General features: G+C 41.8%; 9 non-coding genes across 9 annotated transcripts; 6 read left to right on the top strand and 3 right to left on the bottom strand.

The window, feature by feature from the left end:
• Positions 1-4,422: 4,422 nt before the first annotated feature.
• LOC140287900 (U5 spliceosomal RNA) lies at positions 4,423-4,536 on the top strand. Its single transcript, XR_011911847.1, has one exon. It is a non-coding gene; the product is annotated as a U5 spliceosomal RNA (small nuclear RNA).
• A 2,989-nt stretch (positions 4,537-7,525) lies between these two features.
• LOC140287903 (U2 spliceosomal RNA) lies at positions 7,526-7,716 on the bottom strand. Its single transcript, XR_011911850.1, has one exon. It is a non-coding gene; the product is annotated as a U2 spliceosomal RNA (small nuclear RNA).
• Positions 7,717-8,024: 308 nt separating this feature from the next.
• On the bottom strand, positions 8,025-8,138 carry LOC140287902 (U5 spliceosomal RNA). The gene has a single exon (XR_011911849.1). It is a non-coding gene; the product is annotated as a U5 spliceosomal RNA (small nuclear RNA).
• An 8,363-nt stretch (positions 8,139-16,501) lies between these two features.
• LOC140287906 (U5 spliceosomal RNA) lies at positions 16,502-16,615 on the top strand. The gene has a single exon (XR_011911853.1). It is a non-coding gene; the product is annotated as a U5 spliceosomal RNA (small nuclear RNA).
• Positions 16,616-16,904: 289 nt separating this feature from the next.
• LOC140287895 (U2 spliceosomal RNA) lies at positions 16,905-17,095 on the top strand. The gene has a single exon (XR_011911843.1). It is a non-coding gene; the product is annotated as a U2 spliceosomal RNA (small nuclear RNA).
• Positions 17,096-32,020: 14,925 nt separating this feature from the next.
• Positions 32,021-32,134, top strand: LOC140287898 (U5 spliceosomal RNA). The gene has a single exon (XR_011911845.1). It is a non-coding gene; the product is annotated as a U5 spliceosomal RNA (small nuclear RNA).
• Positions 32,135-32,442: 308 nt separating this feature from the next.
• LOC140287905 (U2 spliceosomal RNA) lies at positions 32,443-32,626 on the top strand. Its single transcript, XR_011911852.1, has one exon. It is a non-coding gene; the product is annotated as a U2 spliceosomal RNA (small nuclear RNA).
• Positions 32,627-35,866: 3,240 nt separating this feature from the next.
• Positions 35,867-35,980, bottom strand: LOC140287901 (U5 spliceosomal RNA). The gene has a single exon (XR_011911848.1). It is a non-coding gene; the product is annotated as a U5 spliceosomal RNA (small nuclear RNA).
• A 25,174-nt stretch (positions 35,981-61,154) lies between these two features.
• Positions 61,155-61,268, top strand: LOC140287899 (U5 spliceosomal RNA). Its single transcript, XR_011911846.1, has one exon. It is a non-coding gene; the product is annotated as a U5 spliceosomal RNA (small nuclear RNA).
• The last annotated feature ends 1,711 nt before the right edge of the window (positions 61,269-62,979 follow it).

The raw sequence follows: 62,979 nt of genomic DNA, 5'->3' as shown, positions 1-62,979 counted from the left end.
TTTAGTCGGACATTCAAACCTTCTTGCAGCTGAACCACCTCCGCTCCCTGTTTTGATCATATATGGTCTGGCAATACTACCTTTTCTTACCCGTTTGTGAGTAATTATGGCTGGACATTCACACCTACTTGCAGCCGAACACAACCTCTCTCGCTTTTGATGATGTATGGACCGGCATTCTTACCTTTTCTAACACATTTTTCAGCAATTATGGTCGGAGATTCACACCTACTCACAGCCGAACAACTCCGCTCCCGCATTTGATGGTGTATAGTCGGCCATTCTCACCCTTTCTCATCAGCTTTTTGCAAATTATGATCTGACATTCACACCTACTTGCAGTCGAACAGCTCTGCTCCCGCTTTTGATTATGTTTGGTTGGATATTCGAACCTTTTCTTAACTTCTTTTTACATATTTTGGTTGGACGTTCACACCTTCTTGTAGCCGAACACTTCCACTCCTGCTTTTGATGATGTATGGTTGGGCATTCACACCTTTTTTTTTCCCATTTTTCAGGAATTATGGGTGGACATTCACACCTTGCAGCTGAAAACCTCCTATCCCACTTATGATCATGTGCGGTTTGATTTTCGAAAAGTTTCTTTCATGTTTTCTAGCAATTATTGATGGACATGTAGACCTTCTTGCAGCTGAACACCTCCGCTCCCGCTTTTGATCATACATTGTCAGGCATTCGCACCTTGTCTTACCCACTTTTTACAAACTTTAGTCGAACAGTCACACCTTTTTGCAGCCGAACACCACCTCTCCCGCTTTTGATGATGTATGGTCCAGCATTCTTACCTTTTCTAACACATTCTTCAGCAATTATGGTCGGACATTCACACCTACTCAGAGCCGAACACCTCCGCTCCCGCATTTGATAGTGTATAGTCGGGCATTCTCACCCTTTCTCATCAGCTTTTTACAAATTATGATCTGACATTCACACCTGCTTTTGATAATGTATTGTTAGGCATTCGCACCTTTTTTTTTACCCATTTTTCATGAATTATGGGTGGACATTCAAACCTTCTTGCAGCCGAACACCTCCTCTCCCACTTATGATCATGTGCGGTTTGATATTCGAAAATTTACTTTCTTGTTTTAAAGCAATTATTGATGGACATTCAAACCTTCTTTTTGATGGTGTATAGTCGGGCTTTCGAGCCTTTTCTTCCCGGTTTTTACAAACCATGGTGGGACTTTCACACCTTCTTGTAGCCGAACAACTCCGCTCCCGCTATTGATTGTGTACAGTCGGGTATTTTAACCTTTTCTTACCCGCTTTTTACCAACTATGGTCGGACATTCACACCGTCTTACAGCGGAACACCTCTGCTCCCGCTTTTGATGGTGTATAGTCGGGCATTCAAACCTTTTCTTACCCGCTTTTTCCAAACTATGGTCGGCTATTCACAGCTTCCTCTCCACCATACTTGTATGGTGGGATATTCACACCCACTTGCATCCGAAGACCTCCGCCCCAAATTTTGTTGATATTTAGTCGGACATTCGCACCTTACCCGCTTTTGGCAAACTATGGCCTTCTTGCAGCCAATCACCTCTGATCTCGCTTTTGATGATGTAAGGTTGGGCATTCAGACCTTGCTTCACCTGCTTTTAACCAAATATAGTCGGACATTCACACCTTCTTGCAGCCGAACACTTCCGCTCCACCTTTTAGTGTTCTATCACACCTTTTTTTCACCGCATTTTATACATTATGGTCGGAAATTTTCAACCACTCTCATCCGAAGACCTCTCCTCCCGCTTTTGTTAATATATTTGAACTTTAGTCGGACATTCAAACCTTCTTGCAGCTGAACCACCTCCGCTCCCTGTTTTGATCATATATGGTCTGGCAATACTACCTTTTCTTACCCGTTTGTGAGTAATTATGGCTGGACATTCACACCTACTTGCAGCCGAACACAACCTCTCTCGCTTTTGATGATGTATGGACCGGCATTCTTACCTTTTCTAACACATTTTTCAGCAATTATGGTCGGAGATTCACACCTACTCACAGCCGAACAACTCCGCTCCCGCATTTGATGGTGTATAGTCGGCCATTCTCACCCTTTCTCATCAGCTTTTTGCAAATTATGATCTGACATTCACACCTACTTGCAGTCGAACAGCTCTGCTCCCGCTTTTGATTATGTTTGGTTGGATATTCGAACCTTTTCTTAACTTCTTTTTACATATTTTGGTTGGACGTTCACACCTTCTTGTAGCCGAACACTTCCACTCCTGCTTTTGATGATGTATGGTTGGGCATTCACACTTTTTTTTTGCCCATTTTTCAGGAATTAAGGGTGGACATTCACACCTTGCAGCTGAACACCTCCTATCCCACTTATGATCATGTGCGGTTTGATTTTCGAAAAGTTTCTTTCATGTTTTCTAGCAATTATTGATGGACATGTAGACCTTCTTGCAGCTGAACACCTCCGCTCCCGCTTTTGATCATACATTGTCAGGCATTCGCACCTTGTCTTACCCACTTTTTACAAACTTTAGTCGAACAGTCACACCTTTTTGCAGCCGAACACCACCTCTCCCGCTTTTGATGATGTATGGTCCAGCATTCTTACCTTTTCTAACACATTATTCAGCAATTATGGTCGGACATTCACACCTACTCAGAGCCGAACACCTCCGCTCCCGCATTTGATGGTGTATAGTCGGGCATTCTCACCCTTTCTCATCAGCTTTTTACAAATTATGATCTGACATCCACACCTGCTTTTGATAATGTATTGTTAGGCATTCGCACCTTTTTTTTAATACAAAGTTTGTTGTTTATTGTTGAAACTTCATCAGAAGTGAAGAAATAAATGAATGCCTATCAACAAATGTGGGATCTAAACTCTAGTGCTTCCTCTAAAATAATTTCCTTTCTCAATTTAGAAATGTGTGTGTGTAAGTCACAACACCCGTGACACCAAAACGGCTTTCTTTTCTCTACACTCTCCACTATGAGCACACACACCAAATCAGAAAGGCTTTTTTCTCTCTTTTCTACATTATGGACTGTGGGGACACAAAACCGCTCTCTCTATTTTTTTTTTTATCGTGTGCCAGGGCGTTGTCTCATGTATTAGATTATGCTTAAGATACGAATGGGTTTATCAGTCACATCAGAATCCATACATACTGATCCTCCCGTAATAAAATGGTCGGATCTTATCAAACACACTTTGTTTCTTGTGACAATCAAGTCAGCGAAACAGCGTATACACGTCAAGACACTGAATCAAGTTTGCCACAAGAACTCATAAGTTTGGCAGTATTGCTCTGCCATCAGCAATGATGCACCCATTTTATTTTCGTGAGACATGTGCAAGCACCTGTTCATCTACTGTTCTATCACTATGAATTAGTGATCTATTATCAATAAGGATACTTCTACAACTACTATCAAAGTATGTCCGGACTTCTTATGTTGTCAGTTGCTATATATGAATAAGTGGGTAGCTACTGACAAGCATTAAGCATGTCACACAGCCCAAACATATAACATTTCAGGACACACCACACAGTTAACAACCACAGTGAAGCGTGTCAAAGCCCAAACATGTAACATTCAACAGGACACTTACACAACACATTCAAATCAAACAGTCAGACAACATACAAGAACATATACCCCAGCCGGCATTGCTCCCTGCCTATTTTCGTACAGTACACTATGTGTGCGCACACCTTTATTCACAAACTCTTCAACTTATACTCTTTTACCGAAGCTGCTACAGCTCGATTGGCCGAATACCCTTTGATCCTATTTCGGTGAATTTGACATCTGCCTTACATATAACAGATTAGCGGTTTAGCAGTTTTAATTTAGTTTGAGTGATGGAATTCATTTTATAGCAAAATCCGAAATCGTGAAGAACTCATGAAAGTAAGCTTATTCTCGGATTCCTGAAACTTTAGATTTGCTCTTTCTTTTACTGCAAAGTACAACGTTGTTTCTTTTGTTTAAATCTTTCTAGACATGGTAAATATTAAGGACAAAGCAGTTTTCACATAGTTTGAGTGAAGGAATTCATTTTATAGATAAAATCCCAAGAGTCTGCTGAGAAAAGAGAGTGAATGCGAAGTAGACTTTAACACGGCTATGGGAGCGAGCCGAGTGTGGGCTAACCAGGAGAATTGCTTGAAAGAAACGCGACCCCGAATGAGCGGTCAGAACAAAGCCTCAATATGGGATTCTCGTGGTGTTTTTGTTGCTGCCTTGTCTTTTGCACAGAGTAAAAGACAAGGCAGCCATCGAATAGGGCCCGATTGTTCCTACTTGGTCAGCCGAGGAGCAAGGGGGGGGGAGCAAGCGTCTCAACCAAGCAAAGCTCACCATGGGGAAGGTGGCTATGCCAACTAGCCTGATGCCCTGCTCCCGCAGTGACGGATAATCGTACTCTGGTTTCTCTTCATAACGTACAAGTCTTTCGCCTTTTACTAAAGATTTCTGTGGAGAGCAGCACTAATGAGTTGTTTCTATTTTTGGCAGGCTTTACCTTTGCGGGTGAAGCCCTTTCTGTCTGTGCAAAAGAAATCTTGTTACTGTGCAGAGTGACTTCTCTGCGTAGAGTCGCCTTACTTGTTGCGACTGTGCCGATGTTCGAAGCTGGAGTGCAAAGTTGTTGCTTGAATGGTGCTTGCTGGAGCATGCGGGAGTGCAAAGTTATACCATTTAAAAGGGCTGAAGAGTGCTCAGTGCAGCGGGTGGGCGACACTCTGGCCACCTTGAAAACCGAGGTTACATCCACTACCAGGGGCAGCCCAAGTTCTGCCGCAAGTGTGGTGAGCATGGGCACCTGGTTGAGGCTTGTACCAAGGTGTTATGTGGGAAGAGCAGAGAAATTGGGCAAACTTTTGGAGAGTGTCCAAATGGCAGGAAATGTAATCTCTGTGGAGAATTAAATCACCTCTTCAGAGATTGCCCTAAATCTTTTGCCAACAAATTAAAGACGGTAAAGCCACAGTCAAGCCAACAAAGAGAAGGACCAAAGGTGGCAGTTGGTGAACAAAGTGAAGAGGTTGACCCAATAAATTCAAACTTCCCGCCAAAAGCTTGGATTGGAAGTGAGGAGCAAAAAGGGGAGGGGCCTGTAGAGGCCTCACCACTCAGTGTTGAAGTCTGTGAGAATTCAGTTAAATGCAACATTGCGTCAGAGGCCAACACCGAGAGTCCGAAAAGGAAATATAGATCACCCTACTCACTTTTCACCTAAAGAAATGAAGGAAGAGCTAGTTTCCCAAGAAATAACCTGAGTGTGTAATTTGTTTTGATAACTTAGAAAAACGAAAATGACATACCTACTTTCCTTTATGCTTTTAATGGTTCTCACCTTCTCAACACTAAATGTGAGAAGTGTGAAATCGAAGACAAGAGCCCAGAGTATTTTATTCTTCTTAGACTCCATAAAATCAGATGTGTTTTTAATACAAGAATGTGGACTACCTTTTTTAAAAAACCATAGACAATGGGAGGAAATGTGGCCCCATTTATCGATATGGAGTGGCTCAAATCAAAATAAAAATGATGGTGTGGCCATTCTAATTAAAAATCCGCATGTTCTGGTGAAAGGTAGCACAGTGGTGAGAGACGGATGGGCACTTTTAGCACACTTGAATTTTATGGGGCAAGACTTTAACCTCTTCAATATTTATGGTTTCAATGGAAAAAATTAAAGGTATGACCTTTTAGAAGATATACAGCTTTACATGCTAGGGCAAGTACCTTTAGTTGTAGGAGGGGATTTTAACTGTATCTTGAGCAGGAAAGATAGAAAAAGAGCAGGGGTAGATTTTAAAGTGGATAAGACTTCGATTTTACTTCAGGGCATATGCAGGGATTTTAAGCTTACTGACTGTTTTAAAACCATGCATCCCAGAGAGGAGGGCTTCACCTGGTTTAGTCATGATGGCACCAGAGCCTCTCGCATTGATTATTTCTTTACTAGAGATTGCCCACCCACTGATGTTAGATTAACCCCTGTTTTCTTTTCAGACCACCTTATGCTCTCCTGCACCCTTTCACCCCCTTCTGGTGTGACGGTAGGAAGTGGTCTGTGGAAACTCAACTGTTCCCTGTTGGAGGATGAAATCATAGTCAGTCAGTACAGGGAATGTTATAAAGAGTGGCATACCCTTCAAGACCTCTACGAAACACATGCACAATGGTGGGAAATGGTGAAGGAAACGACCCAGACTTTTTTTAAACAGCAAGGTAAACGTAAAAAAAGGAAAGAGAATCGATGTATGATGGGACTACATAAACGCTTACAGCGCTACTTTAAACTAAATCAGTGTGGCATAGACTTTAAAGAAGAAATCAAAGATGTCAAAAAGGAAATGTCAGTTTTAGCAGAAATAAAGAGTAAAGGAATTTTTGTAAGAAGCAGGGAGCAGGAAATTGAGGAAGGTGAAAAAGAAAGAAAGTTATAAATAAAAAGGAGTGTATTCAAAATCTAAAAAGAGAAGATGGGTTTTTAACAAAATCCACACAAGAGATGATTGAAACTGTACATACCTTTTATAATAACATGTACAAAGAGAAACCAGTGCACTTGGAAACATCGGCAGAAATTTTAAAATTCGTTGACAAAACCGTAAAAGAGAATGCACACTTGACACAGGATTTTACTGCTTTAGAGTTAAAAAAATGCCTAACAGGTTTTAAGAGAAGTCGAGCTCCAGGTTTAGACGGGCTTCCTGCAGAATTCTATCTGACCTATTGGGACCTTTTATCATCAGACGTTTTAGATGTTTTTAAAGATTTTGAAAAACTCGACCGACTGCCTGACAGTTTTAGAGTGGGAATAGTGACTCTACTTTATAAAAAAAATGATAAGACTGACCTAAAGAATTGGAGGCACATCACACTTTTAAACTTTGACTGTAAACTTTTTAGCAAGGTTTTAGCGACACGGATGTCCTCTGTTTTAGAGGAGGTAATTCACCCAGACCAAGCTTGTGCCATCTCAGGGAGACAACTCAACGACAGCCTCGTACTGATTCGAGACATCATTGATTACGCTAGAGACAGAAACACCCGGCTTGTCATCTTAAATTTAGACTTTGAAAAAGCATTTGATCGGGTCTCGCATCAATATCTCTTTCAGGTGTTGCAGCCATCGAATAGGGCCCGATTGTTCCTACTTGGTGAGCTTTGCTTGGTTGAGACGCTTGCCCCCCCCCCTGCTCCTCGGCTGACCAAGTAGGAACAATCGGGCCCTATTTGATGGCTGCCTTGTCTTTTACTCTGTGCAAAAGACAAGGCAGCCACAAACACCACGGGAACACCGTATTGAGGCTTTGTTCTGACCACTCATTCGGTGTCGCGTTTCTTTCAAGCAATTCTCCCGGTTAGCCCGCACTCGGCTCGCTCCCAGAGCCGTGTTAAAGTCTACTTCGCATTCACTCTCTTTTCTCAGCAGATTAAAAGAAAGTTTCATCTTGGGCTCCCTGAAACTTCCATCCTGCACCGCTGTTTGCTTTTTCACAAGAGCAGAGGAGAGCGCACCGTTCCCAGCGGCACTGCAGTACCGGGTCGAGGCTTGGAGTGAACGGAGCAAGCTTCTTTTTCAACTCCTATTCTTGAAAATCCATTTAATATGTAGTCCTCGTATAGAGGACATATCAGATATTAAACTGATAAGAACAGATACTACACTTGATCTTAGCCAAAAGGCCGAGAAGCGACAACTGTCCACTGGTTCACGTCCGAGGGCCCTTCCTGGCACAATGCGCACTTGTAGCGGTGTTCTTTTTATGGCCATAGGTGGCCAGAGTGTCACTATGCACCTCCGCCCACCTGCTGCACTGAGCACTCTTCAGCCCTTTTAAATGGTATAACTTTGCACCCCCGCACGCTCCAGCAAGCACCATTCAAGCAACAACTTTGCACTCCAGCTTCGAACATCGGCACAGTCGCAACAAGTAAGGCGACTCTACTCAGAGAAGTCACTCTGCACAGTAAGAAGATTTCTTTTGCACAGACAGAAAGGGCTTCACCCGCAAAGGTAAAGCCTGCCAAAAATAGAAACAACTCATTAGTGCTGCTCTCCACAGAAGTCTTTAGTAAAAGGCGAAAGAGTTGTACGTTATGAAGAGAAACCAGAGTACGATTATCCGTCACTGCGGGAGCAGGGCATCAGGCTAGTTGGCATAGCCACCTTCCCCATGGTGAGCTTTGCTTGGTTGAGACGCTTGCCCCCCCCCCCCCCCTTGCTCCTCGGCTGACCAAGTAGGAACAATCGGGCCCTATTCGATGGCTGCCTTGTCTTTTACTCTGTGCAAAAGACAAGGCAGCAACAAAAACACCACGGGAAAACTGTATTGAGGCTTTGTTCTGACCGCTCATTCAGTGTCGCGTTTCTTTCAAGCAATTCTCCCGGTTAGCCCGCACTCGGCTCGCTCCCAGAGCCGTGTTAAAGTCTACTTCGCATTCACTCTCTTTTCTCAGCAGACTCTTGGGATTTTAATCTATAAAATGAATTCCTTCACTCAAACTATGTGAAAACTGCTTTGTCGTTCATATTTACCATGTCTAGAAAGATTTAAACAAAAAAAACAACGTTGTACTTTGCAGTAAAAGAAAGAGCAAATCTAAAGTTTCAGGAATCCGAGAATAAGCTTACTTTCATGAGTTCTTCACGATTTCGGATTTTGCTATAAAATGAATTCCTTCACTCAAACTAAATTAAAACTGCTAAACCGCTAATCTGTTACATGTAAGGCAGATGTCAAATTCACCGAAATAGGATCTAAGGGTATTCGGCCAATCGAGCTGTAGCAGCTTCGGTAAAAGAGGATAAGTTGAAGAGTTTGTGAATAAAGGTGTGCGCACACATAGTGAGCTGTAGGAAAATAGGCAGGGAGCAATGCCGGCTGGGGTATATGTTCTTGTATGTTGTCTGACTGTTTGATTTGAATGTGTGTAAGTGTCCTGTTGAATGTTTGGGCTTTGACACTTCACTGTGGTTGTTAACTGTGTGGTGTGTCCTGAAATGTTATATGTTTGGGCTGTGTGACATGCTTAATGCTTGTCAGTAGCTACCCACTTATTCATTTATAGCAACTGACAACATAAGAAGTCTGGACATACTTTGATAGTAGTTGTAGAAGTATCCTTATTGATAATAGATCACTAATTCATAGTGATAGAACAGTAGATGAACAGGTGCTTGCACATGTCTCACGAAAATAAAATGGGTGTATCATTGCTGATGGCAGAGCAATACTGCCAAACTTATGAGTTCTTGTGGCAAACTTGATTCAGTGTCTTGACGTGTATACGCTGTTTCGCTGACTTGATTGTCACAAGAAACAAAGTGTGTTTGATAAGATCCGACCATTTTATTACGGGAGGATCAGTATGTATGGATTCTGATGTGACTGATAAACCCATTCGTATCTTAAGCATAATCTAATACATGAGACAACGCCCTGGCACACGATAAAAAAAAAAAGAGAGAGAGCGGTTTTGTGTCCCCACAGTCCATAATGTAGAAAAGAGAGAAAAAAGCCTTTCTGATTTGGTGTGTGTGCTCATAGTGCAGAGTGTAGAGAAAAGAAAGCCGTTTTGGTGTCACGGGTGTTGTGACTTACACACACACATTTCTAAATTGAGAAAGGAAATTATTTTAGAGGAAGCACTAGAGTTTAGATCCCACATTTGTTGATAGGCATTCATTTATTTCTTCACTTCTGATGAAGTTTCAACAATAAACAACAAACTTTGTATTATGAGAAAGAACCAGAATCATTCTTCAGGAATCCGAAAATAAGCTCTATTTTATGAGTTATGCAAGAATTCGGATTCTCCTATAAAACGAATTCCTTAACTCAAACCAAGTTAAGACTGCTTTGTCCTTCATATTTATTAATGTCTAATCAAGTTTCAACGATAAACAACGTTGTACTTTGTAGAATGAGAAAGAACTTCTTCAGCAATAAGCATCTCTCGACATATGACGAAGTACAGATTTTGCTATAAAATTAATTCCTTCTATCAGCCTGACTTAAAACTGTTTGTCCTCCTTATTTATCCACTTCAAATCAAGTTTCAACAAATAAAAAAATGTTGTAGTTTGAGAAAGTACAACTTAATCTTCAGCAATCAGTATAAAAAGAGGTGCAAATGCCAACCATACATACCTAAAAGGTGGAGCGGAAGTATTCAGCTGCAAGTAGGTGTGAATGTTCGACTATAATTTGTAAAAAGCGGGTAAGAAAAGGTTCGAATGCCCGACTATATATTAACAAAAGCGGGAGGAGAGGTCTTCGGATGAGAGTGGGTGAGAATTTCCAACCATAATCTATAAAATACGGTGAAAAAAAATTTGTGAATGCCTCATAGAACACTAAAAGCGGAAGTGTTCGGCTGCAAGAAGGTGTGAATGTCCGACTATATTTGGTGAAAAGCAGGTGAAGCAAGGTCTGAATGCCCAACCTAACATCATCAAAAGCGAGATCAGAGGTGTTTGGCTGCAAGAAGGCCATAGTTTTCCAAAAGCGGGTAAGGTGCGAATGTCCGACTAAATATCAACAAAATTTGGGGCGGAGGTCTTCGGATGCAGGTGGGTGGAGAGGAAGCTGTGAATAGCCGACCATAGTTTGGAAAAAGCGGGTAAGAAAAGGTTTGAATGCCCGAACATACACCATCAAAAGAGGGAGCGGAGGTGTTCCGCTGTACGAAGGTGTGAATGTCCGACCATAGTTGGTGAAAAGCGGGTAAGAAAAGGTTTAAATACCCGACTGTACACAATCAATAGCGGGAGCGGATGTGTTCGGCTACAAGAAGGTGTGACAGTCCGACCATGGTTTGTAAAAAGCGGGTAAGAAAAGGTGCGAATGTCCGACAATGTATGATCAAAAGAGACAGCGGAGGTTATCGGATACACGAAAGTTTGAATGTCCTACCATAGTTTGTAAATAGCGGGTAAGAAAAGGTTCGAATGCCCGACTATACACCATAAAAAGCGGGAGCGGAGGTGTTCCGCTGTAAGACGGTGTGAATGTCCGACTATAGTTGGTAAAAAGCGGGTAAGAAAAGGTTAAAATACCCGACTGTACAAAATCAATAGCGGGAGCGGAGTTGTTCGGCTACAAGAAGGTGTGAAAGTCCGACCATGGTTTGTAAAAAGCAGTTAAGAAAAGGTTCGAATATCCAACCAAACATAATCAAAAGCGGGAGCAGAGCTGTTCGACTGCAAGTAGGTGTGAATGTCCAGCCATAATTACTCACAAACGGGGGAAGAAAGGGTAGTATTGCCAGACCATACATGATCAAAACAGGGAGCGGAGGTTCAGCTGCAAGGTGTGAATGTCTGACTATAGTTTGTAAAAAGCGGGTAAGACAAGGTGCGAATGCCCGACAATGTATGATCAAAAGAGAGAGTGGAGGTGTTCGGCTGCAAGGTCTGAATGTCCAACCATAATTTGTAAAAACCGGGTAAGAAAAGGCTCGAAAGCCCGACTATACATCATCAAAAGCGGGAGCGGAGGTGTTCAGCTGCAAGAAGGTGTGAATGTTCGACTAAAGTTTGTAAAAAGCTGGTAAGACAAGGAGCGATGTCCCGACATTGTATGATCAAAAGCGGGAGCGGAGGTGTCCAGCTGTGAGTAGGTGTGAATGTCCGACCATAATTGCTGAAAAATGTGTTAGAAAAGGTAAGAATACTGGACCATACATCATCAAAAGCGGGAGAGGTGGTGTTCGGCTGCAAGAAGGTGTGAAAGTCCGACAATGGTTTGTAAAAAGTGGGTAATAAAAGGTTCGAATGCCCGAATATACATCATCAAAAGCGGAAGCGGAGGTGTTCGGATGCAAGAAGGTGTGAACGTCCGACCAAAGTTTGTAAAAAGCAGTGAAAAGCGAGAAAAAGCTTTTCGTGAGTTCTGCATGATTTGGGATTTTGTATGGGATTTTTTATAAAATGCATTCCTTCACTCAAACTATGTTAAAACTGATTTGTCCTTCATATTTACCATGTCTAGAAAGATTTAAACAAAAAAAACAACGTTGTACTTTGCAGTAAAAGAAAGAGCAAAACTAAAGTTTCAGGAATCCGAGTATAAGCCTGCTTTCATGAGTTCTGCACGATTTCGGATTTTATGTATAAAATGAATTCATTCACTCAAACCAAGTTAAAACTGCTTTGTCCTTCCATATTTATAAATGTCTAGATCGACTTCAACAAAGAAAAACATTGGACTTTGCAGTAGAGGAAGAAGTTGAAATCCATCTACACATTGATAAATATGAAGGACAAAGCAGTTCCCACTTGCCCATAAGAAAAAAAGCTTATTCTCGGATTCCTAAACCTTCAGTTTTGCTCTTTCTTCTACTGCAAAATACAATGTTGTTCTTTGTTGAAGTCGATCTAGACATTGATAAATATGAAGGAAAAAGCAGTTTTAACTTGGTTTGAGTGAATGAATTCATTCTATACATAAAATCCGAAATCGTGCAGAACTCATGAAAATAAGCTTATTCTCGGATTCCTAAAACTTTTGATTGGCTCTTTCTTTTACTGCAAAGTACAACGTTGTTTTTTTGTTTAAATCTATCGAGACATTGATAAATATGAAGGTAAAAGCCGTTTTAACATAGTTTGAGTGAAGGAATTAATTTTATAGATAAAATCCCAAATCATGCAGAACTCCTCAAAAGGGGCGTATGGCTTAATCACAAGTGTGGTTCTTTCTCATTCAGGGTAGTATGAGGAAGTTTATGCTTGAAATATATGTAGAAATGGGTACATATGAAGGAAAAAGCAGTTTTAACTTGGTTTGAGTGAATGAATTCATTTTATACATAAAATCCGAAATCGTGCAGAACTCATGAAAATAAGCTTATTCTCGGATTCCTAAAACTTTTGATTTGCACTTTCTTTTACTGCAAAGTACAACGTTGTTTTTTGTTGAAATCTATCTAGACATTGATAAATACCAGCCGAAACTCTGCTGCCGCTTTTGATAATTTATGGTTGGGCATTCTTACCTTTTCTTACCCGCTTTTTACAAATTATGATCTTACATTCACACCTACTTGCGAACACCTTCTCATCCACTTATGATCATGTGCGGTTGGGCTTTCGCACCTTTTCTTACCCATTTTTCAGTAATTATGGGTGGACATTCAGACCTTCTTACAGCCGAATACCTCCGCTGCCGCTTTTGATGGTGTATAGTCGGGCTTTCGAGCCTTTTCTTCCCCGATTTTTACAAATTATGGTTGGACATTCAAACCTTCTTGCAGCCAAAAACCTCCGCTCCTCTTTTGATCATACATTGTCGGGCATTCACACCTTGTCTTACCCGCTTTTTACAAACTTTAGTCGGACATTCAAACCTTCTTGCAGCTGAACCATCTCCGCTCCCTGTTTTGATCATATATGGTCTGGCAATAGTACCTTTTCTTACCCATTTGTGAGTAATTATGGCTGGACATTCACACCTTCTTGCAGCCGAACACAACCTCTCCCGCTTTTGATGATATATGGTCCGGCATTCTTACCTTTTCTAACACATTTTTCAGCAATTATGGTCGGACATTCAGACCTACTCACAGACGAACACCTCCGCTCCAACATTTGATAGTGTATAGTCGGGCATTCTCACCCTTTCTCATCAGCTTTTTGCAAATTATGATCTGATATTCACACCTACTTGCAGTCGAACAGCTCTGCTCCCGCTTTTGATTATGTTTGGTTGGATATTCGAACCTTTTCTTAACTGCTTTTTACAAACCATGGTCGGACTTTCACACCTTCTTGTAGCCGAACAACTCTGCTCCCGCTATTGATTGTGTACAGTCGGGTATTTTAACCTTTTCTTACCCGCTTTTTACCAACTATGGTTGGACATTCACACCGTCTTACAGCGGAACACCTCCGCTCCCGCTTTTTATGGTGTATAGTCGGGCATTCGAACCTTTTCTTACCCGCTTTTTCCAAACTATGGTCGGCCATTCACAGCTTCCTCTCCACCATACTTGTATGGTGGGATATTCACACCCACTTGCATCCGAAGACCTCCACCCCCACTTTTGTTGATATTTAGTCGGTCATTCGCACCTTACCCGCTTTTGGCAAACTATAGCCTTCTTGCAGCCAAACACCTCTGATCTCGCTTTTGATGATGTAAGGTTGGGCATTCAGACCTTGCTTCACCTGCTTTTCACCAAATATAGTCGGACATTCACACCTTCTTGCAGCCGAACACTTCCGCTCCACCTTTTAGTGTTCTATGGGGCATTCACATATTTTTTTTCACCGCTTTTTATAGATTATGGTTGGGTATTCTCACCCACTCTCATCCGAAGACCTCTCCTCCCGCTTTTGTTAATATATAGTCGGGCATTCGAACCTTTTCTTACCCACTTTTTACAAATTATGGTCGGACATTCACACCTACTTGCAGCCGAATACTTCCGCTCCACCTTTTAGGTATGTATGGTTAGCATTTGCACCTTTTTTATACTGATTGCTGAAGATTAAGTTGTACTTTCTGAAACTACAACATTTTTTTAATTGTTGAAAATTGATTTGAAGTGGATAAATTACGAGGACAAACAGTTTTAAGTCAGGCTGATAGAAGTAATTAATTTTATAGAAAAATCTGTACTTCGTCATATGTCGAGAGATGCTTATTGCTGAAGAAGTTCTTTCTCATTCTACAAAGTACAACGTTGTTTATCGTTTAAACTTGATTAGACATGAATAAATATGAAGGACAAAGCAGTCTTAACTTGGTTTGAGTTAAGGAATTCGTTTTATAGGAGAATCCGAATTCGTGCATAACTCGTAAAATAGAGCTTATTTTCGGATTCCTGAAGAATGAGTCTGGTTCTTTCTCATAATACAAAGTTTGTTGTTTATTGTTGAAACTTCATCAGAAGTGAAGAAATAAATGAATGCCTATCAACAAATGTGGGATCTAAACTCTACTGCTTCCTCTAAAATAATTTCTTTTCTCAATTCAGAAATGTGTGTGTGTAAGTCACAACACCCGTGACACCAAAACGGCTTTCTTTTCTCTACACTCTGCACTATGAGCACACACACCAAATCAGAAATTCTCTCTTTTCTACATTATGGACTGTGGGGACACAAAACCGCTCTCTCTTTTTTTTTTTATCGTGTGCCAGGGCGTTGTCTCACGTATTAGATTATGCTTAAGATACGAATGGGTTTATCAGTCACATCAGAATCCATACATAGTGATCCTCCCGTAATAAAATGGTCGGATCTTATCAAACACACTTTGTTTCTTGTGACAATCAAGTCAGCGAAACAGCGTATACACGTCAAGACACTGAATCAAGTTTGCCACAAGAACTCATAAGTTTGGCAGTATTGCTCTGCCGTCAGAAATAATACATCCATTTTATTTTCGTGAGACATGTGCAGGCACATGTTCATCTACTGTTCTATCACTATGAATTAGTTTATCTATTATCAATAAGGATACTTCTACAACTACTCTATCAAAGTATGTCCGGACTTCTTATGTTGTCAGTTGCTATATATGAATAAGTGGGTAGCTACTGACAAGCATTAAGCATGTCACACAGCCCAAACATATAACATTTCAGGACACACCACACAGTTAACAACCACAGTGAAGCGTGTCAAAGCCCAAACATGTAACATTCAACAGGACACTTACACAACACATTCAAATCAAACAGTCAGACAACATACAAGAACATATACCCCAGCCGGCATTGCTCCCTGCCTATTTTCCTACAGCTCACTATGTGTGCGCACACCTTTATTCACAAACTCTTCAACTTATACTCTTTTACCGAAGCTGCTACAGCTCGATTGGCCGAATACCGAATAATCCTATTTCAGTGAATTTGACATCTGCCTTACATGTAACAGATTAGCGGTTTAGCAGTTTTAATTTAGTTTGAGTGAAGGAATTCATTTTATAGCAAAATCCGAAATCGTGAAGAACTCATGAAACTAAGCTTATTCTCGGATTCCTGAAACTTTAGATTTGCTCTTTCTTTTACTGCAAAGTACAACGTTGGTTTTTTTGTTTAAATCTTTCAAGGCATGGTAAATATGAAGGACAAAGCAGTTTTAACATAGTTTGAGTGAAGGAATTAATTTTATAGATAAAATCCCAAGAGTCTGCTGAGAAAAGAGAGTGAATGCGAAGTAGACTTTAACACGGCTCTGGGAGCGAGCCGAGTGCGGGCTAACCGGGAGAATTGCTTGAAAGAAACGCCACACCGAATGAGCGGTCAGAACAAAGCCTCAATACGGTTTTCCCGTGGTGTTTTTGTTGCTGCCTTGTCTTTTGCACAGAGTAAAAGACAAGGCAGCCATCGTATAGGGCCCGATTGTTCCTACTTGGTCAGCCGAGGAGCAAGGGGGGGGGAGCAAGCGTCTCAACCAAGCAAAGCTCACCATGGGGAAGGTGGCTATGCCAACTAGCCTGATGCCCTGCTCCCGCAGTGACGGATAATCGTACTCTGGTTTCTCTTCATAACGTACAAGTCTTTCGCCTTTTACTAAAGACTTCCGTGGAGAGCAGCACTAATGAGTTGTTTCTATTTTTGGCAGGCTTTACCTTTGCGGGTGAAGCCCTTTCTCTCTGTGCAAAAGAAATCTTGTTACTGTGCAGAGTGACGTCTCTGAGTAGAGTCGCCTTACTTGTTGCGACTGTGCCGATGTTCGAAGCTGGAGTGCAAAGTTGTTGCTTGAATGGTGCTCGCTGGAGCGTGCGGGAGTGCAAAGTTATACCGTTTAAAAGGGCTGAAGAGGGCTCAGTGCAAAGTGACACTCTGGCCACCTATGGCCATAAAACGAACACCGCTACAAGTGCGCATTGTGCCATGAAGGGCCCTCGGACGTGAACCAGTGGACAGTTATCGCTTCTCGGCCTTTTGGCTAAGATCAAGTGTAGTATCTGTTCTTATCAGTTTAATATCTGATATGTCCTCTATACGAGGACTACATATTAAATGGATTTTTAGCAATAGGAGTTGAAAAAGTAGCTTGCTCCGTTCACTCCAAGCATTGACCCGGTACTGCAGTGCCGCTGGGAACGGTGCGCTCTTCTCTACTCTTGTGAAAAAGCAAACAGCGGTGCAGGATGCAAGTTTCAGGGAGCCCAAGATGAAACTTTCTTTTAGTCTGCTGAGAAAAGAGAGTGAATGCGAAGTAGACTTTAACACGGCTCTGGGAGCGAGCTGAGTGCGGGCTAACCGGGAGAATTGCTTGAAAGAAACGCCATACCAAATGAGCGGTCAGAACAAAGCCTCAATACGGTGTTCCCGTGGTGTTTTTAATGCTGCCGCTGTTTGCTTTTTCACAAGAGCGCACCTGTGTAGAGGGGGCCTGGGTGATGGTGGGTCTCAGGCCCGGGCTGCTGCGACTGGTGTGACCGGGTGGTTTGTTTGTTTGTTTTTTGTTGTTGTTTGTTTGTTTTTTTAGAGGTCCTCCGGAGTGGGGTTGGGTTGAGTGGGGTGGGGCGGGATGGGTACCTTCTGGGGGTACAGTAGCTCCCGGAATATGGTCGCTGCAGGCCCCGAGCCTGGTGGACATCAGGCCCTCCTGTCCTATATTGGCTCCCTGGTAGCGGGGATGCCTGTTGCAGCCAGTCCCTGGCTGCCCTCTCTGGGGGAGAGTAGCTCCCCCGGCGTATATCCCCATACCCCTCTCCCTTCTGGCTCCTGTACACAGCACACACTCACACATGAAGGGTTTTGGGGGCGTGTGTGTTCGGTGGGGTGTAGTGGACTCTGCAGTAGTTGCACTCTGCAGTTCCCCGCCCCTGTTCTAATTACACCTTAGACATTACTACTTATCAAACACACTCACACACACACATTAGGTCTTGGGGGGTGGTTACACTGAGTGGCATCTGGTGGGCGGGGCTCTTTGGGTATGTAGGCTGCCCAGAGGGCCACGCTCCCAATTCTACAAGTTTGGCTGCCCCTCAATTTTAATTGCTCACTATTAGAAAATATTGAAGAGCCAGAAGGGTGAGGGGAGGGGTCTTCTTCGCACACCCCTGCTTCCTGGTTGCTGCTCGGGGCGGGAGTGGCCAGGAGGATTAATTAATTGTTCTGCTGGTTTGGGGTCTGTGGTGGCTGGGGGGCTGCTGGCCCCCTGGTGTGCCCGCTGCACTACACCCCAGCGGAGTCGAGGGAAGGAGGACGTGTGGATGTATGGGACATGAAAGTGTGTGTGGTAATGATTGGGCCTGGATCTTGGACTTGCTGTCGCCTGGCCTGCCTGTGCTTCTCCCGATGGGGGGGCGGCGTGGCCTCTCCCCGCTGCTCGTGACTTCACCCACCTGTGGGCACGTCTTGACTCCCAGGGCACTTGGCCAGGGCTGCTGGGGCAGGCGCTGATCCACTGTGTGGCTGTCTGGGGCGCTTGGCCCTCCTGGGTATTGGGTGGGGCCTCTGCCGGGGGGTTTGGGGGCGCTCGGGCTCCTGGGGCCCGGATCCAGTGCACGGCCCATGTCTGGGCGGCTGGGGCCTGGCGACGTCGGTGGGCTGTTGCCCCTGGCTCCCGGAGGGCCTCTGCCCTATGCTTATGGGGGCTTCCTCTGCAGTCTTCTGGGTGGATGCGTGGTTGCCCCTGCGGTGGGCTTCCTGGGTTCTGTGCTCTGTGGGGGCTGCTGGTGGCCTGGGTCTTGTGGCCCTCTCTGCCTGCTTCTGATTGCTTGGGGGGGCTGTGGATTGTGGCCCTGTACGCTTATACACTCATAACTAAGCACGGTTTATCATGTAGGTCCTGTGCCATGGGTGTTGCATGTTCTCACACACACACAACCACATTCATTAGTCCAGTAGCATGGTCGCTAAGAAGTTGATGTATTATTATGTCGTCATGATTGTTGTCTGTTTTGTTTTTTACAGGTGTAGCAGCTGGTTGTCTGGATTTTGTTTCTATTTTTGTTCTGTTTCCTCTTCTTTCTTCTTCTTCTTTCCTTGTCCCCCGGTCCGGTTCAGTTCTATTACATGTCATATATTGTAAACAGAAATAAATAAATGGGCATTAAGGGGAGCTTTACATTTATAAATCTTCCCTTGGCAAAGCAAATCTGTTTGGCATCAAAGGTATTCAGACTACAATTCTGCTGCCATAATGCTGAACATGATAAGGGGAAAAAAAAAAAAGTAAAGAAGACAGTTCTGCCGAAAGCCAGGGACTAGACCTGTTCTAAGTTCTATACTTTTTAAAAGGGGCGTGTTTATCAACTATGGAATTAGAAGATTTACAAAAAGTATAACTATTCAACAGATCAGTCAAAAAAAAAACCTGCTCATGGAGATGTTTCAGGATCTGGATACCAAGCGTGGATCTAATGTTTTCATTTTTGCAATTCTGATACAGGCTATTGAGCAGTGATAACTAACACCAAGTTCAGATACTGCGGATTTTTTACCTTTGATTTGTTAAGATTGAGCCAATCAGGGACAACCTTGAAGGATCTCTTAAGTTTGGTTTTGTAGGATCAGTAATTACCTGAGAAAGGTTGATATTGGTACACACCTTTTTTAAATGATCAGAGGCAGAGTTCAACTTGTTTAAATTAAAATTGCCACACAGAGATTGGGTTAGGCCCCATGCACACAGAATGACATCAACAAATATAAGAAATATTAAACATTTACACATAGATTTTTGAATACATGTAGAGGAATGATACTTTGAAATGCGCTCATTGCGGAGTTATGATCAGTTGAGTAATGAAGGTTGAACTATTCTGGGAAAGAGGTTCTATTCCCAGCATCATGATGGACACTCCTGATATAGAAGGTTTCGCTAACGCATTGGAATTGTTTTACTATTTTCATATGGATGTGCAATGAAGAATTGCTTGCTGCTGATAAATGCAAAGAAGAACAGCTTACACATAGATGCTCACATATAGGCTGCTGAATGCAATGAAGACCTGCTTATCCAGTAAAGTTCAATGTCAATGTGTAATATTCAATTAGGATTTGCAAAACAGTGAAGTTAAACAATGAATGGGTCCATAGTCGGTATGAGAAGACTACAGGAATATTTACCTGGGTTTACGTTCAAACAGAGATAAGAAAATTGCGATAAATAATTGTTTGTTTGTTTGTTAGTTTGTATATTAATGTTATGTGTATAAACTGTGTTGATTTGTAGTTACTCAGTAGTGTCTCAGTGAAACAACCGACAGGGGAAGCCTTACGGTGACAACAAAAGCAGTGTTTTACTGATCAGTCAAGTTGCTCCAGAATACTTGTTTTAAAGCAAACAAGGAATTAGATGGGAAAAATACATGTTTTAACGGGACCCAGACAATATTAAATACTCAGACAGATGGGAGAAGAAATGTAGTTTTGTAGGAAATCACAAAATTATTACATAACTTTAGTGAAATCAATTGAAGAATGCCTTTCTGAAGAGCTGTTTACCACAGATGAGCAGCTTTGCGACCAAGCACATTGTAGATCGCTTTTGTGCCAAAATGATCTAATTTAATGGATTGGTTTTAGACATGCATAACAGCATTTTAAGAACAAAGAGAGAAACAAAAAGGGACAACGCTTCATGGTGGAAGGTGATGTATAAATAACTGTGTATATGATGAAGGAGAGACCATTTGAGCAGCACAGCCATTTCGCAGCACAGGGACAGCAGTCCAAGTTAAAGGATCTCCCACGTGGTATCACCTGTCACACTGTGTCAAGGCATAAAAAGAAGAAAAAATCACCAAACTCAAGGACAAAGAGACGAAGACTCCAGTGAATGAAGAGAGAGGACTGACAAACCAGAAATACAAAAGGATGCTCGATGTCAAGATCCAGAAGAAGAGGCTAACAATGCCACGAACACTTACGATGCTGGGAATGATGCCAGCAATGAACAGAGAAGAAGATTCAGTGTCATCAATCTGCAACACGTGCCTCTAATGAGGGGGTGAATATAGAATCCTCAACGATTACAACGTCTCTGGGAACTGTGACAACAACAAGGTTTAAACCATTTTGATATATATTGTAACCTATTGGCTAAGGAATAGTGCTGAAAATGAGGTATATCTAATCCACCACTGTCTGTAGGGTTTTTAAACTAATACGTGGTGGTTTGTTTTTCCACAGAAATTTGGAGATGCATGAATCTAGTGACTTAAACCAAGTAGCAGATGGTTTTATGGGGATCATTGTGAACATATAGTTAACTTTTGGTAGTATCATCATTTTAATGGTTGTAACTCTCCCCATAAGTGATATAGGTAAGGACTTCCAATGAGAGAGATCGTCCTCTACTCTCTTTAATAATTGCACTTAATTTAGCTTTGTTAGCTCTGAGAGCCTGGAGGAAATGTTTATGCCTAAATATCTAATATTTCCTGACTGTAAAGTGATCGCAGGTATATTCTGGACCCTACAGTTAATGGGCAGAACTGTGGTCTTAGACCAGTTGATAGAGTAGTCAGAAAGTGCTGAGAATTTATTTATGAGTGTGATCGTGTGAGTGAGAGACGTCTGTTAGTTCTGAAGGAAAAGTAATACATCATCAGCATAAAGACTTATTTTATGCTCAATATTTTGGGATTGGATGCCTTTAATATTTCTATCTTGTCTGATAGAAGCTGCTAAAGGTTTGATGAAAATAGCAAAAAGTGAGGGAGAAAGTGGGCAACCCTATCGTGTACCTCTCTGCAGACTGAAGCTTGGAGAAGTTTGATCATTTGTCCTGACACATGTATTTGGGGAGCTATTTAATATCCTTATCCATTTGATAAAGTGTGACCCAAACCCGAATTTGTTTAATGCTGCGAATAAAAATTTCCAGTTCACTCCATCAAATGCTTTTTCTGCATCTAGAGAGTCGATTGTGGTTTCCAAGTTGTTGATGGTAGAATAGTCTATGAGATTAATGATCCGGTTTGTGAACGAACTGTTGTGCCTACTGCTCTTCAGCCTGTCAAATGAAACGTAGAATTTGAAAAGTGACAAATGAACGAAGACCCAAGGAGTTGAGTCGTAAACGAATCAATACTGTTTCCTGTGCGAGGACCCGTCAGCTGAGGAGTTGAGTCATGAACGAATCAATACTTTTTCCTGTGCGAGGACCCGTCACCCGAGGACTTGAGTCGTGAACGAATCAATACTGTTTCCTGTCCTGCTGACTGAGCTTATGAAGCTGCCGCCTGCCATGTGGTGAGGAAGGGTACTAAATGAAAATGAACAAATCATTCACTGAGACAACTCGTTACTCCCGAGTCATATAAAAAATTAGTTCATATCGAACGAATCGCTCACGAACGACACATCACTATCTATTGACGAGTTATGCATGAATTCGGATTTTGCAATAAAATTAATTCCTTCTCTCAAACCAAGTTCAAACTGCTTTGTTCTTCATATTTATCTACTTCTAATCTAGTTTCAACAATAAACAACACTGTATTTTGTAGTATGAAAAAGAACAAGACTAATTTTCAGCAATAAGCTTCTCTCGAGGAGATATGAAGGAATACAGATTTTGCTATAAAATTAAATCCCTCTATCAAACTGACTTAAAATTTCTTCACTTCTGATGAAGTTTCAACAATAAACAACAAACTTTGTATTATGAGAAAGAACCAGACTCATTCTTCAGGAATCCGAAAATAAGCTCTATTTTACGAGTTATGCACGAATTCGGATTCTCCTATAAAACGAATTCCTTAACTCAAACCAAGTTAAGACTGCTTTGTCCTTCATATTTATTCATGTCTAATCAAGTTTCAACGATAAACAACGTTGTACTTTGTAGAATGAGAAAGAACTTCTTCAGCAATAAGCATCTCTATCGACATATGACGAAATACAGATTTTGCTATAAAATTAATTCCTTCTATCAGCCTGACTTAAAACTTTTTGTCCTCCTTATTTATCCACTTAATCTTAAGCAATCAGTATAAAAAGAGGGTAAGAAAAGGTGCAAATGCCAACCAAACATCACTAAAAGGTGGAGCGGAAGTATTCGGCTGCAAGTAGGTGCGAATGCCTGACAATGTATGATCAAAAGAGGGAGCGGAGGTTTTCGGCTGAAAGAAGGTCTGAATGTCCATCCATATTTTGTAAAAATCCGGGAAGAAAAGGCTCGAAAGCCCGACTATACACATTCAACAGCTGGAGCGGAGGTGTTCAGCTTCAAGAAAGTCTGAATGTCCATCAATAATTGCTCGAAAACATGGAAGAGAATTTTCGAATATCAAACCGCACATGATCATAAGCGGGAGAGGAGGTGTTCAAATGCAAGAAGGTGTGAATGTCCACCCATAATTACTGCAAAATGAGTAAGAAAAGGTACGAATGCCCAACCATACATCATCAAAAGCAGGAGTGGATGTGTTCGGCTACAAGAAGGTTTTAATTTCCGACCATAGTTCGTAAAAGCGGGTAAGAAAAGGTTCGAATGCCCGAACATACACCATCAAAAGAGGGAGCGGAGGTGTTCCGCTGTAAGAAGGTGTGAATGTCCGACCATAGTTGGTAAAAAGCAGGTAAGAAAAGGTGAAAATACCCGACTGTACACAATCAATAGCGGGAGCGGAGTTGTTCGGCTACTAAAAGGTGTGAAAGTCCGACCCTGGTTTGTAAAAAGCGGGTAAGACAAGGTGCGAATGCCCAACAATGTATGATCAAAAGAGGGAGCGGAGGTTTTCGGCTGCAAGAAGGTCTGAATGTCCACCCATAATTCCTGAAAAATGGGTAAAAAAAGGTTGTGAATGCCCAACCATACATCATCAAAAGCAGGAGTGGATGTGTTCGGTTACAAGAACGTTTGAATGTCCATCAATAATTGCTTTAAAACATGAAAGAAAATTTTCGAATATCAAACCTTATATGATCATTAGCGGGAGAGGAGGTGTTCAGCAGCAAGAAGGTGTGAATGTCCACCCACAATTACTGAAAAATGGGTAGGAAAAGGTGCGAATGTCCAAACATACATCATCAAATGCAGGAGTGGAGTTGTTCAGCTACAAGTAGGTATGAAAGTCCAACCATGGTTTGTAAAAAGCGGGTAAGAAAAGGTTCGAATACCCGAATATATACCATCAAAAGCGGAAGCGGAGGTGTTCGGCTGCAAGAAGGTGTGAATGTCCGACCAAAGTTTGTAAAAAGCAGTTAAGAAAAGGTTCGAATATCCAACCAAACATAATCAAAACCGGGAGCAGACGTGTTCGACTGCAAGTAGGTGTGATTGTCAGATCATAATTGCTGAAAAATGTGATAGAAAAGACTAGAATGCCGGACAATACATCATCAAAAGCGGGAGAGGTGGTTTTTCGGCTGCAAGTAGGTGTGATTGTCCAGCCATAATTACTCACAAACGGGGGAAGAAAAGGTAGTATTAACAGACCACACATGATCAAAACAGGGAGTGGAGGTGGTTCAGCTTCAAGGTGTGAATGTCTGACTAAAGTTTGTAAAAAGTGTGTAAGACAAGGTGTGAATGCCCAACAATGTATGATCAAAAGAGGGAGCGGAGGTTTTCGGCTGCAAGGTCTGAATGTCCAACCATAATTTGTAAAAACCGGGGAAGAAAAGGCTCGAAAGCCCGACTATACAATATCAAAAGCAGGAGCGGAGGTGTTCAGGTGCAAGAAGGTCTGAATGTCCGACCAATAATTACTGAAAAATGGGTAAGAAAAGGTGCGAATGCCCAACCATACATCATCAAAAGCAGGAGTGAATGTGTTCGGCTACAAGAAGGTTTGAATGTCCGACCATAGTAAGTAAAAGGCGGGTAAGAAAAGGTTTGAATGCTCGAACATACACCATCAAAAGAGGGAGCGGAGGTGTTCCGCTATAAGAAGGTGTGAATGTCCGACCATAGTTGGTAAAAAGCGGGTAAGAAAAGGTTAAAATTCCCAACTGTACACAATAAAAAGAGGGAGCGGAGTTGTTCAGCTACAAGAAGGTGTGAAAGTCCGACCATGGTTTGTAAAAAGTGGGTAAGAAAAGTCTTGTATGCCCGAATATACACCATCAAAAGCGGAAGCGGAGGTGTTCGGCTTCAAGAAGACGTGAACGTCCGTCCAAAGTTTGTAAAAAGCAGTTAAGAAAAGGTTCGAATATCCAACCATACATCATCAAAAGCAGGAGTGGAGTTGTTCAGCTACAAGTAGGTGGGAATGTCCAGCCATAATTACTCACAAACGGGTAAGAAAAGGTAGTATTGCCAGACCATACATGATCAAAACAGGGAGCGGAGGTGGTTCAGCTGCAAGAAGGTGTGAATGTCCGACTAAAGTTTATAAAAAGCGGTTAAGACAAGGTGCGAATGCTCGACAATGTATGATCAAAAGAGGGAGCGGAAGTTTTCGGCTGCAAGAAGGTCTGAATGTCCACCCATAATTCCTGAAAAATGGGTAAAAAAAGGGTGTGAATGCCCAATCATACATCATCAAAAGCAGGAGTGGATGTGTTCGGCTGCAAGAAGTTCTGAATGTCCAACCATAAATTATCAAAAGCGGCGGCACAGATGTTCGGCTGGTATTTATCAATGTCTAGATAGATTTCAACAAAAAACAACGTTGTACTTTGTAGTAAAAGAAAGAGCAAATCTAAAGTTTCAGGAATGCGAGTATAAGCTTGCTTTCATGAGTTCTGCACGATTTCGGATTTTGTGTATAAAATGAATTCCTTCACTCAAACTAAGTTAAAACTGCTTTGTCCTTCATATGTACCCATTTCTACATATATTTCAAGCATAAACTTCCTCATATTACCCTGAATGAGAAAGAACCACACTTGTGATTAAGCCATACGCCCCTTTTGAGGAGTTCTGCATGATTTGGGATCTATAAAAGTAATTCCTTCACTCAAACTATGTTAAAACGGCTTTGGAAATACTACCTTTTCTTCCCCCGTTTGTGAGTAATTATGGCTGGACATTCACACCTACTTGCAGCCGAAAAACCACCTCTCCCGCTTTTGATGAAGTATTGTCCGGCATTCTAGTCTTTTCTATCACATTTTTCATTAATTATGATCTGACATTCACACCTACTTGCAGTCGAACAGCTCTGCTCCCGCTTTTGATTATATTCGGTTGGATATTCAAACCTTTTCTTAACTGCTTTTTACAAACTTTGGTCGGACGTTCACACCTTCTTGCAGCCGAACACCTCCGCTTCCGCTTTTGATGGTATATATTCGGGTATTCGAACCTTCTCTTACCCGCTTTTTACAAACTATGGTCGGACATTCAAACCTTCTTGTAGCCGAACACATCCACTCCTGCTTTTGATGATGTATGGTTGGGCATTCGCACCTTTTCATACCCATTTTTCAGTAATTATGAGTGGATATTCACACCTTCTTGCAGCGGAACACCTCCTCTCCCGCTTATGATTATGTGCGGTTTGATATTCGAAAATTTTCTTTCATGTTTTATAGCAATTATTGATGGACATTCATACCTTTTTGTAGCCGAACACATCCACTCCTGCTTTTGATGATGTATGGTTGGGCATTCGAACCTACTTGTTGCCCGTTTTTCATTAATTATGGGTGGACATTCACACCTTGTCGCAGCCAAACACCTCCGCTCCCTGTTTTGATCATGTATGTTTTGACATTCGCACATTCTCACCCGCTTTTTACTATTGTCAGCCAATCACAGCTTCCTCTCCACCATACTTGTATGGTAGGAAATTCTCACCCACTCTCATCCGAAGACCTCTCCTCCCGCTTTTGTTAATATTTAGTCGGGCATTCGAACCTTTTCTTACCCACTTTTTACAAATTATGGTCGAACATTCACACCTACTTGCAGCCGAATACTTCCGCTCCACCTTTTAGTGATGTATGGTTGGCATTTGCACCTTTTCTTACACTCTTTTTATACTGATTGCTGAAGATTAAGTTGCTCTTTCTCAAACTACAAAATTTTTTTTAATTGTTGAAACTTGATTTGAAGTGGATAGATAAGGAGGACAAACAGTTTTAAGTCAGGCTGATAGAAGGAATTAATTTTATAGCAAAATCTGTATTTTGTCATATGTCGAGAGATGCTTACTGCTGAAGAAGTTCTTTCTCATTCTACAAAGTACAATGTTGTTTATCGTTGAAACTTGATTAGACATGAATAAATATGAAGGACAAAGCAGTCTTAACTTGGTTTGAGTTAATGAATTCGTTTTATAGGAGAATCCGAATTCGTGCATAACTCGTAAAATAGAGCTTATTTTCGGATTCCTGAAGAATGAGTCTGGTTCTTTCTCATAATACAAAGTTTGTTGTTTATTGTTGAAACTTCATCAGAAGTGAAGAAATAAATGAATGCCTATCAACAAATGTGGGATCTAAACTCTACTGCTTCCTCTAAAATAATTTCTTTTCTCAATTCAGAAATGTGTGTGTGTAAGTCACAACACCCGTGACACCAAAACGGCTTTCTTTTCTCTCTTTTCTCTACACTCTGCACTATGAGCACACACACCAAATCAGAAAGGCTTTTTTCTCTCTTTTCTACATTATGGACTGTGGGGACACAAAACCGCTCACTCTTTTTTTTTTTTGATTGTTTGCCAGGGCGTTGTCTCACGTATTAGATTATGCTTAAGATACGAATGGGTTTATCAGTCACATCAGAATCCATACATACTGATCCTCCCGTAATAAAATGGTCGGATCTTATCAAACACACTTTGTTTCTTCTGACGATCAAGTCAGCGAAACAGCGTATACACGTCAAGACACTTAATCAAGTTTGCCACAAGAACTCATAAGTTTGGCAGTATTGCTCTGCCGTCAGCAATCATACACCCATTTTATTTTCGTGAGACGTGCAGGCACCTGTTCATCTACTGTTCTATCACTATGAATTAGTTTATCTATTATAAATAAGGATACTTCTACAACTACTATCAAAGTATGTCCAGACTTCTTATGTTGTCAGTTGCTATATATGAATAAGTGGGTAGCTACTGACAAGCATTAATCATGTCACACAGCCCAAACATATAACATTTCAGGACACACCACACAGTTAACAACCACAGTGAAGTGTCAAAGCCCAAACATTCAACAGGACACTTATACAACACATTCAAATCAAACAGTCAGACAACATACAAGAACATATACCCCAGCCGGCATTGCTCCCTGCCTATTTTCCTACAGCTCACTATGTGTGCGCACACCTTTATTCACAAACTCTTCAACTTATACTCTTTTACCGAAGCTGCTACAGCTCGATTGGCCGAATACCGAATAATCCTATTTCAGTGAATTTGACATCTGCCTTACATGTAACAGATTAGCGGTTTAGCAGTTTTAATTTAGTTTGAGTGAAGGAATTCATTTTATAGCAAAATCCGAAATCGTGAAGAACTCATGAAAGTAAGCTTATTCTCGGATTCCTGAAAGTTTAGATTTGCTCTTTCTTTTACTGCAAAGTACAATGTTGTTTTTTTTGTTTAAATCTTTCTAGACATGGTAAATATGAACGACAAAGCAGTTTTAACATAGTTTGAGTGAAGGAATTCATTTTATAGATAAAATCCCAAGAGTCTGCTGAGAAAAGAGAGTGAATGCGAAGTAGATTTTAACATGGCTCTGGGAGCGAGCCTTTTCTTACCCGCTTTTTACCAACTATGGTCGGACATTCACACCTTCTTACAGCGGAACACCTCCGCTCCCTCTTTTGATGGTGTATGTTTGGGCATTCGAACCTTTTCTTACCCGCTTTTTACAAACTATGGTTGGACATTCAAACCTTCTTGTAGCAGAACACATCCACTCCTGCATTTGATGATGTATGGTTGGGCATTCGCACCTTTTCTTACCCATTTTTCAGTAATTATGGGTGGACATTCACACCTTCTTGCAGCTGAACACCTCCTCTCCCGCTTATTATCATGTGCGGTTTGATATTCGAAAATTCTCTTTCATGTTTTCTAGCAATTATTGATGGACATTCAGACCTTCTTGCAGCTGAACACCTCCGCTCCAGCTTTTGATGGTGTATAGTCGGGCTTTCGAGCCTTTTCTTCCCCGGTTTTTACAAATTATGGTTGGACATTCAGACCTTCTTTCAGCCGAAAACCTCCGCTCCCTCTTTTGATCATACATTGTCGGGCATTCGCACCTTTTCTTACCCGCTTTTTACAAACTTTAGTCGGACATTAACACCTTCTTGCAGCTTAACCACCTCCGCTCCCTGTTTTGATCATGTATGGTCTGGCAATATTACCTTTTCTAACACATTTTTCAGCAATTATGGTTGGAGATTCACACCTACTCACAGCCGAACAACTCCGCTCCCGCATATGATGGTGTATATTCGGGCATACAAACCTGTTCTTACCCGCTTTTTACAAACTATGGTCGGACATTCAAACCTTCTTGTAGCTGAACAACTCCGCTCCCTCTTTTGATTGTGTACAGTCGGGCATACAAACCTGTTCTTACCCGCTTTTTACAAACTATGGTCGGGCATTCAAACCTTCTTGTAGCCGAACACATCCACTCCTGCTTTTGATGATGTATGGTTGGGCATTCGCACCTTTTCTTACCCATTTTTCAGTAATTATGGGTGGATATTCACACCTTCTTGCAGCGGAACACCTCCTCTCCCGCTTATGATTATGTGCGGTTTGATATTCAAAAATTTTCTTTCATGTTTTCTAGCAATTATTGATGGACATTCATACCTTCTTGTAGCCGAACACCTCCGCTCCCTGTTTTGATCATGTATGTTTTGACATTCGCACATTCTCACCCGCTTTTTACTATTGTCGGCCAATCACAGCTTCCTCTCCACCATACTTGTATGGTAGGAAATTCTCACCCACTCTCATCCGAAGACCTCTCCTCCTGCTTTTGTTAATATTTAGTCGGGCATTCAAACCTTTTCTTACCCACTTTTTACAAATTATGGTCGAACATTCACACCTACTTGCAGCTGAATACTTCCGCTCCACCTTTTAGTGATGTATGGTTGGCATTTGCACCTTTTCTTACCCTCTTTTTATACTGATTGCTGAAGATTAAGTTGCTCTTTCTCAAACTACAATTTTTTTTTAATTGTTGAAACTTGATTTGAAGTGGATAAATAAGGAGGACAAACAGTTTTAAGTCACGCTGATAGAAGGAATTAATTTTATAGCAAAATCTGTATTTCGTCATATGTCGAGAGATGCTTATTGCTGAAGAAGTTCTTTCTCATTCTACAAAGTACAACGTTGTTTATCGTTGAAACTTGATTAGACATGAATAAATATGAAGTACAAAGCAGTCTTAACTTGGTTTGAGTTAATGAATTCGTTTTATAGGAGAATCCGAATTCGTGCATAACTCGTAAAGTAGAGCTTATTTTCGGATTCCTGAAGAATGAGTCTGGTTCTTTCTCATAATACAAAGTTTGTTGTTTATTGTTGAAACTTCATCAGAAGTGAAGAAATAAATGAATGCCTATCAACAAATGTGGGATCTAAACTCTACTGCTTCCCTTAAAATAATTTCTTTTCTCAATTCAGAAATGTGTGTGTGTAAGTCACAACACCCGTGACACATAAACGGCTTTCTTTTCTCTCTTTTCTCTACACTCTGCACTATGAGCACACACACCAAATCAGAAAGGCTTTTTTCTCTCTTTTCTACATTATGGACTGTGGGGACACAAAACCGCTCTCTCTTTTTTTTTTTTTTATCGTGTGCCAGGGCATTGTCTCACGTATTAGATTATGCTTAAGATACGAATGGGTTTATCAGTCACATCAGAATCCATACATACTGATCCTCCCGTAATAAAATGGTCGGATCTTATCAAACACACTTTGTTTCTTGTGACAATCAAGTCAGCGAAACAGCGTATACACGTCAAGACACTGAATCAAGTTTGCCACAAGAACTCATAAGTTTGGCAGTATTGCTCTGCCGTCAGCAATCATACACCCATTTTATTTTCGTTAGACGTGCAGGCACCTGTTCATCTACTGTTCTATCACTATGAATTAGTTTATCTATTATAAATAAGGATACTTCTACAACTACTATCAAAGTATGTCCAGACTTCTTATGTTGTCAGTTGCTATATATGAATAAGTGGGTAGCTACTGACAAGCATTAAGCATGTCACACAGCCCAAACATATAACATTTCAGGACACACCACACAGTTAACAACCACAGTGAAGTGTCAAAGCCCAAACATTCAACAGGACACTTACACAACACATTCAAATCAAACAGTCAGACAACATACAAGAACATATACCCCAGCCGGCATTGCTCCCTGCCTATTTTCCTACAGCTCACTATGTGTGCGCACACCTTTATTCACAAACTCTTCAACTTATACTCTTTTACCGAAGCTGCTACAGCTCGATTGGCCGAATACCCTTAGATCCTATTTCGGTGAATTTGACATCTGCCTTACATGTAACAGATTAGCGGTTTAGCAGTTTTAATTTAGTTTGAGTGAAGGAATTCATTTTATAGCAAAATCCGAAATCGTGAAGCCCTCATGAAAGTAAGCTTATTCTCGGATTCCTGAAACTTTAGATTTGCTCTTTCTTTTACTGCAAAGTACAACGTTGTTTTTTTTGTTTAAATCTTTCTAGACATGGTAAATATGAACGACAAAGCAGTTTTAACATAGTTTGACTGAAGGAATTCATTTTATAGATAAAATCCCAAGAGTCTGCAGAGAAAAGAGAGTGAATGCGAAGTAGACTTTAACACGGCTATGGGAGCGAGCCGAGTGTCGGCTAACCGGGAGAATTGCTTGAAAGAAACGCGACACCGAATGAGCGGTCAGAACAAAGCCTCAATACGGGATTCTCGTGGTGTTTTTGTTGCTGCCTTGTCTTTTGCATAGAGTAAAAGACAAGGCAGCCATCGAATAGGGCCCGATTGTTCCTACTTGGTCAGCCGAGGAGCAAGGGGGGGGGGGGGGGCAAGCGTCTCAACCAAGCAAAGCTCACCATGGGGAAGGTGGCTATACCAACTAGCCTGATGCCCTGCTCCCGCAGTGACGGATAATCGTACTCTGGTTTCTCTTCATAACATACAAGTCTTTCGCCTTTTACTAAAGACTTCCGTGGAGAGCAGCACTAATGAGTTGTTTCTATTATTGGCAGGCTTTACCTTTGCGGGTGAAGCCCTTTCTGTCTGTGCAAAAGAAATCTTGCTACTTTGCAGAGTGACTCCTCTGAGTAGAGTCGCCTTACTTGTTGCGACTGTGCCGATGTTCGAAGCTGGAGTGCAAAGTTGTTGCTTGAATGGTGCTTGCTGGAGCATGCGGGAGTGCAAAGTTATACCATTTAAAAGGGCTGAAGAGTGCTCAGTGCAGCGGGTGGGCGGAGGTGCAACGTGACACTCTGGCCACCTATGGCCATAAAAAGAACACTGCTACAAGTGCGCATTGTGCCAGCAAGGGCCCTCGGACCTGAAACAGTGGACAGTTATCGCTTCTCGGCCTTTTGGCTAAGATCAAGTGTAGTATCTGTTCTTATCAGTTTAATATGTCCTCTATACGAGGACAACATAATAAATGGATTTTTAAGAATAGGAGTTGAAAAAGAAGCTTGCTCCGTTCACTCCAAGCCTCGACCCGGTACTGCAGTGCCGCTGGGAACGGTGCGCTCTCCTCTGCTCTTGTGAAAAAGCAAACAGCGGTGCAGGATGGAAGTTTCAGGGAGCCCAAGATGAAACTTTCTTTTAATCTGCTGAGAAAAGAGAGTGAATGCGAAGTGGACTTTAACACGGCTCTGGGAGCGAGCCGAGTGCGGGCTAACCGGGAGAATTGCTTGAAAGAAACGCGACACCGAATGAGTGGTCAGAACAAAGCCTCAATACGGTGTTCCCGTGGTGTTTGTGGCTGCCTTGTCTTTTGCACAGAGTAAAAGACAAGGCAGCCATCGAATAGATTGTTTCTACTTGGTCAGCCGAGGAGCGGGGGGGGGGGGGGCAAGCGTCTCAACCAAGCAAAGCTCACCAAGTAGGAACAATCGGGCCCTTTTCGATGGCTGCAACACCGGAAAGAGATATTGATGCGAGACCCGATCAAATGCTTTTTCAAAGTCTAAATTTAAGATGACAAGCCGGGTGTTTCTGTCTCTAGCGTAATCAATGATGTCTCGAATCAGTACGAGGCTGTCGGTGAGTTGTCTCCCTGAGATGGCACAAGCTTGGTCTGGGTGAATTACCTCCTCTAAAACAGAGGACATCCGTGTCGCTAAAACCTTGCTAAAAAGTTTACAGTCAAAGTTTAAAAGTGTGATGGGCCTCCAATTCTTTAGGTCAGTCTTATCATTTTTTTTATAAAGTAGAGTCACTATTCCCACTCTAAAACTGTCAGGCAGTCGGTCGAGTTTTTCAAAATCTTTAAAAACATCTAAAATGTCTGATGATAAAAGGTCCCAATAGGTCAGATAGAATTCTGCAGGAAGCCCGTCTAAACCCGGAGCTCGACTTCTCTTAAAACCTGTTAGGCATTTTTTTAACTCTAAAGCAGTAAAATTCTGTGTCAAGTGTGCATTCTCTTTTACGGTTTTGTCAACGAATTTTAAGATTTCTGCCGATGTTTCCAAGTGCACTGGTTTCTCTTTGTACATGTTACTATAAAAGGTATGTACAGTTTCAATCATCTCTTGTGTGGATTTTGTTAAAAACCCATCTTCTCTTTTTAGATTTTGAATACACTCCTTTTTATTTATAACTTTCTTTCTTTTTCACCTTCCTCAATTTCCTGCTCCCTGCTTCTTACAAAAATTCCTTTACTCTTTATTTCTGCTAAAACTGACATTTCCTTTTTGACATCTTTGATTTCTTCTTTAAAGTCTATGCCACACTGATTTAGTTTAAAGTAGCGCTGTAAGCGTTTATGTAGTCCCATCATACATCTATTCTCTTTCAATTTTTTACGTTTACCTTGCTGTTTAAAAAAAGTCTGGGTCGTTTCCTTCACCATTTCCCACCATTGTGCATGTGTTTCGTAGAGGTCTTGAAGGGTCTGCCACTCTTTATAACATTCCCTGTACTGACTGACTATGATTTCATCCTCCAACAGGGAACAGTTGAGTTTCCACAGACCACTTCCTACCGTCACACCAGAAGGGGGTGAAAGGGTGCAGGAGAGCATAAGGTGGTCTGAAAAGAAAACAGGGGTTAATCTAACATCAGTGGGTGGGCAATCTCTAGTAAAGAAATAATCAATGCGAGAGGCTCTGGTGCCATCATGACTAAACCAGGTGAAGCCCTCCTCTCTGGGATGCATGGTTTTAAAACAGTCAGTAAGCTTAAAATCCCTGCATATGCCCTGAAGTAAAATCGAAGTCTTATCCACTTTAAAATCTACCCCTGCTCTTTTTCTATCTTTCCTGCTCAAGATACAGTTAAAATCCCCTCCTACAACTAAAGGTACTTGCCCTAGCATGTAAAGCTGTATATCTTCTAAAAGGTCATACCTTTCATTTTTTCCATTGAAACCATAAATATTTAAGAGGTTAAAGTCTTGCCCCATAAAATTCAAGTGTGCTAAAAGTGCCCGTCCGTCTCTCACCACTGTGCTACCTTTCACCAGAACATGCGGATTTTTAATTAGAATGGCCACACCATCATTTTTATTTTGATTTGAGCCACTCCATATCGATAAATGGGGCCACATTTCCTCCCATTGTCTATGGTTTTTTAAAAAAGGTAGTCCACATATTAAAAACACATCTGATTTTATGGAGTCTAAGAAGAATAAAATACTCTGGGCTCTTGTCTTTGATTTCACACTTCTCACATTTAGTGTTGAGAAGGTGAGAACCATTAAAAGCATAAAGGAAAGTAGGTATGTCATTTTCGTTTTTCTAAGTTATCAAAACAAATTACACACAGGTTATTTCTTGGGAAACTAGCTCTTCCTTCATTTCTTTAGGTGAAAAGTGAGTAGGGTGATCTATATTTCCCTTTCGGACTCTCGGTGTTGGCCTCTGACACAATGTTGCATTTAACTTTGAGTCCCTGGGGGTTGATTGCAGAGCTGAAGTTAAAAAGGAGACCTCATTTGGTGAGTCGGAGGGGAAGACTCTAGGTTCTTCCACTGAAGAACTGTCTGAAAGGGACCTAACCCTTCCCCTCTTCTCTGATACCACTGGGGAATCAGAGGCTCAGATGCCGTCCTCTTCGGCTGCTGACCTTCGGGGAGGTGAGTATCTTCACTAGACTCACCTGTCTGCTCTTCCTCCTCATTTAGCGTAGCTCCACCCTCTGCCTGTGAATTCTCACAGACTTCAACACTGAGTGGTGAGGCCTCTACAGGCCCCTCCCCTTTTTGCTCCTCACTTCCAATCCAAGCTTTTGGCGTGAAGTTTGAATTTATTGGGTCAACCTCTTCACTTTGTTCACCAACTGCCACCTTTGGTCCTTCTCTTTGTTGGCTTGGCTGTGGCTTTACCGTCTTTAATTTGTTGGCAAAAGATTTAGGGCAATCTCTGAAGAGGTGATTTAATTCTCCACAGAGATTACATTTCCTGCCATTTGGACACTCTCCAAAAGTTTGCCCAATTTCTCTGCTCTTCCCACATAACACCTTGGTACAAGCCTCAACCAGGTGCCCATGCTCACCACACTTGCGGCAGAACTTGGGCTGCCCCTGGTAGTGGATGTAACCTCGGTTTTCAAGGTGGCCAGAGTGTCGCCCACCCGCTGCACTGAGCACTCTTCAGCCCTTTTAAATGGTATAACTTTGCACTCCCGCACGCTCCAGCAAGCACCATTCAAGCAACAACTTTGCACTCCAGCTTCGAACATCGGCACAGTCGCAACAAGTAAGGCGACTCTACTCAGAGAAGTCACTCTGCACAGTAAGAAGATTTCTTTTGCACAGACAGAAAGGGCTTCACCCGCAAAGGTAAAGCCTGCCAAAAATAGAAACAACTCATTAGTGCTGCTCTCCACAGAAATCTTTAGTAAAAGGCGAAAGACTTGTACATTATGAAGAGAAACCAGAGTACGATTATCCGTCACTGCGGGAGCAGGGCATCAGGCATAGCCACCTTCCCCATGGTGAGCTTTGCTTGGTTGAGACGCTTGCCCCCCCCCCCCTGCTCCTCGGCTGACCAACTAGGAACAATCGGGCCCTATTCGATGGCTGCCTTGTCTTTTACTCTGTGCAAAAGACAAGGCAGCAACAAAAACACCACGAGAATCCCGTATTGAGGCTTTGTTCTGATCGCTCATTCGGTGTCGCGTTTCTTTCAAGCAATTCTCCCGGTTAGCCCACACTCGGATCGCTCCCATAGCCGTGTTAAAGTCTACTTCGCATTCACTCTCTTTTCTCAGCAGACTCTTGGGATTTTATCTATAAAATGAACTCCTTCACTCAAACTATGTGAAAACTGCTTTGTCCTTAATATTTACCATGTCTAGAAAGATTTAAACAAAAAAAACAACGTTGTACTTTGCAGTAAAAGAAAGAGCAAATCTAAAGTTTCAGGAATCCGAGAATAAGCTTACTTTCATGAGTTCTTCACGATTTCGGATTTTGCTATAAAATGAATTCCTTCACTCAAACTAAATTAAAACTGCTAAACCGCTAATCTGTTATATGTAAGGCAGATGTCAAATTCACCGAAATAGGATCAAAGGGTATTCGGCCAATCGAGCTGTAGCAGCTTCGGTAAAAGAGTATAAGTTGAAGAGTTTGTGAATAAAGGTGTGCGCACACATAGTGTGCTGTACGAAAATAGGCAGGGAGCAATGCCGGCTGGGGTATATGTTCTTGTATGTTGTCTGACTGTTTGATTTGAATGTGTTGTGTAAGTGTCCTGTTGAATGTTACATGTTTGGGCTTTGACACGCTTCACTGTGGTTGTTAACTGTGTGGTGTGTCCTGAAATGTTATATGTTTGGGCTGTGTGACATGCTTAATGCTTGTCAGTAGCTACCCACTTATTCATATATAGCAACTGACAACATAAGAAGTCCGGACATACTTTGATAGTAGTTGTAGAAGTATCCTTATTGATAATAGATCACTAATTCATAGTGATAGAACAGTAGATGAACAGGTGCTTGCACATGTCTAACGAAAATAAAATGGGTGTATGATTGCTGACGGCAATACTGCCAAACTTATGAGTTCTTGTGGCAAACTTGATTCAGTGTCTTGACGTGTATACGCTGTTTCGCTGACTTGATTGTCACAAGAAACAAAGTGTGTTTGATAAGATCCGACTATTTTATTACGGGAGGATCAGTATGTATGGATTCTGATGTGACTGATAAACCCATTCGTATCTTAAGCATAATCTAATACGTGAGACAACGCCCTGGCAGACGATAAAAAAAAAAAAAGAGAGAGAGCGGTTTTGTGTCCCCACAGTCCATAATGTAGAAAAGAGAGAAAAAAGCTTTTCTGATTTGGTGTGTGTGCTCATAGTGCAGAGTGTAGAGAAAAGAAAGCCGTTTTGGTGTCACGGGTGTTGTGACTTACACACACACATTTCTAAAGTGAGAAAGGAAATTATTTTAGAGGAAGCACTAGAGTTTAGATCCCACATTTGTTGATAGGCATTCATTTATTTCCTCACTTCTGATGAAGTTTCAACAATAAACAACAAACTTTGTATTATGAGAAAGAACCAGACTCATTCTTCAGGAATCCGAAAATAAGCTCTATTTTATGAGTTATGCACGAATTTGGATTCTCCTATAAAACGAATTCATTAACTCTAACCAAGTTAAGACTGCTTTGTCCTTCATATTTATTCATGTCTAATCAAGTTTCAACGATAAACAACGTTGTACTTTGTAGAATGAGAAAGAACTTCTTCAGCAATAAGCATCTCTCGACATATGACGAAATACAGATTTTGCTATGAAATTAATTCCTTCTATCAGCCTGACTTAAAACTGTTTGTCCTCCTTATTTATCCACTTCAAATCAAGTTTCAACAATTAAAAAAAATTTGTAGTTTGAGAAAGAACAACTTAATCTTCAGCAATCAGTATAAAAAGAGGTGCAAATGCCAACCATACATACCTAAAAGGTGGAGCGGAAGTATTCAGCTGCAAGTAGGTGTGAATGTTCGACCATAATTTGTAAAAAGCGGGTAAGAAAAGGTTCGAATGCCCGACTATATATTAACAAAAGCGGGAGGAGAGGTCTTCGGATGAGAGTGGGTGAGAATTTCCAACCATAATCTATAAAATACGGTGAAAAAAAAATATGTGAATGCATCATAGAACACTAAAAGCGGAAGTGTTCGGCTGCAAGAAGGTGTGAATGTCCGACTATATTTGGTGAAAAGCAGGTGAAGCAAGGTCTGAATGCCCAACCTTACATCATCAAAAGCGAGATCAGAGGTGTTTGGCTGCAAGAAGGCCATAGTTTGCCAAAAGCGGGTAAGGTGCTAATGACCGACTAAATATCAACAAAAGTGGGGGCGGAGGTCTTCGGATGCAAGTGGGTGTGAATATCCCACCATACAAGTATGGTGGAGAGGAAGCTGTGAATGGCCGACCATAGTAAAAGGCGGGTGAGAGAAGGTGCGAATGTCAAACCATACATAATCAAAACAGGGAGCGGAGGTGTAAGAAGGTGTGAATGTCCAACCATAGTTGGTAAAAAGCGGGTAAGAAAAGGTTAAAATACCCGACTGTACACAATCAATAGCGGGAGCGGAGTTGTTCGGCTACTAAAAGGTGTGAAAGTCCGACCATGGTTTGTAAAAAGCGGGTAAGAAAAGGTGCGAATGCCCGACAATGTATGATCAAAAGAGGGAGTGGAGGTTTTCGGCTGCAAGAAGGTCTGAATGTCCAACCATAATTTGTAAAAACCGGGGAAGAAAAGGCTCGAAAGCCCGACTATACACCATCAAAAGTGGGAGCGGAGGTGTTCCGCTGTAAGACGGTGTGAATGTCCGACCATAGATGGTAAAAAGCGGGTAAGAAAAGGTTAAATTACCCGACTGTACACAATCAAAAGAGGGAGCGGAGTTGTTCAGCTAAGAGAAGGTGTGAAAGTCCGACCTTGGTTTGTAAAAAGCGGGTAAGAAAAGGTTCGTATGCCCGAATATACACCATCAAAAGCGGAAGCGGAGGTGTTCGGCTGCAAGATATTGTGAACGTCCTACCAAAGTTTGTAAAAAGCAGTTAAGAAAAGGTTCGAATATCTAACCAAACATAATCAAAAGCGGGAGCAGAGCTGTTCGACTGGAAGTAGGTGTGAATGTCAGATCATAATTTGCAAAAAGCTGATGAGAAAGGGTGAGAATGCCCGACTATACACCATCAAATGCGGTAGCGGAGTTGTTCGGCTGTGAGTAGGTGTGAATCTCCAACCATAATTGCTGAAAAATGTGTTAGGAAAGGTAAAAATGCCGGTCCATACATAATCAAAATCGGGAGAGGTGGTGTTCAGCTGCAAGAAGGTCTAAATGTCCATCAATAATTGCTAGAAAACATGAAAGAAAATTTTCGAAAATCAAACCACACATGATCATAAGTGGGAGAGGAGGTGTTCAGCTGCAAGAAGGTGTGAATGTCCACCCATAAAACCTGAAAAATGGGTAAAAAAAAGGTGCGAATGCCCAACCATACATCATCAAAAGCAGGAGTGCATGTGTTCGGCTACAAGAAGGTGTGAACGTCCAACCAAAGTTTGTAAAAAGCAGTTAAGAAAAGGTTCGAATATCCAACCATACATAATCAAAAGCGGGAGCAGAGCTGTTCGACAGCAAGTAGGTGTGAATGTCAGATCATAATTTGCAAAAAGCTGATGAGAAAGGGTGAGAATGCCTGACTATACACCATCAAATGCGGTAGCGGAGTTGTTCGGCTGTGAGTAGGTGTGAATCTCCAACCATAATTGCTGAAAAATGTGTTAGAAAAGGTAAAAATGCCGGTCCATACATAATCAAAATCGGGAGAGGTACAAATCAGTTTTAACATAGTTTGAGTGAAGTAATGCATTTTATAAGCAAAATCCCAAGTCATGCAGAACTCACGAAATGCTTTTTCTCGCTTTTCACTGCTTTTTACAAACTTTGGTCGGACGTTCACACCTTCTTGCAACCGAACACCTCCGCTTCCGCTTTTGATGATGTATATTCGGGCATTCGAACCTTTTTTTACCCGCTTTTTACAAACCATTGTCGGACTTTCACACCTTCTTGCAGCCGAACACCACCTCTCCCGCTTTTGATGATGTATGGTCCAGTATTCTTACCTTCTCTAACACATTTTTCAGCAATTATGGTCGGACATTCACACCTACTCACAGCTGGACACCTCCGCTCCCGCTTTTGATCATACAATGTCGGGACATCGCTCCTTGTCTTACCAGCTTTTTACAAACTTTAGTCGAACATTCACACCTTCTTGCAGCTGAACACCTCCGCTCCCGCTTTTGATGATGTATAGTCGGGCTTTCGAGCCTTTTCTTACCCGGTTTTTACAAATAATGTATGGACATTCAGACCTTGCAGCCGAACACCTCCGCTCTCTCTTTTGATCATACATTGTTGGGCATTCGCACCTTGTCTTACCCGCTTTTTACAAACTATAGTCAGACATTCACACCTTGCAGCTGAACCTCCGCTCCCTGTTTTGATCACGTATGGTCTGGCAATACTACCTTTTCTTCCCCCGTTTGTGAGTAATTATGGCTGGACATTCACACCTACTTGCAGTGGAACAGCTCTGCTCCCGCTTTTGATTATGTTTGGTTGGATATTCGAACCTTTTCTTAACTGCTTTTTACAAACCATGGTCGGACTTTCACACCTTCTTGTAGCCGAACAACTCCGCTCCCGCTTTTGATTGTGTACAGTCGGGTATTTTAACCTTTTCTTACCCGCTTTTTACCAACTATGGTCGGACATTCACACCGTCTTACAGCGGAACACCTCCGCTCCCGCTTTTTATGGTGTATAGTCGGGCATTCGAACCTTTTCTTACCCGCTATTTACAAACTATGGTAGGACATTCAAACCTTCGTGTATCCAAAAACCTCCGCTCTCTCTTTTGATCATACATTGTCGGACATTCGCACCTTTTCTTACCCGCTTTTTACAAACCATGGTCGGACTGTCACACCTTCTTGTAGCCGAACACATCCGCTCCCGCTATTGATTGTGTACAGTCGGGTATTTTAACCTTTTCTTACCCGCTTTTTACCAAGTATGGTCGGACATTCACACCTTCGTACAGCGGAACACCTCCGCTCCCTCTTTTGATGGTGTATGTTCGGGCATTCAAACCTTTTCTTACCCGCTTTTTCCAAACTATGGTCGGCTATTCACAGCTTCCTCTCCACCATACTTGTATGGTGGGATATTCACACCCACTTGCATCCGAAAACCTCCGCCCCAAATTTTGTTGATATTTAGTCGGACATTCGCACCTTACCCGCATTTGGCAAACTATGGCCTTCTTGCAGCCAAACAACTCTGATCTTGCTTTTGATGATGTAAGGTTGGGCATTCAGACCTTGCTTCACCTGCTTTTCACCAAATATAGTCGGACATTCACACCTTCTTGCAGCCGAACACTTCGGCTCCACCTTTTAGTGTTCTATCACACCTTTTTTTCACCGCATTTTATACATTATGGTTGGAAATTTTCAACCACTTTCATCCGAAGACCTCTCCTCCCGCTTTTGTTAATATATTTGAACTTTAGTTTGACATTCAAACCTTCTTGCAGCTGAACCACCTCCGCTCCCTGTTTTGATCATATATGGTCTGGCAATACTACCTTTTCTTACCCGTTTGTGAGTAATTATGGCTGGACATTCACACCTACTTGCAGCCGAACACAACCTCTCTCGCTTTTGATGATGTATGGACCGGCATTTTTACCTTTTCTAACACATTTTTCAGCAATTATGGTCGGAGATTCACACCTACTTGCAGCCGAACACAACCTCTCTCGCTTTTGATGATGTATGGACCGGCATTTTTACCTTTTCTAACACATTTTTCAGCAATTATGATCTGACATTCACACCTACTTGCAGTCGAACAGCTCTGCTCCCGCTTTTGATTATGTTTGGTTGGATATTCGATCCTTTTCTTAACTTCTTTTTACATATTTTGGTTGGACGTTCACACCTTCTTGTAGCCGAACACTTCCAATCCTGCTTTTGATGTATGGTTGGGCATTCACACCTTTTTTTTGCCCATTTTTCAGGAATTATGGGTGGACATTCACACCTTGCAGCTGAATACCTCCTATCCCACTTATGATCATGTGCGGTTTGATTTTCGAAAAGTTTATTTCATGTTTTCTAGCAATTATTGATGGACATGTAGACCTTCTTGCAGCTGAACACCTCCGCTCCCGCTTTTGATCATAAATTGTCAGGCATTCGCACCTTGTCTTACCCACTTTTTACAAACTTTAGTCGAACAGTCACACCTTTTTGCAGCCGAACACCACCTCTACCGCTTTTGATGATGTATGGCCCAGCATTCTTACCTTTTCTAACACATTCTTCAGCAATTATGGTCGGACATTCACACCTACTCAGAGCCGAACACCTCCACTCCCGCATTTGATGGTCTATAGTCGGGCATTCTACAGCGGAAAAGACTCATTCTTATGTTTGGTTAGATATTCGAACCTTTTCTTAACTGCTTTTTACAAACTTTGGTCGGACGTTCACAATATCTTGCAGCCGAACACCTCCGCTTCCGCTTTTGATGGTGTATATTCGGGCATACGAACCTTTTCTTACCCGCTTTTTACAAACCAAGGTCGGACTTTCACACCTTCTCTTAGCTGAACAACTCCGCTCCCTCTTTTGATTGTGTACAGTCGGGTAATTTAACCTTTTCTTACCCGCTTTTTACCATCTATGGTCGGACATTCACACCGTCTTACAGCGGAACACCTCCGCTCCCTCTTTTGATGATGTATGGTTAGGCATTCGCACCTTTTCTTACCCATTTTTCAGTAATTATGGGTAGACATTCACACCTTCTTGCAGCTGAACACCTCCTCTCCCGCTTATGATTATGTGCAGTTTGATATTCAAAAACTTTCGTTCATGTTTTCTAGCAATTATTGATGGACATTCAGACCGTCTTGCAGCTGAACACCTCCGCTCCCTCCTTTGATGGTGTATGTTCGGGCATTCGAACCTTTTCTTACCCGCTTTTTACAAACTATGGTCAGACATTCAAACCTTCTTGTAGCCGAACACATCCACTCCTGCTTTTGATGATGGGTATTCAAACCTACTTGTTGCCCGCTTTTCATTAATTATGGGTGGACATACACACCTTGTCGCAGCCAAACACCTCCGCTCCCTGTTAGGATCATGTATGGTTGGGCATTCGTACCTTTTCTCACCCATTTTTCAGTAATTATGGGTGGACATTCACAACTTCTTGCATTTGAACACCTCCTCTCCCGCTTATGATCATGTGCGGTTTGATATTCGAAAATTCTCTTCCATGTTTTCTAGCAATTATTGATGGACATTCAGACCTTCTTGCAGCTGAACACCTCCGCTCCAGCTGTTGATGGTGTATAGTCGGGCTTTCGAGCCTTTTCTTCCCCGATTTTTACAAATTATGGATGGACATTCAGACCTTCTTTCAGCCGAAAACCTCCGCTCCCTCTTTTGATCATACATTGTCGGGCATTCGCACCTTTTCTTACCCGCTTTTTACAAACCATGGTCGGACTTTCACACCTTTTAGTAGCGGAACAACTCTGCTCCCGCTATTGATTGTGTACAATAGGGTATTTTAACCTTTTCTTACCTGCTTTTTGCCAATTATGGTTGGACATTCACACCTTCTTACAGCGGAACACCTCCGCTCCCTCCTTTGATGGTGTATGTTCGGGCATTCGAACCTTTTCTTACCCTCTTTTTACAAACTATGGTCAGACATTCAAACCTTCTTGTAGCCGAACACATCCACTCCTGCTTTTGATGATGGGTATTCAAACCTACTTGTTGCCCGCTTTTCATTAATTATGGGTGGACATACACACCTTGTCGCAGCCAAACACCTCCGCTCCCTGTTAGGATCATGTATGGTTGGGCATTCGTACCTTTTCTTACCCATTTTGCAGTAATTATGGGTGGACATTCACACCTTCTTGCATTTGAACACCTCCTCTCCCGCTTATGATCATGTGCGGCTTGATATTCGAAAATTCTCTTCCATGTTTTCTAGCAATTATTGATGGACATTCAGACCTTCTTGCAGCGGAACACCTCCGCTCCCTCTTTTGATGATGTATGGTTAGGCATTCGCACCTTTTCTTACCCATTTTTCAGTAATTATGGGTAGACATTCACACCTTCTTGCAGCTGAACACCTCCTCTCCCGCTTATGATCATGTGCAGTTTGATATTCGAAAATTTTCTTACATGTTTTCTAGCAATTATTGATGGACATTCAGACCGTCTTGCAGCTGAAAACCTCCGCTCCCACTTTTGATGGTGTATAGTCGGGCTTTCGAGCCTTTTCTTCCCCGGTTTTTACAAATTATGGTTGGACATTCAGACCTTCTTGCAGCCGAAAACCTCCACTCCCTCTTTTGATCATACATTGTCGGGCATTCGCACCTTTTCTTACCCGCTTTTTACAAACCATGGTCGGACTTTCACACCTTTTAGTAGCCGAACAACTCAGCTCCCGCTATTGATTGTGTACAGTCGGGTATTTTAACCTTTTCTTACCCGCTTTTTACCAACTATGGTTGGACATTCACACCTTCTTACAGCAGAACACCTCCGCTACCTGTTTTGATTATGTATGGTTTGACATTCGCACCTTCTCTCACCCGCCTTTTACTATGGTCGGCCATTCACAGCTTCCTCTCCACCATACTTGTATGGTGGGATATTCACACCCACTTGCATCCGAAGACCTCCGCCCCCACTTTTGTTGATATTTAGTCGGTCATTCGCACCTTACCCGCTTTTGGCAAACTATGGCCTTCTTGCAGCCAAACACCTCTGATCTCGCTTTTGATGATGTAAGGTTGGGCATTCAGACCTTGCTTCACCTGCTTTTCACCAAATATAGTCGGACATTCACACCTTCTTGCAGCCGAACACTTCCGCTTTTAGTGTTCTATGAGGCATTCACATATTTTTTTTCACCGTATTTTATAGATTATGGTTGGAAATTCTCACCCACTCTCATCCGAAGACCTCTCCTCCCGCTTTTGTTAATATATAGTCGGGCATTCGAACCTTTTCTTATCCGCTTTTTACAAATTATGGTCGAAAATTCACACCTACTTGCAGCTGAATACTTCCGCTCCACCTTTTAGGTATGTATGGTTGGCATTTGCACCTCTTTTTATACTGATTGCTGAAGATTAAGTTGTTCTTTCTCAAACTACAAATTTTTTTTAATTGTTGAAACTTGATTTGAAGTGGATAAATAAGGAGGACAAACAGTTTTGATTTTTATAGCAAAATCTGTATTTCGTCATATGTCGAGAGATGCTTATTGCTGAAGAAGTTCTTTCTCATTCTACAAAGTACAACGTTGTTTATCGTTGAAACTTGATTAGACATGAATAAATATGAAGGACAAAGCAGTCTTAACTTGGTTTGAGTTAATGAATTCGTTTTATAGGAGAATCCGAATTCGTGCATAACTCATAAAATAGAGCTTATTTTCGGATTCCTGAAGAATGAGTCTGGTTCTTTCTCATAATACAAAGTTTGTTGTTGAAACTTCATCAGAAGTGAAGAAATAAATGAATGCCTATCAACAAATGTGGGATCTAAACTCTAGTGCTTCCTCTAAAATAATTTCCTTTCTCAATTTAGAAATGTGTGTGTGTAAGTCACAACACCCGTGACACCAAAACGGCTTTCTTTTCTCTACACTCTGCACTATGAGCACACACACCAAATCAGAAAGGCTTTTTTCTCTCTTTTCTACATTATGGACTGTGGGGACACAAAACCGCTCTCTCTCTTTTTTTTTTTTATCGTGTGCCAGGGCGTTGTCTCACGTATTAGATTATGCTTAAGATACGAATGGGTTTATCAGTCACATCAGAATCCATACATACTGATCCTCCCGTAATAAAATGGTCGGATCTTATCAAACACACTTTGTTTCTTGTGACAATCAAGTCAGCGAAACAGCGTATACACGTCAAGACACTGAATCAAGTTTGCCACAAGAACTCATAAGTTTGGCAGTATTGCTCTGCCGTCAGCAATCATACACCCATTTTATTTTCGTGAGACATGTGCAAGCACCTGTTCATCTACTGTTCTATCACTATGAATTAGTGATCTATTATCAATAAGGATACTTCTACAACTACTATCAAAGTATGTCCGGACTTCTTATGTTGTCAGTTGCTATATATGAATAAGTGGGTAGCTACTGACAAGCATTAAGCATGTCACACAGCCCAAACATATAACATTTCAGGACACACCACACAGTTAACAACCACAGTGAAGCGTGTCAAAGCCCAAACCTTGCTCCTCGGCTGACCAAGTAGGAACAATCGGGCCCTATTCGATGGCTGCCTTGTCTTTTACTCTATGCAAAAGACAAGGCAGCAACAAAAACACCACGAGAATCCCATATTGAGGCTTTGTTCTGATCGCTCATTCGGTGTCGCGTTTCTTTCAAGCAATTCTCCCGGTTAGCCGACACTCGGCTCGCTCCCATAGCCGTGTTAAAGTCTACTTTGCATTCACTCTCTTTTCTCTGCAGACTCTTGGGATTTTATCTATAAAATGAATTCCTTCACTCAAACTATGTTAAAACTGCTTTGTCGTTCATATTTACCATGTCTAGAAAGATTTAAACAAAAAAAACAACGTTGTACTTTGCAGTAAAAGAAAGAGCAAATCTAAAGTTTCAGGAATCCGAGAATAAGCTTACTTTCATGAGTGCTTCACGATTTCGGATTTTGCTATAAAATGAATTCCTTCACTCAAACTAAATTAAAACTGCTAAACCGCTAATCTGTTACATGTAAGGCAGATGTCAAATTCACCGAAATAGGATCTAAGGGTATTCGGCCAATCGAGCTGTAGCAGCTTCGGTAAAAGAGTATAAGTTGAAGAGTTTGTGAATAAAGGTGTGCGCACACATAGTGAGCTGTAGGAAAATAGGCAGGGAGCAATGCCGGCTGGGGTATATGTTCTTGTATGTTGTCTGACTGTTTGATTTGAATGTGTTGTGTAAGTGTCCTGTTGAATGTTTGGGCTTTGACACTTCACTGTGGTTGTTAACTGTGTGGTGTGTCCTGAAATGTTATATGTTTGGGCTGTGTGACATGCTTAATGCTTGTCAGTAGCTACCCACTTATTCATATATAGCAACTGACAACATAAGAAGTCTGGACATACTTTGATAGTAGTTGTAGAAGTATCCTTATTGATAATAGATAAACTAATTCATAGTGATAGAACAGTAGATGAACAGGTGCCTGCACGTCTCACGAAAATAAAATGGGTGTATGATTGCTGACGGCAGAGCAATACTGCCAAACTTATGAGTTCTTGTGGCAAACTTGATTCAGTGTCTTGACGTGTATACGCTGTTTCGCTGACTTGATTGTCACAAGAAACAAAGTGTGTTTGATAAAATCCGACCATTTTATTACGGGAGGATCAGTATGTATGGATTCTGATGTGACTGATAAACCCATTCGTATCTTAAGCATAATCTAATACGTGAGACAACGCCCTGGCACACAATCAAAAAAAAAAAGAGAGAGCGGTTTTGTGTCCCCACAGTCCATAATGTAGAAAAGAGAGAAAAAAGCCTTTCTGATTTGGTGTGTGTGCTCATAGTGCAGAGTGTAGAGAAAAGAGAGAAAAGAAAGCCGTTTTGGTGTCACGGGTGTTGTGACTTACACACACACATTTCTGAATTGAGAAAAGAAATTATTTTAGAGGAAGCAGTAGAGTTTAGATCCCACATTTGTTGATAGGCATTCATTTATTTCTTCGCTTCTGATGAAGTTTCAACAATAAACAACAAACTTTGTATTATGAGAAAGAACCAGACTCATTCTTCAGGAATCCGAAAATAAGCACGAATTCGGATTCTCCTATAAAACGAATTAATTAACTCAAACCAAGTTAAGACTGCTTTGTCCTTCATATTTATTCATGTCTAATCAAGTTTCATCGATAAACAACGTACTTTGTAGAATGTGAAAGAACTTCTTCAGCAATAAGCATCTCTCGACATATGACGAAATACAGATTTTGTTATAAAATTAATTTCTTCTATCAGCGTGACTTAAAACTGTTTGTCCTCCTTATTTATCCACTTCAAATCAAGTTTCAACAATTAAAAAAAAATTGTAGTTTGAGAAAGAACAACTTAATCTTCAGCAATCAGTATAAAAAGAGGGTAACAAAAGGTGCAAATGCCAACTATACATCACTAAAAGGTGGAGCGGAAGTATTCAGCTGCAAGTAGGTGTGAATGTTCGACCATAATTTGTAAAAAGTGGGTAAGAAAAGGTTCGAATGCCCGACTAAATATTAACAAAAGCGGGAGGAGAGGTCTTCGGATGAGAGTGGGTGAGAATTTCCTACCATACAAGTATGGTGGAGAGGAAGCTGTGATTGGCCGACAATAGTAAAAAGCAGGTGAGAAAAGGTGCGAATGTCAAAACATACATGATCAAAACAGGGAGCGGAGGTGTTTGGCTGCGACAAGGTGTGAATGTCCACCCATAATTAATGAAAAACGGGCAACAAGTAGGTTCGAATGCCCAACCATACATCATCAAAAGCAGGAGTGGATGTGTTCGGCTTCAAGAAGGTATGAATGTCCATCAATAATTGCTATAAAACATGAAAGAAAATTTTCGAATATCAAACCGCACATAATCATAAGCGGGAGAGGAGGTGTTCCGCTGCAAGAAGGTGTGAATATCCACCCATAATTACTGAAAAATGGGTAAGAAAAGGTGCGAATGCCCAACCATACATCATCAAAAGCAGGAGTGGATGTGTTCGGCTACAAGAAGGTTTGAATGTCCGACCATAGTTTGTAAAAAGCGGGTAAGAACAGGTTTGTATGCCCGACTGTACACCATCAAATGCGGGAGCGGAGGTGTTCGGCTGTGAGTAGGTGTGAATCTCCAACCATAATTGCTGAAAAATGTGTTAGAAAAGGTAAGAATGCCGGTCCATACATCATCAAAAGCAGGAGAGGTGGTGTTCGGCTGCAAGTAGGTGTGAATGTCCAGCCATAATTACTCACAAATGGGTAAGAAAAGGTAGTATTGCCAGACCATACATGATCAAAACAGGGAGCGGAGGTGGTTAAGCTGCAAGAAGGTGTTAATGTCCGACTAAAGTTCAAATATATTAACAAAAGCGGGAGGAGAGGTCTTCGGATGAGAGTGGTTGAAAATTTCCGACCATAATGTATAAAATGCGGTGAAAAAAAGGTGTGATAGAACACTAAAAGGTGGAGCGGAAGTGTTCGGCTGCAAGAAGGTGTGAATGTCCGACTATATTTGGTGAAAAGCAGGTGAAGCAAGGTCTGAATGCCCAACCTTACATCATCAAAAGCGAGATCAGAGGTGTTTGGCTGCAAGAAGGCCATAGTTTGCCAAAAGCGGGTAAGGTGCGAATGTCCGACTAAATATCAACAAAATTTGGGGCGGAGGTCTTCGGATGCAAGTGGGTGTGAATATCCCACCATACAAGTATGGTGGAGAGGAAGCTGTGAATAGCCGACCATAGTTTGGAAAAAGCGGGTAAGAAAAGGTTTGAATGCCCGAACATACACCATCAAAAGAGGGAGCGGAGGTGTTCCGCTGTACGAAGGTGTGAATGTCCGACCATACTTGGTAAAAAGCGGGTAAGAAAAGGTTAAAATACCCGACTGTACACAATCAATAGCGGGAGCGGATGTGTTCGGCTACAAGAAGATGTGACAGTCCGACCATGGTTTGTAAAAAGCGGGTAAGAAAAGGTGCGAATGTCCGACAATGTATGATCAAAAGAGAGAGCGGAGGTTTTCGGATACAAGAAGGTTTGAATGTCCCACCATAGTTTGTAAAAAGCGGGTAAGAAAAGGTTCGAATGCCCGACTATACACCATCAAAAGCGGGAGCAGAGGTGTTCCGCTGTAAGACGGTGTGAATGTCCGACCATAGTTGGTAAAAAGCGGGTAAGAAAAGGTTAAATTACCCGACTGTACACAATCAAAAGAGGGAGCGGAGTTGTTCAGCTAAGAGAAGGTGTGAAAGTCCGACCTTGGTTTGTAAAAAGCGGGTAAGAAAAGGTTCGTATGCCCGAATATACACCATCAAAAGCGGAAGCGGAGGTGTTCGGCTGCAAGATATTGTGAACGTCCGACCAAAGTTTGTAAAAAGCAGTTAAGAAAAGGTTCAAATATCTAACCAAACATAATCAAAAGCGGGAGCAGAGCAGTTCGACTGGAAGTAGGTGTGAATGTCACTTCATAATTTGCAAAAAGCTGATGAGAAAGGGTGAGAATGCCCGACTATACACCATCAAATGCGGTAGCGGAGTTATTTGGCTGTGAGTAGGTGTGAATCTCCAACCATAATTGCTGAAAAATGTGTTAGAAAAGGTAAAAATGCCGGTCCATACATCATCAAAATCGGGAGAGGTGGTGTTCAGCTGCAAGAAGGTCTAAATGTCCATCAATAATTGCTAGAAAACATGAAAGAAAATTTTCGAAAATCAAACCACACATGATCATAAGTGGGAGAGGAGGTGTTCAGCTGCAAGAAGGTGTGAATGTCCACCCATAATACCTGAAAAATGGGTAAAAAAAAGGTGCGAATGCCCAACCATACATCATCAAAAGCAGGAGTGCATGTGTTCGGCTACAAGAAGGTGTGAACGTCCAACCAAAGTTTGTAAAAAGCAGTTAAGAAAAGGTTCGAATATCCAACCATACATAATCAAAAGCGGGAGCAGAGCTGTTCGACTGCAAGTAGGTGTGAATGTCAGATCATAATTTGCAAAAAGCTGATGAGAAAGGGTGAGAATGCCCGACTATACATCATCAAATGCGGGAGCGGAGTTGTTCGGCTGTGAGTAGGTGTGAATCTCCGACCATAATTGCTGAAAAATGTGTTAGAAAAGGTAAAAATGCCGGTCCATACATCATCAAATGCGAGAGAGGTTGTGTTCGGCTGCAAGTAGGTGTGAATGTCCAGCCATAATTACTCACAAACGGGTAAGAAAAGGTAGTAGCCAGACCATATATGATCAAAACAGGGAGCGGAGGTGGTTCAGCTGCAAGAAGGTTTGAATGTCAAACTAAAGTTCAAATATATTAACAAAAGTGGGAGGAGAGGTCTTCGGATGAGAGTGGTTGAAAATTTCCAACCATAATGTATAAAATGCGGTGAAAAAAAAGGTGTGATAGAACACTAAAAGGTGGAGCGGAAGTGTTCGGCTGCAAGAAGGTGTGAATGTCCGACTATATTTGGTGAAAAGCAGGTGAAGCAAGGTCTGAATGCCCAACCTTACATCATCAAAAGCAAGATCAGAGTTGTTTGGCTGCAAGAAGGCCATAGTTTGCCAAAAGCGGGTAAGGTGCGAATGTCCGACTAAATATCAACAAAATTTGGGGCGGAGGTCTTCGGATGCAAGTGGGTGTGAATATCCCACCATACAAGTATGGTGGAGAGGAAGCTGTGAATAGCCGACCATAGTTTGGAAAAAGCGGGTAAGAAAAGGTTGGAATGCCCGAACATACACCATCAAAAGAGGGAGCGGAGGTGTTCCGCTGTACGAAGGTGTGAATGTCCGACCATACTTGGTAAAAAGCGGGTAAGAAAAGGTTAAAATTCCCGACTGTACACAATCAATAGCGGGAGCGGATGTGTTCGGTTACAAGAAGGTGTGACAGTCCGACCATGGTTTGTAAAAAGCGGGTAAGAAAAGGTGCGAATGTCCGACAATGTATGATCAAAAGAGAGAGCGGAGTTTTTGGATACACGAAGGTTTGAATGTTGTACCATAGTTTGTAAATAGCGGGTAAGAAAAGGTTCGAATGCCCGACTATACACCATAAAAAGCGGGAGTGGAGGTGTTCCGCTGTAAGACGGTGTGAATGTCCGACCATAGTTGGTAAAAAGCGGGTAAGAAAAGGTTAAAATACCCGACTGTACACAATCAAAAGCGGGAGCGGAGTTGTTCGGCTACAAGAAGGTGTGAAAGTCCGACCATGGTTTGTAAAAAGCAGTTAAGAAAAGGTTCGAATATCCAAACCAAACATAATCAAAAGCGGTAGCAGAGCAGTTCGACTGCAAGTAGGTGTGAATGTCCAGCCATAATTACTCACAAACGGGGGAAGAAAAGGTAGTATTGCCAGACCATACATGATCAAAACAGGGAGCGGAGGTTCAGCTGCAAGGTGTGAATGTGTGAACTATAGTTTGTAAAAAGCGGGTAAGACAAGGTGCGAATGCCCAACAATGTATGATCAAAAGAGAGAGCGGAGGTGTTCGGCTGCAAGGTCTGAATGTCCAACCATAATTTGTAAAAACCGGGTAAGAAAAGGCTCGAAAGCCCGACTATACATCATCAAAAGCGGGAGCGGAGGTGTTCAGCTGCAAGAAGGTGTGAATGTTCGACTAAAGTTTGTAAAAAGCTGGTAAGACAAGGAGCGATGTCCCGACATTGTATGATCAAAAGCGGGAGCGGAGGTGTCCAGCTGTGAGTAGGTGTGATTGTCCGACCATAATTGCTGAAAAATGTGTTAGAAAAGGTAAGAATACTGGACCATACATCATCAAAAGCGGGAGAGGTGGTGTTCGGCTGCAAGAAGGTGTGAAAGTCCGACAATGGTTTGTAAAAAGCGGGTAATAAAAGGTTCGAATGCCCGAATATACATCATCAAAATTGGAAGCGGAGGTGTTCGGATGCAAGAAGGTGTGAACGTCCAACCAAAGTTTGTAAAAAGCAGTGAAAAGCGAGAAAAAGCATTTCGTGAGTTCCGCATGATTTGGGATTTTGCTTATAAAATGCATTACTTCACTCAAACTATGTTAAAACTGATTTGTCCTTCATATTTACCATGTCTAGAAATATTTAAACAAAAAAACAACGTTGTACTTTGCAGTAAAAGAAAGAGCAAATCTAAAGTTTCAGGAATCCGAGTATAAGCCTGCTTTCATGAGTTCTGCACGATTTCGGATTTTGCTATAAAATGAATTGCTTTGCTCAAACCAAGTTAAAACTGCTTTGTCCTTCCATATTCATCAATGTCTAGATCGACTTCAACAAAGAAAAACATTGGACTTTGCAGTAGAAGAAGTTGAAATCCATCTACACATTGATAAATATGAAGGAAAAAGCAGTTCCCACTTGCCCATAAGAAAATAAGCTTATTCTCGGATTCCTGATCCTTCAGTGTTGCTCTTTCTTCTACTGCAAAATACAATGTTGTTCTTTGTTGAAGTCGATCTAGACATTGATAAATATGAAGGAAAAAGCAGTTTTAACTTGGTTTGAGTGAATGAATTCATTTTATACATAAAATCCGAAATCGTGCAGAACTCATGAAAATAAGCTTATTCTCGGATTCCTAAAACTTTTGATTGGCTCTTTCTTTTACTGCAAAGTACAACGTTGTTTTTTTGTTTAAATCTTTCGAGACATTGATAAATATGAAGGTAAAAGCCGTTTTAACATAGTTTGAGTGAAGGAATTGATTTTATAGATAAAATCCCAAATCATGCAGAACTCCTCAAAAGGGGCGTATGGCTTAATCACAAGTGTGGTTCTTTCTCATTCAGGGTAGTATGAGGAAGTTTATGCTTGAAATATATGTAGAAATGGGTACATATGAAGGACAAAGCAGTGTTAACTTAGTTTGAGTGAAGGAATTCATTTTATACATAAAATCCCAAATCATGCAGAACGTATGAAAAGAAGCTTATTCTCGGATTCCTGATCCTTCAGTTTTGCTCTTTCTTCTACTGCAAAATACAATGTTGTTCTTTGTTGAAGTCGATCTAGACATTGATAAATATGAAGGAAAAAGCAGTTTTAACTTGGTTTGAGTGAATGAATTCATTTTATACATAAAATCCGAAATCGTGCAGAACTCATGAAAATAAGCTTATTCTCGGATTCCTAAAACTTTTGATTTGCTCTTTCTTTTATTGCAAAGTACAACGTCGCTCCCGCATTTGATCATAAATTGTCAGGCATTCGCACCTTGTCTTACCCACTTTTTACAAACTTTAGTCGAACAGTCACACCTTTTTGCAGCCGAACACCACCTCTACCGCTTTTGATGATGTATGGCCCAGCATTCTTACCTTTTCTAACACATTCTTCAGCAATTATGGTCGGACATTCACACCTACTCAGAGCCGAACACCTCCGCTCCCGCATTTGATGGTCTATAGTCGGGCATTCTACAGCGGAAAAGACTCATTCTTATGTTTGGTTAGATATTCGAACCTTTTCTTAACTGCTTTTTACAAACTTTGGTCGGACGTTCACAATATCTTGCAGCCGAACACCTCCGCTTCCGCTTTTGATGGTGTATATTCGGGCATACGAACCTTTTCTTACCCGCTTTTTACAAACCAAGGTCGGACTTTCACACCTTCTCTTAGCTGAACAACTCCGCTCCCTCTTTTGATTGTGTACAGTCGGGTAATTTAACCTTTTCTTACCCGCTTTTTACTATCTATGGTCGGACATTCACACCGTCTTAGCGAGATCAGAGGTGTTTGGCTGCAAGAAGGCCATAGTTTGCCAAAAGCGGGTAAGGTGCGAATGACCGACTAAATATCAACAAAAGTGGGGGCGGAGGTCTTCGGATGCAAGTGGGTGTGAATATCCCACCATACAAGTATGGTGGAGAGGAAGCTGTGAATGGCCGACCATAGTAAAAGGCGGGTGAGAGAAGGTGCGAATGTCAAACCATACATAATCAAAACAGGGAGCGGAGGTGTTCTGCTGTAAGAAGGTGTGAATGTCCGACTATATTTGGTGAAAAGCAGGTGAAGCAAGGTCTGAATGCCCAACCTTACATCATCAAAAGCGAGATCAGAGGTGTTTGGCTGCAAGAAGGCCATAGTTTGCCAAAAGCGGGTAAGGTGCGAATGTCCGACTAAATATCAACAAAAGTGGGGGCGGAGGTCTTCGGATGGAAGTGGTTGTGAATATCCCACCATACAAGTATGGTGGAGAGGAAGCTGTGAATGGCCGACCATAGTAAAAGGCGGGTGAGAGAAGGTGCGAATGTCAAACCATACATAATCAAAACAGGGAGCGGAGGTGTTCTGCTGTAAGAAGGTGTGAATGTCCAACCATAGTTGGTAAAAAGCGGGTAAGAAAAGGTTAAAATACCCGACTGTACACAATCAATAGCGGGAGCTGAGTTGTTCGGCTACTAAAAGGTGTGAAAGTCCGACCATGGTTTGTAAAAAGCGGGTAAGAAAAGGTGCGAATGCCCGACAATGTATGATCAAAAGAGGGAGTGGAGGTTTTCGGCTGCAAGAAGGTCTGAATGTCCAACCATAATTTGTAAAAACCGGGGAAGAAAAGGCTCGAAAGCCCGACTATACACCATCAAAAGTGGGAGCGGAGGTGTTCAGCTGCAAGACGGTCTGAATGTCCATCAATAATTGCTAGAAAACATGGAAGAGAATTTTCGAATATCAAACCGCACATGATCATAAGCGGGAGAGGAGGTGTTCAAATGCAAGAAGGTGTGAATGTCCACCCATAATTACTGCAAAATGGGTAAGAAAAGGTACGAATGCCCAACCATACATGATCCTAACAGGGAGCGGAGGTGTTTGGCTGCGACAAGGTGTGTATGTCCACCCATAATTAATGAAAAGCGGGCAACAAGTAGGTTTGAATACCCATCATCAAAAGCAGGAGTGGACGTGTTCGGCTACAAGAAGGTTTGAATGTCTGAGCATAGTTTGTAAAAAGCGGGTAAGAAAAGGTTCGAATGCCCGAACATACACCATCAAAGGAGGGAGCGGAGGTGTTCCGCTGTAAGAAGGTGTGAATGTCCAACCATAATTGGCAAAAAGCAGGTAAGAAAAGGTTAAAATACCCTATTGTACACAATCAATAGCGGGAGCAGAGTTGTTCCGCTACTAAAAGGTGTGAAAGTCCAACCATGAATTGTAAAAAGCGGGTAAGAAAAGGTGCGAATGCCCGACAATGTATGATCAAAAGAGGGAGCGGAGGTTTTCGGCTGAAAGAAGGTCTGAATGTCCATCCATAATTTGTAAAAATCGGGGAAGAAAAGGCTCGAAAGCCCGACTATACACCATCAACAGCTGGAGCGGAGGTGTTCAGCTGCAAGAAGGTCTGAATGTCCATCAATAATTGCTAGAAAACATGAAAGAAAATTTTCGAATATCAAACCGCACATCATCATAAGTGGGAGAGGAGGTGTTCAGCTGCAAGAAGGTGTGAATGTCCGACCATAGTTTGTAAAAAATGGGTAAGAAAAGGTGCGAATGCTCAACCATACATCATCAAAAGCAGGAGTGGATGTGTTCGGCTAAAAGAAGGTTTGAATGTCCGACCATAGTTCGTAAAATGCGGGTAAGAAAAGGTTCGAATGCCCGAACATACACCATCAAAAGAGGGAGCGGAGGTGTTCCGCTGTAAGACGGTGTGAATGTCCAACAATAGTTGGTAAAAAGCGGGTAAGAAAAGGTGAAAATACCCGACTGTACACAATCAATAGCGGGAGCGGAGTTGTTCGGCTACAAGAAGGTGTGAAAGTCCGACCATGGTTTGTAAAAAGCGGGTAAGAAAAGGTTCGAATGCCCGAATATATACCATCAAAAGCGGAAGCGGAGGTGTTCGGCTGCAAGAAGGTGTGAACGTCCGACCAAAGTTTGTAAAAAGCAGTGAAGAAAAGTTTCGAATATCCAACCAAACACAATCAAAAGCGGGAGCAGAGCTGTTCGACTGCAAGTAGGTGTGAATGTCAGATCATAATTTGCAAAAAGCTGATGAGAAAGGGTGAGAATGCCCGACTATACACCATCAAATGCGGGAGCGGAAGTGTTCGGCTGTGAGTAGGTGTGAATGTCAAACCATAATTGCTGAAAAATGTTTTAGAAAAGACTAGAATGCCGGACCATACATCATCAAAAGCGGGAAAAGTGGTGTTCGGCTGCAAGTAGGTGTGAATGTCCAGCCATAATTACACAACCTCTCTCGCTTTTGATGATGTATGGACCGGCATTTTTACCTTTTCTAACACATTTTTCAGCAATTATGGTCGGAGATTCACACCTACTCACAGCCGAACAACTCCGCTCCAGCTTTTGATGATGTATAGTCGGGCATTCTCACCCTTTCTCATCAGCTTTTTGCAAATTATGATCTGACATTCACACCTACTTGCAGTCGAACAGCTCTGCTCCCGCTTTTGATTATGTTTGGTTGGATATTCGAACCTTTTCTTAACTGCTTTTTACAAACTTTGGTTGGACGTTCACACCTTCTTGTAGCCGAACACATGCACTCCTGCTTTTGATGATGTATGGTTGGGCATTCGCACCTTTTTTTTACCCATTTTTCAGGTATTATGGGTGGACATTCACACCTTCTTGCAATTGAACACCTCCTCTCCCACTTATGATCATGTGTGGTTTGATTTTCGAAAATTTTCTTTCATGTTTTCTAGCAATTATTGATGGACATTTAGACCTTCTTGCAGCTGAACACCACCTCTCCCGATTTTGATGATGTATGGACCGGCATTTTTACCTTTTCTAACACATTTTTCAGCAATTATGGTTGGAGATTCACACCTACTCACAGCAGAATAACTTCGCTACCGCATTTGATGGTGTATAGTCGGGCATTCTCACCCTTTCTCATCAGCTTTTTGCAAATTATGATCTGACATTCACACCTACTTCCAGTCGAACAGCTCTGCTCCCGCTTTTGATTATGTTTGGTTAGATATTCGAACCTTTTCTTAACTGATTTTTACAAACTTTGGTCGGACGTTCACAATATCTTGCAGCCGAACACCTCCGCTTCCGCTTTTGATGGTGTATATTCGGGCATACGAACCTTTTCTTACCCGCTTTTTACAAACCAAACCAAGGTCGGACCTCCGCTCCCTCTTTTGATGATGTATGGTTAGGCATTCGCACCTTTTCTTACCCATTTTTCAGTAATTATGGGTAGACATTCACACCTTCTTGCAGCTGAACACCTCCTCTCCCGCTTATGATCATGTGCAGTTTGATATTCGAAAATTTTCTTTCATGTTTTCTAGCAATTATTGATGGACATTCAGACCGTCTTGCAGCTGAACACCTCCGCTCCCACTTTTGATGGTGTATAGTCGGGCTTTCGAGCCTTTTCTTCCCCGTTTTTTACAAATTATGGTTGGACATTCAGACCTTCTTGCAGCCGAAAACCTCCACTCCCTCTTTTGATCATACATTGTCGGGCATTCGCACCTTTTCTTACCCGCTTTTTACAAACCATGGTCGGACTTTCACACCTTTTAGTAGCCGAACAACTCCGCTCCCGCTATTGATTGTGTACAGTTGGGTATTTTAACCTTTTCTTACCCGCTTTTTACCAACTATGGTTGGACATTCACACCTTCTTACAGCAGAACACCTCCGCTCCCTGTTTTGATTATGTATGGTTTGACATTCGCACCTTCTCTCACCCGCCTTTTACTATGGTCGGCCATTCACAATTTCCTCTCCACCATACTTGTATGGTGGGATATTCACACCCACTTGCATCCGAAGACCTCCGCCCCCACTTTTGTTGATATTTAGTCGGTCATTCGCACCTTACCCGCTTTTGGCAAACTATGGCCTTCTTGCAGCCAAACACCTCTGATCTCGCTTTTGATGATGTAAGGTTGGGCATTCAGACCTTGCTTCACCTGCTTTTCACCAAATATAGTCGGACATTCACACCTTCTTGCAGCCAAACGCTTACGCTTTTAGTGTTCTATGAGGCATTCACATATTTTTTTTCACCGTATTTTATAGATTATGGTTGGAAATTCTCACCCACTCTCATCCGAAGACCTCTCCTCCCGCTTTTGTTAATATATAGTCGGGCATTCGAACCTTTTCTTACCCGCTTTTTACAAATTATGGTCGAACATTCACTCCTGAATACTTCCGCTCCACCTTTTAGGTATGTATGGTTGGCATTTGCACCTCTTTTTATACTGATTGCTGAAGATTAAGTTGTTCTTTCTCAAACTACAAATTTTTTTTAATTGTTGAAACTTGATTTGAAGTGGATAAATAAGGAGGACAAACAGTTTTAAGTCAGGCTGATAGAAGGAATTAATTTTATAGCAAAATCTGTATTTCGTCATATGTCGAGAGATGCTTATTGCTGAAGAAGTTCTTTCTCATTCTACAAAGTACAACGTTGTTTATCGTTGAAACTTGATTAGACATGAATAAATATGAAGGACAAAGCAGTCTTAACTTGGTTTGAGTTAATGAATTCGTTTTATAGGAGAAATTCGTGCATAACTCATAAAATAGAGCTTATTTTCGGATTCCTGAAGAATGAGTCTGGTTCTTTCTCATAATACAAAGTTTGTTGTTTATTGTTGAAACTTCATCAGAAGTGAAGAAATAAATGAATGCCTATCAACAAATGTGGGATCTAAACTCTAGTGCTTCCTCTAAAATAATTTCCTTTCTCAATTTAGAAATGTGTGTGTGTAAGTCACAACACCCGTGACACCAAAACGGCTTTCTTTTCTCTACACTCTGCACTATGAGCACACACACCAAATCAGAAAGGCTTTTTTCTCTCTTTTCTACATTATGGACTGTGGGGACACAAAACCGCTCTCTCTCTTTTTTTTTTTTTATCGTGTGCCAGGGCGTTGTCTCACGTATTAGATTATGCTTAAGATACGAATGGGTTTATCAGTCACATCAGAATCCATACATACTGATCCTCCCGTAATAAAATGGTCGGATCTTATCAAACACACTTTGTTTCTTGTGACAATCAAGTCAGCGAAACAGCGTATACACGTCAAGACACTGAATCAAGTTTGCCACAAGAACTCATAAGTTTGGCAGTATTGCTCTGCCGTCAGCAATCCATACACCCATTTTATTTTCGTGAGACATGTGCAAGCACCTGTTCATCTACTGTTCTATCACTATGAATTAGTGATCTATTATCAATAAGGATACTTCTACAACTACTATCAAAGTATGTTCAGACTTCTTATGTTGTCAGTTGCTATATATGAATAAGTGGGTAGCTACTGACAAGCATTAAGCATGTCACACAGCCCAAACATATAACATTTCAGGACATACCACACAGTTAACAACCACAGTGAAGCGTGTCAAAGCCCAAACATGTAACATTCAACAGGACACTTACACAACACATTCAAATCAAACAGTCAGACAACATACAAGAACATATACCCCAGCCGGCATTGCTCCCTGCCTATTTTCGTACAGCACACTATGTGTGCGCACACCTTTATTCACAAACTCTTCAACTTATACTCTTTTACCGAAGCTGCTACAGCTCGATTGGCCGAATACCCTTTGATCCTATTTCGGTGAATTTGACATCTGCCTTACATATAACAGATTAGCGGTTTAGCAGTTTTAATTTAGTTTGAGTGAAGGAATTCATTTTATAGCAAAATCCGAAATCGTGAAGAACTCATGAAAGTAAGCTTATTCTCGGATTCCTGAAACTTTAGATTTGCTCTTTCTTTTACTGCAAAGTACAACGTTGTTTTTTTTGTTTAAATCTTTCTAGACATGGTAAATATTAAGGACAAAGCAGTTTTCACATAGTTTGAGTGAAGGAATTCATTTTATAGATAAAATCCCAAGAGTCTGCTGAGAAAAGAGTGTGAATGCGAAGTAGACTTTAACACGGCTATGGGAGCGAGCCGAGTGTGGGCTAACCGGGAGAATTGCTTGAAAGAAACGCGACACCGAATGAGCGATCAGAACAAAGCCTCAATACGGGATTCTCGTGGTGTTTTTGTTGCTGCCTTGTCTTTTGCACAGAGTAAAAGACAAGGCAGCCATCAAATAGGGCCCGATTGTTCCTAGTTGGTCAGCCGAGGAGCAAGGGGGGGGGGGGAGCAAGCGTCTCAACCAAGCAAAGCTCACCATGGGGAAGGTGGCTATGCCAACTAGCCTGATGCCCTGCTCCCGCAGTGACGGATAATCGTACTCTGGTTTCTCTTCATAACGTACAAGTCTTTCGCCTTTTACTAAAGATTTCTGTGGAGAGCAGCACTAATGAGTTGTTTCTATTTTTGGCAGGCTTTACCTTTGCGGGTGAAGCCCTTTCTGTCTGTGCAAAAGAAATCTTCTTACTGTGCAGAGTGACTTCTCTGAGTAGAGTCGCCTTACTTGTTGCGACTGTGCCGATGTTCGAAGCTGGAGTGCAAAGTTGTTGCTTGAATGGTGCTTGCTGGAGCGTGCGGGAGTGCAAAGTTATACCATTTAAAAGGGCTGAAGAGTGCTCAGTGCAGCGGGTGGGCGACACTCTGGCCACCTTGAAAACCGAGGTTACATCCACTACCAGGGGCAGCCCAAGTTCTGCCGCAAGTGTGGTGAGCATGGGCACCTGGTTGAGGCTTGTACCAAGGTGTTATGTGGGAAGAGCAGAGAAATTGGGCAAACTTTTGGAGAGTGTCCAAATGGCAGGAAATGTAATCTCTGTGGAGAATGAAATCACCTCTTCAGAGATTGCCCTAAATCTTTTGCCAACAAATTAAAGACGGTAAAGCCACAGTCAAGCCAACAAAGAGAAGGACCAAAGGTGGCAGTTGGTGAACAAAGTGAAGAGGTTGACCCAATAAATTCAAACTTCCCGCCAAAAGCTTGGATTGGAAGTGAGGAGCAAAAAGGGGAGGGGTCTGTAGAGGCCTCACCACTCAGTGTTGAAGTCTGTGAGAATTCACAGGCAGAGGGTGGAGCTACGCTAAATGAGGAGGAAGAGCAGACAGGTGAGTCTAGTGAAGATACTCACCTCCCCGAAGGTCAACAGCCGAAGAGGACGGCATCTGAGCCTCTGATTCCCCAGTGGTATCAGAGAAGAGGGGAAGGGTTAGGTCCCTTTCAGACAGTTCTTCAGTGGAAGAACCTAGAGTCTTCCCCTCCGACTCACCAAATGAGGTCTCCGTTTTAACTTCAGCTCTGCAATCAACCCCCAGGGACTCAAAGTTAAATGCAACATTGCGTCAGAGGCCAACACCGAGAGTCCGAAAAGGAAATATAGATCACCCTACTCACTTTTCACCTAAAGAAATGAAGGAAGAGCTAGTTTCCCAAGAAATAACCTGTGTGTAATTTGTTTTGATAACTTAGAAAAACGAAAATGACATACCTACTTTCCTTTATGCTTTTAATGGTTCTCACCTTCTCAACACTAAATGTGAGAAGTGTGAAATCAAAGACAAGAGCCCAGAGTATTTTATCCTTCTTAGACTCCATAAAATCAGATGTGTTTTTAATACAAGAATGTGGACTACCTTTTTTAAAAAACCATAGACAATGGGAGGAAATGTGGCCCCATTTATCGATATGGAGTGGCTCAAATCAAAATAAAAATGATGGTGTGGCCATTCTAATTAAAAATCCGCATGTTATGGTGAAAGGTAGCACAGTGGTGAGAGACGGACGGGCACTTTTAGCACACTTGAATTTTATGGGGCAAGACTTTAACCTCTTAAATATTTATGGTTTCAATGGAAAAAATGAAAGGTATGACCTTTTAGAAGATATACAGCTTTACATGCTAGGGCAAGTACCTTTAGTTGTAGGAGGGGATTTTAACTGTATCTTGAGCAGGAAAGATAGAAAAAGAGCAGGGGTAGATTTTAAAGTGGATAAGACTTCGATTTTACTTCAGGGCATATGCAGGGATTTTAAGCTTACTGACTGTTTTAAAACCATGCATCCCAGAGAGGAGGGCTTCACCTGGTTTAGTCATGATGGCACCAGAGCCTCTCGCATTGATTATTTCTTTACTAGAGATTGCCCACCC

This window comes from Leuresthes tenuis, unplaced genomic scaffold, assembly GCF_036924035.1.
Source record: "Leuresthes tenuis unplaced genomic scaffold, fLeuTen1.0.hap1 SCAF_175, whole genome shotgun sequence".
Classification (NCBI taxonomy): domain Eukaryota; kingdom Metazoa; phylum Chordata; class Actinopteri; order Atheriniformes; family Atherinopsidae; genus Leuresthes; species Leuresthes tenuis.
The sequence above is the reverse complement of the archived record's forward strand: the minus strand, read 5'-3'. Positions and strand labels throughout refer to the sequence as shown.